Source organism: Pinus tabuliformis, chromosome 9 (assembly GCF_031772625.1).
Source record: "Pinus tabuliformis cultivar Carrire ecotype Pingquan chromosome 9, CPIR1, whole genome shotgun sequence".
Taxonomy (NCBI): domain Eukaryota; kingdom Viridiplantae; phylum Streptophyta; class Pinopsida; order Pinales; family Pinaceae; genus Pinus; species Pinus tabuliformis.
Genome location: NC_142307.1, coordinates 1193785313 through 1193857401, shown reverse-complemented (window position 1 = coordinate 1193857401; position 72089 = coordinate 1193785313).

The following is a 72089-nucleotide window of genomic DNA, read 5'->3' as shown; positions in this document are numbered from 1 at the left end:
GTACAGTCGCGTATATCTTGCAATTTTCAAGATTTTTAAATCTTTTTTACCTCTGAAGATCTGTCTGATGGTTTGAGTCAGTCTGAAACAGTCACTTTCCAGTATCAGTTGTTAGTTTTACAGCGAGCATCTTGTTCCAAATTCTCTCTGATTGTAAGGGGTATTGGTCTTGTTTTTGTTGTTGCAAGCGTCATCCTTTCTTGTTTAAGCACGCAAGATTTCTTGTTTGGAATCTTGGCTGCTCTGATTCATCAGGGCAGAAAGATTGATCTCAATCTTTGTGTTAAATCTTGCTTTTGGTGACTTTTTGTTTGCTTCACAAAACCGCTTTTTGTGGCCATCTACTTCTTTGTTTCATGAAAGTTGTTGATTGATACTTTCTTGAAATTTGTCTTTTTGATCTTTTTGGTTTTTGTTGCCAAAGCTTTCATTGTTGCTTTTGATTGTTAAGAGCATCCTTAAACACGTTTCTTTTTGTTGAGTTTTCATCCATTGTATGGTGTCAACTTGCAAAAGTGTTTGTTGCCTATTCTTCAATCACAAAGTTTCAGTTTTGTTGAGAGCATTTTTGAAAAGACTTTTTTGTTGTTGCTTTGAAGAAAACTTTTTGAAAAACTTCATTTTGCTTTCTTGAACTTGGTTTTCATTTGGTTTCCTTTTAGTGAATGAAAGTGCTTTATGTTTGTCTTGGAACTTGTTTTTAGTGTTTAGACGAAATGAATGGTAACATCTCATATTCCATCTAGACATTTTAAGTGGAAAAATAAAAAGTGATAAGCAAGCAACTTTCATTTCTTGTTTTTAGAGTAGTTTTGAATCTTGCATCAACATATATTTGTTGCATTAGGATAGATTTGCATATCTTTTTAGGCATACATAGCTTTGTTAACTTTTGTGAGTGTGAAGCGTGAATTAACGAAAAGAAAAGAAAAATTTGTTTTATTTGAAGTTCCTCTGAACCCTATAGAAATTGCTTTTCATCGAAAAATGAAAACAAGTGCATGTGCATGTAGTTAGGTTTTTATTAATTTCTTTTGCATCAAAAAACACCACTAGTTTCACTTCTGTTATCCCGTGACTTAAAGAACAACCTATTTTAAAATCAAGCGCTAATTAAAATTCACTAAAACTTTTTTTAAAGTTAGATACACCAACAAGTTTTAGGATTTTAGGGCCTTGGATTAGGCGAGTGGAGAGTTAACTCTCCAAGGCCATTTAAACGTCAAACGTAGGAGTCTGAATAGCGAGTGAAAATCCAATAGCGTTAGGAAGACCAGGAAAGCTCCGGATCTGGGAGTTAAGCACGAGGGTCTGTGAAGACAGGGAAGAGAGATACCCCCTCTCCTACTTGTCCGAACTTACCTCACGACTGTTCCGCCTGGCTTTTGCGACGAGTTGGTATCCATAGTTGCTACTCCTAGGGATCTACACAGGTGGCTGTGGAGGGGAATCCCATGGCACCTGAGGTCGACGTTGCATCACTCTCGACAGTACTACTGGAGGGCACCCTTGCGAAGCTTGGGGGCTTGCACCAGCGCACGTTGTAGTTAGGAGGTCAACATAACTTCCTCTGATACCTTCGCTAATAGGACTGGGCCCTCATCATCCCAGACTATCTTCGGAAGGCCCCTTAATTCACTTTCTTGTATTTTGGTGTCTGGTCCTAATCACCCAGAGTGGAAATACTTGGAAGTTCTTTGATTGGATGTTATCTTTAGGGAATTTATAGTGTGTGCTCTGTGCTCTTAGTTGGCCTAGCTTTCAATTTTTTGAGTCTTTAGTTAAATCATAAAAAAAAATTCAAAGTGGCTGACCGATCTCCTAGACGGTCTCGAAGACTTCGTGGTCTTTCACCACCAAGTTTAGAGCCTTATACTAGAAGGCGCAGAGGTAATACTGCTGGTGGGTTTCGTCCCATGGCAATTGACGCATCCGGGATTGATCCTCCACCCGGGGGCATTAGTGTTCAAGCAAGGCCTGGCACTTCCGCAGAACAAGAGAGGGACACTCCAGTTCTTTCTCGAGTTCTCTTTCAAGCGGAGAATAACATAGAGGTAGAAGAACTCTCAGAGTCATTAGCGGCTCCGAATTCTCCACTACCATCTAGTCATCCAGACGTATTACAATATGTTGGGACTCCGACGCATAGACCGTCAAGTCCAGGTTACGCTACGCGCTTACCATCGATGACCACTACTGGAAGCATGGCTTCTACTACAAGTGCTACAACTATGCACACTCCAACATCGGTACAGGGGGGAGGAACGATTTCCATCTCCTCTGCTTCTTTGTTTGGATCTTTTGCTAGCACATCTTTAGTTGGGTCTACCTCCATTCCGTCCACGAGTGGAAATTCCCAAACCAATGCTTTTGGTTTTGGATTCTTCCCATTTGGCACCCACTCACAGGGTATTCCATCAGTTCCGTTTAGTGCCACTACGTCCATGATGGGAAGATCGGCTTCATTCTAGGGTTTTCCTTTTGGAAGTGGTCATATACCACATTCCAACCCGACAATAGGATCCATGCCCTTTTCTTCTATAAGACAAAGAAGCAATCCTTTCCAAGGTTGGACTAACCCTGGGGTTAGTGGCACGGGAACTGGGAATCCGTCTTTCGGCCAACAAGGGAATAGGCCGTACTCCACAGTTAGTTCGTTTCAAAGTATTCCTCCCTTAGATTCGGCTTGGAATCCATATAAGGGGTTATCAACTCCTTATAATTGTTTAGGAGGAAACTTTGCTGGTTATGGAGGCTTTGCGGCCAGAGTTGGTCAAACTCCGAATTTTGTTGGATCAAGGCTTGCCTTTTGGTTCAGCCGGTTCTACTGGTTACTTCGGGCAGCCTGGTGCCTTCCAAAATCTAGGCCAATCTTTTCAGAACTTTGGGAGATCCGCCCAGTCTGGGTGGAATCCCAAAGGTCCTCCTAGGCTTCTGTTTCTGGCAAAGTTGAACTTGCCAGATCTCACTAAGTTAACAAACAATCCAATTAAGTACAATCCGGCCTAGCCTCCGGTCCCAACCAAACTCCCTTCGGAAATTCCAAAATTCGAAGGGAAGAGCGGTGAGGACTGAGGCGACCATGTAACCACATTCCACTTGTGGTGCTCATCTAACTCCCTTATCAATGACTCGATTAGGTTGAGACTGTTTCAACGCACCTTGACTGGTAATGCGACCAAATGGTATATAGAGTTGCCAGGGGGCAGCTTTACATCTTTCGCTGACTTAGCCAATATTTTCTTAAATCATTTCCAGTTGCCTGTCTGTTACGATGCTGGAACTGAACTTCTGGCCACTTTTCGTTAGGATAAGGCAACTCACATTTCTGACCATATTCAGGAATGGAGACGGAGAAAGAGGCTCATTAAAGCCGAAATCCCTCTGGAGTACCGTCTCGAATGGTTTTTGAAATCTTTACAACCCGAGATCTCCAAGGATGTCTCCTTGTCTGGAGTCTATTCTGAGGAGCAAGCCATTTTTAGGGCCCAGCAATTAAAATTGATCTTCTCTCAGTCTGGGATCCTACAAAAATACTTGCCAGATGCTCCTGGGTCTAAGGTTGACATAGCTAAGTCGAAGTCAGGTCCCCACATGGATGGTATCGTTGGGTCGGTAGACACAAATGCGGTGAACTTGTTGAACCAATTGCAGCAGTTGTCTTTACAAACTGCTTCTAACAACCAAGTCACATTGTCTAACCCTTCGGCTTCCAAAACCTCTTCGATTAATGCCGTCCAATCTGATAACCCCAAAGGAAATCAAAATTCCAATGGGAAAAAGAAAGGACGAGGTAAGAAAAATAACCAGGATGGGAAGGCCGATGCAAATAAATCCGGCAATAATGTTGGTGGAGGTAGAAATGAGTCTAGAAAGAAAGTCAAGTTTCCATGCAAGTTGTGCAGTGGAGACCATTTAACTCATCTATGCCCTAAGATCGAAGACACTCAGCACTTTTTAGGACAGCAAGGGACTTCTAGTTCTCAGGCTGTGTTAACCAACCCTTTTCCCCAAGGGCAACAACTTCTTGCTGGCGCGAGTTCAAACCCTGGAACTTCCGCAGGGGGCAACCAGGAAGGGGAAAAATCATCGAATGTTTTCATGATGGGTTCTAATGTCCATGTGGCTACTCGGTCACGTGATTACGGTGAAGCCAAAACTTCCAAGGATAAGACTTCTCCTGGAAATACCGACCTTCATATTGAGCGACCCCCTGTCGAGACTATACCACGGATACTGAAAGGTTCCACTAAACGCACGACTATTAATCCTAATGCTAGGGCTGCCCAGAATTACTCCATTGTTGAGGATCTGGCTCAAAGTCCGTGCGCCATGTCCGCTTTAGAGGTTCTCCAGTCGTGTCCGGCTCAACAAAGTGCTTTACTTTCCGCGATTGGGGCAGTCGATCCAACTAATTCTTTAGTGCTCGCTTTTGACATGTTAAATGTCGAAAAGCGATTCCCTCATCATATGGCTTTCCAAATAAAGTCTACATACCGGAAAATCAATATTTTTCGTACCGATATAGATGAAGGAGCTTCCACGTGCATCATGTCGATGTCATGTTGGAAGGCTATTGGATCGCCTTCGGCTGTTCCTTCACCCACCGTCTTGACTGCATTTGATGGTCATTCTCATAAGCCGCATGGGATTATCCCGGCATTTCCTATATGTGTTGGGGGGGAAGGTCGTCAATATTGAAGTAGAAGTCATAGATGCTAACCTAGACTATAATCTCCTCTTAGGAAGGAACTGGGTATATGAGATGGACGCTGTTGTTTCGACTCTGTTTCGTGTCATTTGCTTTCCTCATGAGGGGAAAATCGTTAAGGTTGATCAAATGGACTATTGTCCAGTCGATCCTCAACCAAGCTCTGACTCTACTATTCCTTTAGTGGATAACACTCGCCCGCCTACTAAGAATTTAGGAGTGGGGATGTATTCCTCATTGATGGGTACCTTTGATCTTCCCTCTCCTTTCACTAAAATCAATGCCATTTCATCATCTAAGGAGTCTCCTCGCGAAGAGTTCTTCCGAACTCGTTATTTTTTAGACCCTTGGACCTTGCCTTCACCTACGACCACATTAGTTGAAGGACAAGTGAATGGAATGGAATTCCATATATCTGCAGCTGAGCTTAGATATCAGTCTATCGTTAACTCTGCAGACGACCATTCTAATCCTTTTTCCGAAGAGGAGTTGGATGGTGATGTGGCCCCGGCCTGGAGCCTTGATTCTACCTCTACCTTGGACTGCTTAGATTTAGTTTTACCTTCTGAAGAAGCAATTCTCGAAGCAATGATGGGTATAGATCGACCTTGGGAAGACTTACACCATCGTTCATACTTTCTTCCTCCATTGCAGGAAGTAAAATCTAGATTCTCCGAGCTCTTTACTAGTGATGTTTGTACAGTGTCAAATCCTTTGGCTCCAGCAGCTGAAGGTAATATGTCGGTGATTTCAAAAATGATACCTATAAACATATCTAGGGACCCTAATGTAATCGAGAATCTCTTCATCAGAATTGAGTGTTCCCCTGAAGAAATTCAAATTTACACTGACCTGTTCAAGGAATTTCGAGATGTATTTGCTTGGTCTTATGAGGAAATGCCTAGCATTGATCCTTCTATAGTTCAACATGAGATCAAGACGTATGAAAATGCCAAACCGGTTCGTCAAAGGCTTCGGCCGGTTAACCCTAGGAAAGCAGCAACTATCAAAGCTGAAGTTGAGAAGCTGCTAAAGGCGAGTTTCATATACCCTGTTCCTCTTACTGATTGGGTTTTTAATCCAGTCCCTGTGGATAAAAAGCAAGGAAAAATCCGAGTATGAATCGATTTTAGGGACCTAAACAAGGCTTGTTCGAAAGATAATTACCCCACGCCATTCATTGATCAGATTATCGATGAGTGTGCGGGTAATGAGATTTTTTCCTTCATGGATGGTTTTTCGGGTTATAATCAAATTTCTATCCATCCTGAAGATCAACATAAGACAACCTTTATATGTCCCTGGGGTACCTTTGCATATAGAAAGATGCCTTTTGGTCTTAAAAATGCTGGAGCCACTTTTCAGCGGGCCATGTCATATGCTTTCCACGACATCAAACATGTCATCGAAGCATACTTGGACGATCTCGCTGCTCGTTCTCGAAAGAGAATTGATCACCCTAGTCATCTTCGAATGGTTTTCGAGTGATGTCGTTTTTATAAAATCCGGTTGAATCCCAACAAGTGCGTTTTCGCGGTTACGTCCGGTCGGTTGTTAGGGTTCATCGTGTCAAATGAAGGGATTCGGGTTGATCCCTTCAAGGTTGAGGCAATAGTTCAGTTGCCTCCCCCGTCCTCAATTCGAAAACTTCAAAGTCTTCAAGGGAAGGCTAATTTCTTAAGATGGTTTATAGCGAACTATGCCGAGATTACTAAAGGGTTCATGCGTCTGCTACGGAAAGGAGTTCCATTTGTGTGGGACGACTTTGTGCAGCGGTCGTTCGATGCTTTGAAAAAGGCATTAGTCTCTGCCCCGCTTTTGAGTCCACCGGATTATGGTAGAGACTTCCTTTTATATCTCGCTGCAGCAGAATCAACCATTGGTATGGTTCTCATTCAGGAGGACGATGCTCTCATCGAGCATGTGATTTATTATTTGAGCCGAGGCTTAATAGGTCCTGAACTTTGCTATTCTCTGGTTGAGAAGTTGGCCTTGGCAGCTGTCCATGCTGTCCAACGGCTCCGTCATTATATCTTGCTATGCAAAACTTTTGTCTTAGCGGCGGTCAATCCATTTCAATTTGTCCTCAGTAGGCGAGTGATTGGGGGAAAATATAATCGATGGATAGTCATTTTACAAGAATTTGATCTCGAGTTCTTGTCTGCCAAGTCTAAGAAATCCATGGTTTTCGCGGAGCTAATTTCTGAGCTGCCTTGTGGAGAGGATACTGTTTATGAGGAAAGTTTTCCCGACGAACATTTATTCCTCATCTCTTCACTCAACCCTTGGTATGGAGATATCATTGTTTATCTCCAGACTTCGAAGTGTCCCTCTACTTTCTCCAAGGATGAACGTCGAAAATTACGTCACCTGGCTAAAAGTTATGTTATCATTGGTGATACATTATACCGTCGAGGGGTTGATTCAATCCTTTGATGCTGTTTAACCTTAGAGGAAGCAGAGTGAGTGCTAAATGACTGCCACAGTGGAGCTTGTGGTGGTCATCTATCAGGGCCTGCTACAGCCCAGCGCATCTTACGTGCCGGCTATTTTTGGCCTTCACTCTTTAAAGACTGTGTGGAAGCGGTCAAATGTTGTCACCCTTGTCAAATTTTTACTCGGAAGATGCACGCACATCCAGCTCCTCTTTTCCCCGTTGTCACCGTCGGTCCCTTTACTAAGTGGGGTATTGATTTTACGACTTGTAATCCGCCTTCAGTGGCGAATCACAGGTACATTATCATGGCTGTAGACTACTTTACGAAGTGGGCCGAGGCCATGCCCACTTATAAAAACGATAGTGACACGGTAGCGTTGTTCCTTTTTAATTAGGTTATCTCAAGATTCAGTATCCTGAGAGAGATTGTCACTGATCATGGTAGTCATTTCCAGAATCAACTGATGTCTGAATTGGCTCTCAAATTGGGTTTCCGGCAGGAGCATTCATCCCCTTATTATCCTCAGGCCAATGGACAGGTTGAGGCAGTCAATAAAACTCTTAAGAAGATCTTCCAACGGACAATCGAAAAAAATCGGTCCAATTGGCACGTTATGTTGTATTCGGCTCTTTGGGCATATCGAACCTTCGTAAAGACTGCTATTGGTTTTACACCTTTTCAGTTGGTTTATGGGATGGAATCTATCTTTCCGGTTGAATGTGAAATTCCATCTCTTAAGTTAGTTGTTGAGCTCCTTCCAGAAACTTCGAGTCTCGAAGAGCGCCTCCTTCACTTGGAACATCTCGATGAGCAGTGTCAAGATGCCGCCACGATGAATGAGGCTCATAAGAAAAGGGTTAAAACGCAGTATGATAAATCTGTCCGTCCTCGAGTATTTTCTAAAGGTGACCTTGTCTTGGTCTATGACCAAGATAAAGACACCTTGGGGGAAGGCAAGTTTAAACCTATGTGGTACGGTCCTTTCATTATTAAACGAGTTTTAGAAAAAGGGTCATATGAGTTAAACGATTTTGAGGGAAACAAGCTGGCGGAGCCCCGAAACGGGCTCTATCTAAAGAAGTACTTTGCTTAGTTTTGGCCAGGCAATGGCTTCTTTGTACTTTATGTATATTTGTACATAGATCATCGGGAGTTTTGATATCAACACTTTTTGGTCTGCTGTGGCAGGTGTTGATGGATGACTTGGTCTATTTTGGGTTCGCCGATGGTGCTAGTCGGCACACTCGGAATCTCGCTTCCGCAACTTGGGTACTCTATTATCCAACTGGTCAATTGATGGTATCAAGAGGTGTATGCACCGGTCCTGATTCAAACAATATGGCTGAGTATACTGCCGTTATTAATTTATTATCTGATGCAATCTCTCATGGGATCGACTCGTCGGTAGTTTATATTGATTCTCAATTGATAGTGTCACAATTAAACAACATTTATCGGGTAAGGGATCCATGTTTATATCGCCAGTATTTAAGGGTGAGGTTGTTGCAAAGATCATTTACTTATATTAATTATTTGCACATTCCAAGATCTCATAATTGGTTAGCTGATTCTATTGCTAATCAAGCATTAGACTGGCATATCAATCATTCATCACAATAAGATCAAGCATCAAAAAGTCAAACTGTATATATATCATAAAGCGTCTCGAGTGTACATATGTTTGTCCAAAAATATACAAAATTGGGACTCAAATGCCCATAATCATGTCTGACATATCTAATGGCCCGGCTCAGGATGAGCGGCTAAGTAGGTAACTATCGCATTGGCCACACGCTGAAAAGTGCAAACCCAGTCACGTGGCATGCCAACCACATGACGCTGCATATCCTCAGGAAGGTCCTCTATGGCAGCCATCAGTACTCGGCAGCTCAGTCTCGCCAAGTGTCGTTGGGCGTTGTGTAGAGTCCGTTCTGTATTAGCAGCCACCTCTTCGGCTCCTCGCCCGTGCCGTCCATGCCGCGGGAACCCATCTGGTCGTACCGGCCCAATATCTGGAACATGATCATCATATTAGTCATTTGAATCCCATCAAAAATATTTTTCAAAATTCATCATTATATTTGAAAAATCCAAAAAAAATCATAAAATCAAAAATTCTTACCAATCTCTCCCCATGGTGCGTTCGGTGGTAATGCTAGATCAGGATCTCCTCGGAAATCTAGCCCAGCATAGGGGTAGTCATCTATGGCGATGATCTAATGATCCCACTAGGTCAAGAAGTCATCGTCAAAGGCAGTCCTTCGGACCTCCCCACCCCCCAGACGTTTCATCAGATCAGCCCACCGGCCCATGCGTGGATCTCGTGGGGTGCTGATGGAAACTGCTACCTTGGGGCGGAGTGCGGGAACCTTCTTGAAAAAGAAAGTACACATGATAGTCCCATATCCAAAGTTTTTGGTTTGTCCCATCTTGATAGAAGTGAGCTGGCTCTTCATGTTGGCCAGAAGAGGAGTACACCAGTCGAACACAGTAGTGAGACAATCAACTACCACCCTCATGGTTAGCCGTGATGCCTGATGCAGAGAGGACGATCCGTTCACTCGAGCTATGGTGAACAGGATTATCCTCAGTGATAAACTCGCCACATGTGTGATGGAAATCTAGCTCCCAACCTTCTTGGGATGTCTCGGGCAATATATATGTACGTAGTCCTCTATCGTGAGACTGCTCCGTGTCCTGCCCCGGGAATGTACTACCTCTCCCCTTCGGGAAAGGCCCGTGATAAAATAGATATCCTCCACTTCTACCCTGAGTGGCATCTGGTCAATCATAAAGGCTTCCTCCTCGACGTCCCAATAATCAATGAGCATCTCAAGCAGACGTGTGTTTGCTTTCATATTCGGCAGTTTGAAGAATTTAAGCAAACTGCATCCCCGTAGGGCATCCAAAGCTTCAGGATCATTCATGACTTCATTATCCACTGCTGCATGCTCCCTTTCTCGCCATGTGACCGGCATTCTGAGAAAAAAAATGATTTGCAACCGTTAGTTTTGTTTAAAAATTGTTCGTGGCGTATATGCGGGTCCCTGTGCACACAGTCGCGTATAGGGCCCGCGTGTACGCGAGTTTCATATTACCAACCCGCGTATACACTGCGGTGAAATTTTGGGCAAAAAATTCAACGGTGAAACATTAATTAAAAATCTTAAAACCAATCACAATCAATTGCAAGCTAAGTATAAGAGTTACCTGGAGGTTTTTTAAGAATTTGAACGGTTGAATCTGGCTATGGGAAGTTTGCTCCAAATCCTTTGCTCTCAAACTCAAATGGTGAAAATGGTGAGTCCAAAATCCTTTTTATAAGTTTTGAAAATTCAAATTTTTTTCAAAATTTTATTTTTTTTGGCCTCATGTGACTTTTAACTTGGGAGCTTGGAATGTCGAGAATGTTTTGTTTTTCAGGACATTTTGGACGTTTTTCGGTAGTTTCGAGACGGTTCCATGACTGCTGACCTGTCATGGTAGGTATCATTTTCTCACTGGCATATAGGTTAGGGACACCATTTTTTCCGTTGCATTATGCATACTAGCCTCCATTTGCCGATACATCTACCATAAGGTCGACCCCATCGTGTTATGGTTTGCAAGCCATCTTCACTCGCCAATTCTTTAAATCATGACATGATGGTAGAGCCATCCTTTACATGGGCATCGTAGTTAGCACCTCACTGACATTTTTTGCCCATGCTGCTCCGATTTGAGTAGGCTCGGGAGTCCTCTATAGTCCCGCCATGACTTATGCGTTGAAGACTCATTCCTCCTTGCTTCTTCGCTTCGTTCTGGCCTTATACCCTAGAGGCTCCCTTGTGTTGAGTTGTACTACTACATTGCATGTTGACCACTTGCACCTTTTGGCCTAGAGCCGGCTTCACTTGGACTCGTGTTTAAGCCAACTTTTGACCATGACGATTGCAAAATCAACCTTTCATACCTTTGACTTCTGCAGCTTGACACACCTTGACCCGTGGAAGGAACACACCTTTGAGTGTCACTGACCAGTTTTCACCTCCCTGAATTGAGCATAGGAACGTTCCATTCCCAGGAACTAGATCATCTATTTCACCGACACTCGTTCTTTCCACTATACCATAGCATTATTTTATTCTTTTTCAAGCTTAACAGAAAAAGACAAAAAAATTAAATATTCTAAAAAATAGCGGGAACCGGACAATATTTCCATTTATTGTTGGCAGCTAGAGTCAGTCGTGTCGCCCTTGAACAAAGCACTCAAAACAAAGTCTCCTCCATTTGGGCGGGATTTAGTTTGACTTAGGTAAGCCTTAACCTTGTTATTGGGTCAGTTCTCCCCCAATTGGTTATCTCTTCCAATCATATGGAGGGTTCTTTCGTGCCTCCTGCACAACGAACTTATACAGAGTCATCATATGCTGCCACATAGTCACATTGAGTCATGCTTTTGTTCAAGGGAAGTTAGCCTGAGTCGGCCTCTCTGCGGTGTCTCTTGACTCAGTTTTCAGTCGGCCATCCATGGTTGTCAGTATCATGTCTATCATCACATCAGTTATATTGGTCCTTTACTCATGCCGGTTTGAGAAGGTCTCCATTGACTTCTTGCTGGTGGGTCTTGTCCTTATCGACGATGACATATTGCTCTGAGGACAGGCCTAGAGCTGCACCCTGGCCGAATTTTCATTATTGATAGGTCACCTTGTGCTCAGCATCGATCAGTATCATGGGTCTTTGACTGAGTGGTTTCCCTTGTGTTCGACATCAGCTTACATTATCACACATTGGGATTCGTGCAGTACCTTGGTTTCCATTTGACCCTATTGGTGGATACCTCGCCTCTGTGTCAGCTTTCATTATTGGTTGGTTCAGAGGGTTTCTGTCGTGCGCTAGCCACATCTTGTGTACGCCGGAAACGTACTTCGGTTGGGTTACTACATCTCTTTCGTCCGATTCCTTCCACATTATTGGCCTACGGGTTACACTCACGCTAGATTGATGGAGGATGCCTTAATGCCTTCCTTATAGCGGATCTTTCGCTATCGACTCCGACTCATTGCTCTGGGGCAAAGATCTAGAGTCCATTTGGCAGTACCTTGGGGTTTGTAGTCATTAGTGGCAGATCCTTCGCTATCGACAGTGGGAAACCATCATTGTCTCCTGATCGATAGATTCTTACAAGTGTTCGACTCCAACTCATCTATTCACACTTGTTAGATTGTACTGGGTACCTTGACGCTCATTATCATTATCGGTGAGTAGTCTCGCGTTTGTTAACGGTATACATCAATGACCGGTAATCAAATGATTTCTCACATGGTCGACTTCATATCATTTATCCCCATGGTGTAGAAATGTACCACGGCGGTCGGTGAAGACCTCAGGTTGTGTCAGGGTTCACTTGACAGTTGCTCTTGTTGCTGCTAGTTGATACCACTCCACCTTATATGTTGCAGTCAGTCATGGCGACATTCTATATGCTGGCACCTGAGTTTGCAGTGTAGTACCATCCTATTCCATCATTCAGTTGGTACCTTTTGGGATCAGTCTTTGATATCAGTGATCCATTGCATCTTTCAGCATCATTGACAGTCTTATATTTGATATTCAGACATGTACTTGTTCATCATGATCAGATGATCCATTATGTATTTTCCAGTCATTTATACTTGTATACTTAGTGGATCCGCTTGTACTTGATATGCGGACATGCTTTACTTTTTCTAAGCATGGGTATGCCCGCCTCAGACAGTGTTTCTTTCTAGTCTCCTTTTGTGGCTTGGCAGGCTGAATTCTGGCGAAGTCCTCCTCGGTTTTTGACAGATTTCCTTTCCATGTACTTGCATAATACATTTCGGCCATCATGTACCCTTTCTGACCTCATATAATAGGGGGCATCTGTTATAGCTCCAAATCTCACTCTTATGGTTTGTGATGCTGTACTCATGGCCTAGGGCAACCCCTCCTTCCAGACCTGGTCCTAAAATTTAAAAAACAATGTTTTATCCCTTATACGTGACATTGCCCTGAGTTAAACGCGTGTATACGTGGGTTTGTGTATACCCAACCCACATATATGTATTAAAACACTTAAAAAAATATAAAACTCCTTAATTTTGGGCAAAGATCGCGGGTTTTACCTGCTGATCACCTGTTAGTGCCCGTGGCCCAACTGTTCCCAACCAACTCCCAACTAGAAAAACTACTTTGGGATAGGTATAAAAAGACCTCAATGGGAAGGCCTAAGGGAGGAGAGAAGAGAGAGAAAGGTTATTATGCTGAGATTTTTCCCTGACCAGGTCTGAAGTCCCTTGTGCCTTCTGCACTTCCCCCATTTGTACAAGAAACCTTTGTTTCCTTGTGTGTTGATGTTCATCCACTACTTATGACATCATGGAGTGAGTCATGGAAGGAGTTTGTTAAAGGCTTGAGGCTGGACGGATCCGGAAGGAAGCTTTGCTTGGAGCCTGCGAAAGGTGACTCAGGTGAAATTGTTCCTTTTCTGTACTTTATTTGTCTATAATAAAAGAAACACATGTCTTGGTTCTCGATATAAATCTTCTTTATGTTTATGATATTCCTGTTAGAATACATATGTGAATGGTTGTGTTGAGATTGCAACAAGATGATGGAGCTTAGTGAAAAGAGTCGCATTCACTAAGTGGGCCCGTAGGCAAATATGGCGCAAGTTCTATTTTTTATCACAGTGTGGATGATCACAGTGTGGGTGACCACAGTGTGAGTGATCACAGTGTGAGTGATCATAGTGTGGGTGACCACAGTGTGGGTGACCATAGTGTGGGTGATCACAGTATGAGTGATCAAAGTCTATTTTTAGACTGGCTGTCAAAAATAGAAAAGTCAAATATTATTGTCTCATAATAATATTTGGACTATAAACTTGATCTTATTCTCTTGGAGCACTTCAGTTTGAGCTACAGATGTGGCCCATGCAGCTGTCAGAAGGAAGTACGCTTTTCTTATGAGTCAGTTGAGTTGTTACATGCATGACTTTAGTTAGAACTCAATCAGTTGAGTTTGGTGGAGTTGATTGTGGAGTTGATGGAGTTGTGTTCAGTTTAGCTTTGTTAAACTGGTTGTATTTAGTCTAACTGGAAAATAGACTAGAGATGAGTTGGGTGAATTAGTTATTAATTAATTCACAAGTTATTAACTGATAATGCAACTATAGAATACATCAGTTAACTCAGTTGCATATCAGTGCATGTTCAGTTCAGCAGGGACAGGTGTTAGAGGATCAGATTGCTATCAGTTGTGACTATAGTTGTGCATGATGATTTGCACAATCAGAGGGATTGAGTATGCCAATGAATTGGCCAATATCAAGAATTTTAGCCTGTGCTCACGTCCAACAGAGTGTGATTGATTCTTTGCAGGTGAAATACGAGTTTGGTAAACCATTCTCATCAATTCTTGAGCAGGTATTGAGCTGGAGAGGCAGGCAAGCAGTGGAATAGATTTGGAGATCAGATCTGAGCTGTATTGTGTGTAACAGGTGGAGCTGGTACTGGATTGCTTGTGATATTGTACTTTGTAATGTTACATGGTCTCAATCATTAATATACAGATAGTGTGGGGTTTTTAGCGAGATGCTTTCCCCGGGTTACATACTGTGTTAATGTGTGAATGCTCTTGATGTTTTATTGTTATTGATGCTGCTATATTGATGATCAACGTAGAGGAGCTTATGTATTATGTATGTATTCCGCAATAGTACATGATCAGGATAATCTCTGTTGAATATGTGTTAAATTATTCAAAATTTCTACATGGTATCAGAGCTGTTGATCATCAGATCTACTATTCAGGAAGTGTTTACATTCTATTTCTTCAGGCAGAGTCTGTAATCGGGCCAGGTAGCCTCTGGATTCATCCTTCCTTTGGAAGGTGAGATATCTGGTGAATGCCCATACAGTCAATCTCTGTAGGAGAAATATTGTGTTCTCACGAATCTTAGATCCGAGGCGGTTGAGTTGGTTGCTGGTGGAATTCGAATTTGCAGTAGTGTTTTCTTGGTGACAACGCAGCAATGTCTTTCAACGGATTGCAATTGGAGTATGCTCTTGAGGGAAGCTCAAACTATATTGCATGGAAGGACAGGATGGAGGCAGTATTGGATGATAACGGGCTGAAGGAGTTCATAGATACGGATATCCCAAAGCCTACTTATGCTGCTGAGGTGGAAGTTTTGCAAAAGAAGACCGCAAAATGTCGAAGGATTCTGTTGGAGGGCGTGAAAGATCACATTGTGTCCAGCCTCCATGGAAAGGCTACTCCATATTTGATGTGGAAATCATTAATAGAATTATTCCAAAGCAAGAGCGATCAGAGGAAGCTGGCGCTCAAAGATAAACTTAGAAACATCAAATGTGAGAAGGGTGACAGTATACCCAAGTATCTCACGAAGTTCACTCAGTGTCGAGATGAGCTGGGAAGTGTGGGGGTTACTGTCGATGATGAGGACTTGGTGAGCTTGGCTCTCCTTGGTCTTTTGAAGAGTTGGCATTCCTATCAGGACTCTGTCAATGATCGGGAGAAATTGCCAGGATGGGAAAGACTATGGTCAGATCTTGTGCAGGAGGAGATCAGGCAGAGTACCAGGGACAGATCTTTGTCGAAGGGAGCTGATGAAGAGAATTGTGCTTTGGCTACCAAAGCAAAGAAAGGGAAGAGAAAGAAAGCTTCTCAGTCTGGTGCGAAAGGCAAGAAGCAGGATATGTCCAAGGTGAAGTGTTTTCACTGTCACCAGCACGGACACTATGCCACTAATTGTCCGCAGAAGAAGAAGAACAAGCAGGCTGCTGGATCTTTAGCAGGAGAGGCTCTAGCCTCACAGTTTGAGCTTGATTTTTCATTGATCGCATGCTTGGTTTCAAGTGTGATGGGATCTGTGTGGTTCTTGGACAATGGTGCGTCTTTTCACATGACGGGAGATAGAGATTTGTTCTTTGATCTAGAGGACAAAGATCTTGGAGTGCACATCGAGATGGGCGATGATGGTAGATACAGTGCGACTGGTATCGGTACCATTTCCTTTGAGAGGGAGTCTGGTAAACCCTTCGTATTGAAGGAAGTCATGCATGTTCCAGGATTGAAGAAGAATCTTATCTCAGTGGCGATGTTAGAAGACAAGGGGTATGATGTTGTTTTCAGTGAGGGAAAGGCTTTCCTGTGCAGCGAGACAACTGGTGAGACCCGGAAGATAGGGGTTCGAGTGAGGAACCTTTATCAGTTGCATGTAGATGGATGCGCAGCAATGGTGGGCAAGGCAGAAGGATTGGTGAGCCGGGATGATGGCAAGTTGTGGCACAGGAGATTGGGTCACCTTCACCATGGAGCCCTGAAGATACTGCAGTAGATCACTACAGGGCTTCCTAAAGGCACACTTGCGTAGTCAGATCAGTGCAAGGGGTGTACTTTGGGAAGTTTGTGAAAGCCACCTTTCATGAGAAGGATAGTCGCGCCACGACAATCCTTGAGAGAATTCACACAGACGTGTGTGGACCTTTCTCAGTTTCTTCGACAGCAAAACACAAGTATTATGTGATTTTTGTTGATGATTTCTCTCGTAAGTGCTGGATCTTCTTCATGCAGAAGAAGAGCGAGACATATTCAAAGTTCTGTGAATTCAAAGCACTGGTCGAGAAGGAGTCGGGGAAGAAGGTGAAGGCTCTTAGGAGCGATAATGGTGGTGAATACATCTCGGACGAGTTCAAGGATTTCTGCAAGGCAGAAGGGATTCGAAGAGAGCTCATAGCTCCCCATAACCCACAGCAGAACAGGGTAGCTGAGCAGAAGAACAGAACGATTGTGGGTGCTGCACGGGCAATGTTGCATGATCAGGGCCTACCCCTTCACTTGTGGGTGGAAGCATGCAATACAGCAGTTTATGTGCAGAACCGTTGTCCTCATAGGATACTTGGCATGAGTACACCCGAGGAGGCTTATTCTGGTAAGAAGCCTGATCTTTCTCATTTGAGGATTTTTGGTGCTAACGTTTACATGCATGTGACGAAGGATGCCAGGAAGAAGTTGGAGCCGACTGCAGAGGTTGGGATATTTGTGGGGTACACTGATACGCCCCACAACTATCGTGTGTATTTTCCAGATAATGGTAAAACTGTCGTGCGACGGGATATAAAATTTCAGGAGGAGAAAGCCATGAAGTGTTCGCTTGAGAGGGAGCTACACTTGCATGCAGGTGAGGAGCTATTAGTTCCTAAAGATGAGCTTCAGGACGTGGATCAGCCACAAGACGAGGTTCATGGAGTGGAAGAGACCACTCATGCAGCGCCAACCATCAGAGGGCGAAAGCGCTTGACAGAAGCTGAGCGACTGGCTCAAGATGCAGAGAAAGTTGTAGGACCACCTACAGCCGAATGCAGGCAGAGACAGTGACCTGATCGGTACACTGGATACATGGCTCTAATGAGCAAGTGTGTTGTGACTGAGCCATCCTCTTTCGAGGAAGCTGTGGAGGATCCCGCATGGGTCGACGCCATGGTGGAAGAGTATGATTCTATTGTCAGAAACAGTGCATGGGAGATTGTTCCTAGACCGGAAGGGAAATCAGTGGTGGGTTCGAGATGGATCTACAAAGTTAAGCAGGCAGTTGATGAGAGTGTGGAGAAGTACAAGGCAAGATTTGTTGCCCGAGGTTTTTCACAGATAGAGGGGATCGATTATGAGGAGACCTTTGCACCTGTCGCAATGTATTCTTCCATACGGACGATTCTTGCTCTCTCAGCGCAGATGGGATGGCACATTCGTCAGATGGATGTGAAGACTGCGTTCCTCAACGGAGTCATTGAGGAGGTGTACATTGAGCAACCTGAAGGCTTTGAGGTCTTCAGCAGCGAGTCTCATGTGTGCAGGCTCAAGAGAGCGCTGTATGGGTTGAAGCAAGCACCACGTGCTTGGTACACACGGATAGACAACTATTTCACGGGACTTGGATTCTCCAAGAGCGAGGCGGATCCTAACCTATACCAGATTGTGGTGGAGGGTAAGTTGCTTATCATTGTACTGTATGTTGATGATTTGATTCTAACGGGTGATGAGCTGTTGATACTGTCATGCAAGAAGGATCTTGCTACAGAGTTTGAGATGAAGGACTTGGGCCTCCTTCACTATTTCCTAGGATTGGAAATATGGCAGCGCAATGGTGGATTGTTTGTTTCTCAGGGCAAGTATGCTCAGGAGATATTGGAGAAGTTCAACATGCATGGCTGCAAGCCTGTTGATACTCCTCTTCCTGGAGGTTGGAGGAAGGAGGATGCCACTTCGGGAGAAGAAGTGGATGCCACTGTTTATCGATAGTTGGTGGGGTCACTGATGTATTTGGTCAATACACAACCCGATATATGTTATGCAGTTAACCAGATTTCACAAGCTATGGTTAAGCCTACCAAGCTCTTCTGGAAGGCGGGCAAGCATGTATTGCGCTACTTGAGAGGCACATCGGGATATGGTTTGTGGTACAGACAGGAGGATGAGGTGAAGCTATGTGGCTTCACGGATGTAGATTGGGGAGGGAGCCCAACGGACAGAAAGAGCACATCAGGAGGGGTCTTCAGTATTGGATCGACAGCAGTTTCTTGGTACAGCAGGAAGCAGAGATCCGTGGCACTCAGTTCAGCGGAGGCCGAGTATATGGCAGCAAGTTTGGCTGCATGCAAGGCTATATGGATGAGGAAGATCCTGGTTGGTTTGTTCGTTTCTCATTTGGATCCTACTGTGATTTACTATGATAACCAGAGTTGCATTAAACTCTCAGCTAATCCCATATTTCATGATAGATCTAAGCATATTGACATCAGGTACCATCATATAAGAGATTGTGTGCAGCGGAGGATCATGTTGCTTTCATACATTCCAACGGAGGATCAGGATGCTGATATTCTGACGAAGGCTCTCACCAGGAGCAAATTCGAGTACCACCGAGGCAGGATAGGGGTTGCTGATAATCCATATCTTGTTGAGAGGGAGTGTTGAGATTGCAACAAGATGATGGAGCTTAGTGAAAAGAGTCACCTTCACTAAGTGGGCCCGCTAGCAAATTATGGCGCAAGTTCTATTTTTGATCACAATGTGGATGATCACAGTGTGGGTGACCACAATGTGAATGATCACAGTGTGGGTGACCACAATGTGGGTGACCACAGTGTGGGTGACCACAGTGTGGGTGACCACAGTGTGGGTGACCACAGTGTGGGTGATCACAGTATGAGTGATCAAAGTCTATTTTTAGACTGGCTGTCAAAAATAGAAAAGTCAAATATTATTGTCTCATAATAATATTTGGACTATAAACTTGATCTGATTCTCTTGGAGCACTTCAGTTTGAGCTACAGATGTGGCCCATGCAGCTGTCAGAAGGAAGTACACTTTTCTTATGAGTCAGTTGAGTTGTTGCATGCATGACTTCAGTTAGAACTCAATCAGTTGAGTTTGGTGGAGTTGATTGTGGAGTTGATGGAGTTGTGTTCAGTTTAACTTTGTTAAACTGGTTGTATTTAGTCTAACTGGAAAATAGACTAGAGATGAGTTGGGTGAATTAGTTATTAATTAATTCACAAGTTATTAACTCATAATGCAACTATAGAATACATCAGTTAACTCAGTTGCATGTCAGTGCATGTTCAGTTCAGTAGGGACAGGTGTTAGAGGATCAGATTGCTATCAATTGTGACTATAGTTGTGCATGATGATTTGGACAATCAGAGGGATTGAGTATGCCAATGAATTGGCCAATATCAAGAATTGTAGCTTGTGCTCACGTCCAACAAAGTGTGAGTGATTCTTTGCAGGTGAAATATGAGTTGGTAAACCATTCTCATCAATTCTTGAGCAGGTATTGAGCTGGAGAGGCAGGCAAGCAGTGGAATAGATTTGGAGATCAGATCTGAGCTGTATTGTGTGTAATAGGTGGAGCTGGTACTAGATTTCTTGTGATAAGCATTGTACTTTTTAATGTTACATGGTCTCAAACATTAATATACAGATAGTGTGGGGTTTTTAGCGAGATGCTTTCCCCGGGTTACATACTGTGTTAATGTGTGAATGCTCTTGATGTTTTATTGTTATTGATGCTGCTATATTGATGATTAACGTAGAGGAGCTTATGTATTGTGTATGTATTCCGCAATAGTACATGATCAGGATAATCTCTGTTGAATATGTGTTAAATTATTCAAAATTTCTACAGGTTGTTTATATTTCATAACTAACTACCTTTCTTTATAACATGAAGATGGTTTCTTTATAAGTTTTTGTCCATATAATGTTGTGTTCTTTGTAATTGGTTGTTTTACAGGACAAAGGAGCAAGAGGAACTTGAAGAAGGGTTTGGACCCTTGAGGACCTTCTCAAACACAGGACCTAAGGTACGTTCCCTTATCATAGAATTTTCTTATAATAGCATAATGGCTGTGTGAATGTCTGTTTCTCTGTATAGACAACTTTCAATCTGCTAGGGTTTCAACCCAAAAAGCCCTAGGGGAACATTTCCCTCAACAATAATAATAATAAAAATTATCAATATAACATTTCTTTCTTGTTTGAGTTGATGATCCTCCAATCTTGCAACAGCCTCAACGACAAGTCGCCAATGAGAGCTACAGAGGCCATAATAACTAAAGGGGAAGAAGAAGAAATTGATGAAGTCATTTTTGAATTCTATTCAAAAGTGAAGAAATGAAAAAGAAATGTTTTGCAATTTATGTCATTAGAAACATTAGGTACCATGTTATGAAAACATATTTTTGATGATATAATTTATTGAGATAAGTGTTTTGTGTCTATAATTAATGAATGGATGAATGAATTAATTTGATAGGTTAATGAATTATTGCCATATGTCTCTTTATGTACAAAGCCACATATGTTACTTTATGAATTTTTTGTTTTTCTATTGTCTACGCATGAATCCTAATTTGTTGATTTCAAATATTTTCTAGTAGATAGATTGGGTACTAAGGAACTGAGAGTGATGTGTGGGGAGGGGCCATAAGAGATTCGACCTTCATGTGGTTGGCCCTGTTTAATATAGAATAAATTAGGATTTGGATAATATTGGATAAAATCTCCTTCGATCCAACAAGGAAACAATAAACTCAATGTTGAGTTCATTTTTTCTCTGTCAAATCGAGGGATGCTTGCTCCAAGATTAAGCTAATTTGATAAATTATTCTAAAAAATAAGAGGAGATCACTCAAATATTCATGCACTTGAGTATTTTTAATTAATATTTAGTCATAATTTTTTTTGTTAATTTTTTTTATTATTTTGATGATTATTTGTCTACCTTTAACTCAATTTCTATGAATTGCAGGTATTTTTTTTCTCAATTTATTTCTTGTCATCGCAAGTTTGACATCAAATTAGTTGAGATGGAGCTTTACTGGTGAATTTTAGGCATGATATACAAATCAAGGTATAATTTTACTTTTTTTCATCTAACTTGTGCATATGAGTCTTCTACCTCGATTACGTTCTCATGTTTAATATAGGCAGTACTTTTTATACATTGATATTTCTAGTCATGCTCCTTGTAAACTTGCATTTAATAGATAAAATCACATTGAGAGAAGCTCTTCTTTTCTTTAATATTGGTGTTTTTATTCTCGGCATGACAAACTGAGTTTTTGGATCTAGGACTTATTCTTTAACACATGTTTTAGGTTCAACCCTAACTACTATAGTTACATGTTATGAATCAACATGAGGCTACTCCTTCTTCACATAAGCTAGGTTTTTCTTCTTTTAGCGGGAACGCGGATTTAGTTCTATCTCTATGGTTTTATCCACAAATACTAGGGATTTATTATCAATCCTTCTAGACTTCTAGGGTTTACAAACCCTAGATTTCCAATTTTTATCTAACCTTTGTCATATGCAAGTTTTCTTTCCAAAATACAAATGAACAAAACCATAAAATCCATATGTGATGAAATCAATTAAGGATGTATCAGAGTTACTATAGTCCATTATAACATTTGTAGGGAAACATATCTCAACTAGAAGCATATGCAGGGAAGCATATCTCAACTAGCAGCATATGTAGGGCATCTTTCAAGGTTAGTGTCATCAATACAACACATTTCTTCTAAACACATTCTAAAATTAAATGCAACATTTCCAAGATAAACATAGGTCCCAAAAACTTCAATCCAATGTATAATGCTTTAGTTTTCCAAATAATTTTGGCATAGGTATGAGAATTACACATAGTTCACCCCTAACATGCTTGATTATAGTTTCTATGTAGTTACCCAAGATACATTTTGAGAAAGAAGCTTCCTTCAAGACTTAGAGCTATGGATTAGCTACAACTCCAGAAACTTCAAATAATCATCTGACATTGCATTATTGTTATTATGAGAGTATGGTAAACTCATTTGTACACAACAGAAGACACTTAGATTCAATGAACAACATGTACAGGGATTGCATTTTCATTTAGAAACATCATGAAGATCAAACAATCAAAATCTTTCCTAAGGTTGAGTTAAAAAATCAACCCTCGCGGGTGCTCCAAAGTTGGAAATTCACTACATAACAACTTTTCCTTCGATAGCCATGAGGGTTGCGAGAAGTCCAGTCAACATATTGGGACATGAACTTGTTTAAAAAACACTTCACCTTTTGACATGATGGGATTACCATTCAAGCCTTGAGCCCCAAGAAGCTTTAATGGCAAGAGGATGATAACCCTTACCTCATTTTTGAGGCAAAAAACTTATTGATGAGCCAAAGGGGTGAAGGAGGGTCAAAAATTTCTATAAATACAAGTTCATGGAGATCCAAAAACAATAAATAATTTTTGCATTTTTATGATTCTAAAATTTCTCCCAAGAGATATAACATACCATTGTGAGGATAATTCTACCATTGTAGAGAGTTCTCTATACTTCTTTGAGAGAGAAATAGTTTGTAAAATAGAGTGAAAAGGGGAAATCCTTGTTGAGAGATATTAAGCACCATTTATCAAGAAAATCTCTTCAAGTATCTTTGATACTTTATTTGTAACTCTTCCACCACCAATAATCAATAAAGAGGATCCTTTTCCTACTCTGTTGATTTGTTTTGCTTCACAAGCTTGTTTTGTGTTATTTAGTTTAGTTTTAATTTAGTTTTGTTTATGCATTGTTTCCAATATATTAAATGCTTTGTTAATCCATCTTCACTCACTAAAATAACTCATTTGTTTTTTTTCTCCTTACAGGAAGCAACCAACTTCAAGGAAGGTACTTTTGGGACTCATAGGCAACCAAGCACACCATACAAAATGGAAACTCCATTTGCTTGCCTTTTTTAGTCTAAATTGGTTGTTTTATATGCATTTCTTATTTGTAATTACACTATGTTTCTATCACATAATATTTCTAGACCTATGTAGGCCTCGTTTAGACCTGTGCACAACCGAAAAAGTATCCATGTTTATTTTTTTGGGGCAGCCTCGTGGATTTTTGCAGAGATAGTCACTCGGGTCTCACGACTATGCAGAACATAACCTACAAGACACAAAAAGAGCTTAAAATTTCATTCCAATTTTCCAGAGTTTTGTGGCAGCCTTTAGTGATCTTCCTGCACTCTTGCAATTTTTTCTAGTTTAGATAGGGTTTCAATTTTCTTTGCTAACCATTATAAGTAGGGAAATTTCTTATTTCTGACTTTGGAATTTTTGCATCAAAACATAGCTGTACCAAGAGGAATGTAAGTGGACCTAATACACATATCTTTTTGACTTGTTTTTCTCATTAAAAAACTCACATCACACTTAGCTTAAGTAGGAGGAAATTAAGTGACTTGAAATCCATATCATTTTTAGTTGTTTTGCTAACCAAAACTTTTATTTCATTTAAATTATTATCAAAACCAGGATTTGGTGTTAGTAAAGAAAGAGAGTAGCCCCTGCCTCCCTTGCATCCTTGTGGCGAATCTTTGGTGGAATATGAAATATTTCTCAAAGCACTAAGCTTCCATCTCCCTATATGCTCACATAGTGTAATTAGGAAGGAAGTAAGTGGCCCATCATCCATACATTCTTTCTTTTCTTGCAAGGAACAAACATAACACAGTGTAATTAGGGGAGTGGTAAAGGATCATTGCATATCCACATCATTTCACACTTTATAAGCTCACAAATTCACTTGCACATACTTTAACTGAACACATTAAACTATCTTAAACTTATATAAAGGGTATCCTCCTTTTGAAAACTTTTTACTTAGTTTCTTTTAGCTTACATTTTGTTACACACCCTAAGTGAAGCAAATATTCTCTAAAACAAACTTAAATTGAACACATTAAATTCCCCACAGGGGCCAGAAGGTAAATTATAGTTCAGGTTAGGACTGCGGGGGTGGGCAACACAAAAGATTCCATGGTTATTTTACATTTTGAAACATAGAAGTTATCTTCTAGGGAGCTTTAAATCTTGCATCATATAGTGAAAAATATGATAATGAGAAGAAACCCATGAATGAGGTAAGGCCTAGGTGGTCGATTATCACATACCTTCATGTTGTCTCCTGACACGTGGCAGAGGTATTGGGTCCAAAATTGATAATCAGAAGCTGAGATTCACTCATTCCCACTAGATGCAGGTAACTTAGTGGCCAAAAATTAGGGCATATTTCCCAATAGGTTGCATGTATGAGATAACTCAAACCTGACATAAATTTGGACAAACTGCTGGAAGTGTCACCAGTTATTTTAGGACATAGCCCCAATACCCCCAATTATAACCCTCTCAACCTTGGTTATCTCATCGTTATTGGAAACATCACCAACACTTTCGGGACATCGGCAGGATAATATTCTACTACAAAATATTATCAAGGTCCAGTTACTATTTGAGTGGAAGGACATTTAGGTCTTTATAGGATTTTTATCATACGCTAAAAACCTCACAAATTTTTTTGTTTGTTTCTGTTTTCACATATTATATAGATAAAGGGAAAATTTAACCATTTAATTTTTGATTTGTTTTATGTATGTGATTAATTTGGTTTGCTAGAAAATCCTGCCTCACCATATATAAGTAACAAACTTTCTAGGGCAGTATAGGGGACCCAAGGGTCACCTATTTCTCTAAACGCATCCAAAACCTCTCCCCATTACCGGGAGGTGTGCCAGGTCTCTTGCCATTTTGGCGCATGAGGCAACATCCATCCACTTTGATTGGATCAACCTTTCTTGGTGCAACCTTGATCAGGACCACTCCCACTCAAGATAATCCTTTTACCACCCCTCAGGGGAGTCCACATACTACCCCCCAGGTAGTCCTACTCATACTCCCTCACAAGGGACTCCATTTAACACTTCATTTCAAAGTCTTTTTAAGATGGAGAATACCAAAAAAATCCAATTTTTAGCTACCTTAAATTTTCCAGATCTAACCAATCTTACAAATGATCCCATTGTTCACAATCAACAATGGCCCCCTATGCCAACCAAAATTCCTTCACACATCCCTAAGTTTCAAGGAAAACATGGGGAGGATCTCGCCAACAACATTATGGATTTTTATTTTTGGTTCTCATCTAGTAGCATCATAGAGGACCTAGTTTTCCTGAGACTATTTCAATGCACCCTCATGACTAGCTCTGTAGAAAAATGGTATGTAAGCGAGGCTGCTCATTCCCATGCAAAATTTGAATCCTTAGCTAGATAATTTGTCACTTTATTCTAGCTCCTAGTTCGTCATAAAACAGGGCTGGAACTATTGACACACTTCAGGAAAACAACATCCACACACATTTTAAACCATGTCCATGAGTGGTGAAAGCATCATAGCCTTTGTAAGGTGAGCGTATCAAAGGACCTCTGCATCAATTTCTTCTTGAAATCTATTTTGAAAACAATCGTAAAATATGTGGCCATAGCTATGACTCAAACAAAGGAATAGGGCATTAGGAAAGATCAATAGTTTTATCTTATCTACACATAGTTATGGTACCTTTACTCTGTACTCCTTAATGATCCTCACTTATAGTATTTCAGACATGATAAAATTGAAGCATCAAATATAGCATACAATTTAATTAGAAACATTACCCAAAGTCAAATTGGAAGTACCTTCCAACACCATTGAAATGTGTACAATTCACAATCTCACTTCCAATCATTTAGTGGGCCACTCGCAACACTAGTCCCATCCAACACTGAGTACTATCCCAATCAACTTGTGCCTTCTCAAAACCCTTCCATGTAGGGTAACCAATACCCTTCACATGCCAACAATATGATTTCAACCTCCAAATATGGCAACATTAATACTAGTCAAGGAAATCCTTACTATCCTTTCCCAGCACCTCAACAAATTAACCACCCAGCTCAGCTAAACACAGGAGTTAATTTTGTGCAACCTTCCTTCCCTTAGCAACAATAGTCATTTGAACAACTCAAAACTGCAAACCATCCAAATGATAATAAAAAGAAAGGGAAGAATAAACAAGAAGGAGGGAAAGGACAGGGGGGAAAATAATAACAAAAACGTCTGTGGAAACTGACTTGGGGCAATCCCCCTAATCAAAACCTAAACCACAAATCAATTATAAATAAACCGCAAAAGCAAAACAAAAGCACCAGTATTAGGACTAACCATGCTTGTGCTTTTTGTGGAGACTATGGGCACTAGACCCAATATTGTACTCAACTCTATTATTTCAATCAAATGAGAGAGGTTAGGGGGTAGGTGGAGTGAACCAACAACCTCGAGTAATGCATAATGCTTCCCCCCACCAAGCAGCGATAGCCACACAACATGGAGATTCTCATCCCTCATACCAAAATCAAATCAAGGGTAGTTCTAATGATGTGACATATTGTGAAATTTATATGGAAGGGACATATATTCTCTTACAAACATAAAACCATAATTATGGGACTCCTCCATAACCACATCCTTCTATGTCAACCAATACTATAATTACGCCACCTTTGACTTTACCACGACCCCCTATTGAACCCATCCCAAAGATGGTCAAAGGGCCATTATGTCGTACAACTCATAATTCAAAGGAAACTTATAGCTATAACATTGCTAATGACCTAACGTAATCTCCCTCATCCATGTTAGCATTGGAGGTCCTACAAACCTATCCAACTTAGCGAAAAACCATATTTTATGCGTTAAGTATAACTTACCCATCTGATTCATGATTGATAACTTTCGTTTTGGCCAATTAAGAACCACGATTACCATATATAGTTTCCTTCCATATTTTTTTCACCATCCGAAATATTACCATGCATAAATGCATTGTTGATGAGGGGGCATCCACCTATATCATGTCAAAGTCAGTTTAGCAGAATTTGGGATCCCCAAAATTCACCACTTCCCCTATCACTTTAAGGGCATATGACGGGCATGCCTCAGCACTCGTAGGAATTTTTCAGAATGTTCCAATGGATCTTACCGACAAAACTGTTCTCATCGATATCAAACTTCTCAATGCTCAATTATATTACAATATATTGTTGGGACATAGCTATATGTATGCTATGGAAGTAGTGGCATCATCATTATTTCACACCATGATGTTCCCACACAATGGGAAAATCATCACCATAGAACAATTAATATGCTATGAGACATAGACATCTCCACCCCCCAATGGTGTGTTACCCTTCGTTGGGTCCAAAAATGAATTGGTCCCATCTTCGATCAAAGGCGGTCTAGGGATGTTCAAAGAATCATCACTCCTCGGCACATATCTAGGAGATCCACTAATAGTCACACTAGTTTCCAAAACTATGGTATGCATGATGAGCACATCAAATGATACCTAGTCCCAAGGCCCTCAACCAACTCTGGAAACATCTAACGTCATGACTAGAGAGCCATCCTTCTTATGTTACATAATCACCCAAACACCTTTCTTATACCCTCCACCCGGTTTCATTTCACACCAAGTGATGGCAACACTTGCATTGCCTAGTATGGATCTCACAATAATTGTATAGTATTTGGACCTACAGGACATGTTTACAAGCTCAGGTATTACTTAAACCAGCGTGATTCCCATTAGCACACCTCAAGGAACCACATCCCAAAGAGTCATACCTACATCGACACCAACAGGTGCCATCAAGAGGGATAAACAGAAAGGTAAGAATATTGACATACCAACTACCTCTTCTCCTAGGGTACCTCCACCATGTGAATTGTGTAATGTATTTGGACACCCTACCAACCAATTCCCAACAATGGAAGAATTGAAATATCTCTTTCATGCCGGAAAGGCACCAGTGGCCCCACCTCCACCTTTTAGAGACAAGGGCCAAATCCACCCCATCATGTAATAAGGGATTACACACTAACCACCCATGCACTATTTACACACAACACAATCATTACACAAACCATTGCCCCAATCTTACACGTTATTGGGACACATTGGTGGCCTTCATTAGACTAGTACTATGACACCATCACTTCCTGTTACTTCAACTGTGGATGAGATGTCTTAGATTATTCATCGTCTTTGAGGAGGAAGCTCCATGTAAAATTCACCCTTGTGCTCACTTCCATTGAACCACCCACCCCATGTCATTCTCCAATAGGATGATGAAGCAATCCAAACCATCTATGCCAAAACCTACCCATACATGCAACCTGTGAGATGGACCTGGAAATTTGATAAACCATTGTCTAGAATTATAGGAACATTGCGACAAATTAACAAAAGGCCCCCGGTCTTTCTTCTCATTGTTTCTTAAGCTAAGATTGATAAGTGGAACACACCTCTAACTAGTGCCCCACCTCAAGACGAAACTCCCCATTTGTCTTTAAGAGCTACGAGAGACGTTGCCACACAGGTCATCTACTACATAAGTACAGATCATATATTAGATGTGTTCATCCTTGTGATATTTTTACCAACACCTTTCACCTCTCAGCAGCATGTCCACTTCTCCAGATATTTGGAAGAGTTAGTATAACATGATGCCTCCTACATATAATTCCATAGGTGCTTCCTCCTAGCGAGGAATAATCCTTGGCTCCTAGGACAATAACACCATCCCAAGAACCTTCTCTTGCTCATGATTAGGTGAGCATCCAAGAGATACTCCCACCTCCTAGTCTGGATGACACCTAACACCATATTCGATTCCTATATTCTTTCGTAGGAACCCTGATTCATGGCATCTGCTCATTGTTCTTTGATGTCGAGATTGCTTCACCCATTGTGAAGGTTGCACCACCCATGACTGTACAGATCCATCTATTTTTGTGCATTGTCAACATCATTGAACTCTATGAAAGCAGCCACTGAATCATTTCCATGTTTTTCAACCAGCACCTTAAGATTCCAATCCACCCCTCATGACCTCTCACCACCCCCATCACCATTTGAAAGCCTCTTTCATTACGATGAGGATATTTTAGAGGCCATGACAGAACCTAAATTCCCTTGGGATGCCATGCATCACCACTCTTTCTTCCTACTTGAAAAATCATTACACCTTCTAATGCACCAAGCCATAACATTTTCATAGTAGAGACCAAGTATTTTCTATCACTAACACAAGTAGATTGGTTCAAAAACCCCATCCTAGTGCCCAACACATTTTAGGAAGTGAATATGCCCAATATCTCACCTATAATCAAGGTAGACATCTCCACCAAACCTGGTATAGTCAAAGAGATCTCACTGGGGAAAGCTTGTTCTGCTACAGAAGTTGCCTCTTACAAAGACCTATTCCAACAATATAGGGACATTTTTGCATGGTCATATTCTAAAATGCTAAGTATCAGTCCTACAATTGTGCATCACATCGACATTGGCTTGATGCCTATCTAGTTAGGCAAAAGTAGTGACAACTCCACCCTTCCTAGGCAGAGATTATTAGACAAGAAACCGACAAGCTCCATAAAGATGGTTTCATCTACCCCATCACCTACGCATCATGGGTTTATATCATGAAAAAACATGGCACCATTCAGGTTTATACTGACTTCAGGGATTTGAACAAGGAATGTCCCAAAGACAATCATCCTACACCCTTCATCGACCAAGTTACCAATTCTTGTGTCGGGCACGAAACTTTGTTGTCCATGGATGAATTCTCAAGATATAACCAAATCCAAATTTGCCACATGGATCAGTATAAAACTACATTCACCACTCCAAGGGGTAATTTCACCTACCACGTTATTCCCTTTGACCTTATAAACACTAGTGCCACCTTTTAGCGGGCCATGAATTATATCTTCCATGAGCTAGATCATCTAATCCTAACTTATGTACATGAACTTATAGTCCATTCCAAAAATAACTTAGACCATTTGGAGGATCTTTACTTGGTGTTTGAGAGGTGCCAGCAATATAATATTCACTTGAACCCCATCAAGTTAGTCTTTTGCATCATCGTAGGAAGATTATTGGGGTTCATAGTCTCCCAACAAGGCATCAGAGTCGAACCTCTAAAGGTCCATGCCATTCGAGAGATCCCACCACTTAGAACTTTAAAGAAATTATAAAGCTTGTACGGTAAGGGCAACTTCTTATGATGCTTTATCCCTAATTACATAACTTGTGTGCATGGTTTCTTGTTCCTTATTTGTTAGGATATCCCATTTTAGTGGGATGACGAAGCTCAATGATCATTTGAGGCCTTCAAAGACACATTTTCAAAAGCACCACTAATTAGCCCACCTGACCATATTAAGGACTATACCCTCTACCTCTCATTGTTAGCCATAGCCATCACAGGGGTATTATACTAAGAAGGTAGTGACAATAGATGGCATGTCATATATTACATCAAGAAGAACATCACAGGGCCTTGTTTGAAGTATGATCTACTCGAAAAAACATCCTTAACCCTCATACACTCCATATAGAAGCTTCGACACTACAACATCTTAAGGACCACAACCATCATAGCAAGTATTAACTCCATGCAATATTTTCTTACACGCCATATGATAAACCATAAGTATGGCCAATGGGTAGTTATTCTACAAATATTTGATTTAGAATTTTCTTCTCCAAAGTGCAAGAAATATCTTATTCTTGCAAAGTTCATCATAGAACTACCCTTAGACTCATAAGGGTCTCCCATTAATGATTCTTTCCTTTAAAAACACTTGTTCGTCATATCCATAGACAACCCTTGGTATGGCGACATCCTCCTTTTTATCTGAACTCAGAAGTTCAACCCACACCTCACACATAATGATTGGAGGCACCTTCTTCACCAAGCCCCTTACTACCTCCTGTGGTGAAGTAAAATTATAAGTGCGGACACAAACAATTCCTCTAGCCCGATAATGGGTCTAGCCACAACTGATACATTCTATGGAATATTTCCTTAGGTTAGAACCAATTAAGAGGGCCTACCTCTTAGTACACTTATCCCATTTGGTGATGACCTTGCTTGCTCGCTCCAGTGAGGAGGACAAGGGTCATTAGCGCTGGTCTCGTAAACTGGGAAAAACAAAAGATTTGTGGGAAATGGTGCAAAAGGGAATTGTTCTACTCATGAAGAGGGACACAATGGGAGTTTCTTCATGAAGGGAAAGCATGTAGGGTTCACTGTAGAGGTACTCCAGGATCAAGGAATGGGGAGTATAAGGACAATGACAAATTGCTGTGTAATAGATGCCCCCTAAAGCACGAATGCTGAACTAGAGTGAGGGATGAAATGCTTTATGAATTAGTGTGGGGAACCAGAATCTATCATTGGAAAACCTGCAAGCAAGTACATACACATATACATAACTGAAAACTCTATCAAATGAAACATGAATCATGGTATGGATGTATCCATCTAGAGAATGATCATGTAAATGGATCTATGCATGGGTGCATCCATTCGATAAAGAGGATCAATTTGAAACCAAGGTATGGTCGCAACCATCCAATAATGAGAAGGATCACATATGATAACTCATGGTATGGTCATAGCCATCCATATGAGAGATACATGTATATCAACATGATCATGTCACATCACCTTGCAACTTGGACTTTTTTAATCTGAGCCTAGTGTCTTGCGCTCCAACACAACCCAATCAAAGTACAAATTCTATCATGTGAATAGATGTGTTGACATCGAACATGCTAGAAAATTTCTTGATGACCATCCAATGATGTAAACTGTTAACAAGCGAGAGAGAAACCACCAATAATGACAATGGTCCTCAAGGTACTATCAACACAAAAAAATAAGATTCATTTCATTTCCATGCTTATGATGATGCAGTTCTAGCTTCTCAGTAACGCTACTGATGCAATATTTTCACTTAAGTAAACTAGAATGGTGTTCTTCTTTTCATAAAATTCAAAATGAATATTTCACAGAAAGAACTTTAATGAAAATTTCACAGTTCTGAACAAACAAGCATCAATCAAATCCAAAGCATGATAAATGAAACTAAAAGCAACTTCTTCCCTGAATCGAACAAACCAAACACATAAAATCTTCAATCGAAAACCAAACAATATAATCTATGCTCAGAATGAGAAAAGAGGCACTCGAAATAAGACAACAAACAAGACTCTTTCACTCATTCTATTGAAAATGAAGAAAAGAAAGTATCCTATTCACTTCTGGGAGGAAGAAGAGAGTCCGAGGGTCAAGACACCTTGGCATTGGAATGGGAAAAATTCTGATTTTTTCTTAACTCAGAGACCAGAGTGACTGCCTAACTGACAACTAGTGCTAATAGGCATGACCGACACAACTAACCAGTACTACAACTAGCGCTGATGGCCTGATCGGCACGACTGCCTAACTGAAAACTAGCGCTAATCGAGGGATTCAAAGAAAAAATAAAAAAGAACTTCACACAGGGCCAGACTTAACACATCAAAGGGTGGGCTAAACCAAGAAAGCACACAAACCAAGCTAAATGAAGCTTTCTAGTTAGGGAGAACACAACCTAAACAAGCTACAAGGCAGAAATCAAGAGAGCAAGACACATTGGTCGAGATTTGGGGTGAACCCTAATCTTCACCTACAGGCATCGACGCGACTGCCTAACTGAAAACAAGCACCAGAGGGGGTCGGCGTGACTGTTCCTCAGCATATCACGTTGATCAATGCGATTGTTAGCGAATTAAGCATGCTGAGCAAGGATGCAAAGAAAAAAATAAAAAATTTCAAAAGTTGGGACCAGACTTGCTACTATGAATTTCAAACCCAGAGCAGTAAGAAAAGGAAAACAAACAGAACTAAAGGGAAATTGCAAAACTAGAAAAGTTCACACAAAACCATGAAATTCCAAGCAAACAAACAGAAGGATTGGATCCCTAGTGGAGTTGCCAATTTGTGGTGAAGTAAAATTATAAGTGTGGACACAAACAATTCCTCTAGCCCGATAATGGGTCTAGCCACAACCGATACATTCTATGGAAGATTTCCTTAGGTTAGAACCAATTAAAAGGGCCTACCTCTCAGTACGATTATCCCATTTGGTGATGACCTTGCTTGCTCGCTCCAACTATTTCCTGTTTCCTTCTTCGAACACCTGAAACAAGTAAACAAAAACAAACAACAATCGTGATAATAGACAAATTGTAATTCACCTACTTAACAAGTAAAGAAAAATTAAGCCATAAAAATGTGGGATGACACATTATGTAAGAAATCACTTGATATTTGCATATATATTAAATCAAGAAGGGATTACAACCATTGTCTTGACGTTGCTATTCTCCTCCGACAAAACCAGGTTCCCACACACTTCTGTTAGCATTCCATGATGGCCTCAACAATGATAGTTTTAAGGCTCTTCCCTTTAGGCTTCATGCTAAATAAAATTCACACTTCTCCCTCACACACAACTAGAGAGCTACAACTATGAATAGCTTGCTGTTTACTCCAAACTTAATTAGCACTAGCACACCAACATTAACACTTCAACACTAACTTGTGCTTGGGAAAAATGGAGGTTTATATAGCATGAATGGATGGGATATGGTTACTCTTCTCATGGGATAAGGTCTTATCTCTTGAGGTAGTCCATCCTTAGAGGGCAAAGGAGCCCAAACTAACATCCTCGACTCCATCCGACCCAACCATTTACTAGACTTCCGTTACGAAGCTTCTAGTGCTGGAAGCTTCGGATCCTTATTTAAAGAACTTTCCAAAAGAGGATCAGCCTGATTGAAACAAAGCTCAATCACTGCAGTTGGTGCTAGGGACAGTGCTAATATCTACATATCGGCACAAGGACGACAAGGGTCATTAGCGTCGGTCTTGTAGACTGGGAAAAATAGAAGATTTGTGGGAAATGGTGCAAAAGGGAATTGTTTTGCTCATGAAGAGGGACACAATGGGAGTTTCTTCATGAAGGGAAAACATGTAGGGTTCACTGTAAGGTCCTCTAGGATCAAGGAACGAGGACTACATGGATAGTGACAAAAATCTGTGTAACACCTCCTCATAGGAGACGTCCTATAACATCGCGGTGTGGAAACCATCCTACACATGTGCCTTGCATTCAATGAAGATGAGTAAGTGTTAAATGATTGCCATAGCAGAGCCTACGACAACCGCCTCTTGGGGATGGCCACTACCCAAAATATCCTCCATGTAAGTTATTTTTGGCCCACTTTGTTCCGCGATTGCATTGCAACCATTAAATGATGCGAGCGAGGCCAGTGGTATGCCTTATAAGCCAGAGAAACACCAATGCCTTTGCATCCAGTGATTACCAGGGGGTCCATTATGCAAGTGGGGCATCAAATTCATGAGTTGGAACCCACAATCCCAGAATGGACATAAATATATCATAGTCATAGTTGACTACTTTACCAAGTGGGAGGAAGCCATGCTCATGTTTAATAATACTGTCGATACTGCCGTATGATTCTTCTTTAAACATGTCATAACATAGCTCTATTTTCCCAAGGAGCTAGTCTCGGATCATGGTAAACACTTTGAGAATGATATTTTCCAAGAATTATCTCAACTCCTTGGCTTCTCACATGAGTTTTCTTCTCCATACTACCCCCAGTCCAACGACCAGGTAGAAGTTATCAACAAAGTCCTTAAAAAAATGTTACAACATATGGTGAACAAGCACAAAACCAACATGCATCACATGCTATTCTCATCCCTATGGTAATAATGTACATCACTCAAAACATCCATAGAATTCATGCCTTTTCACATGGTTTAAGGGGTCAAAGAAGTACTCTCCATTCACTGTGATATCCCTACCTTACACACGGCCATAGAGCTTCTCGCACAGACCTCACCATTAGAAAAAGGGATACTCGAGTTGGAATACGTTGATAGAAGTTGATGAGAATCCCTTCAACGAGCAAAAGCATCCTTTGATCGCAACGTCACCCCTCACTCATTTACTGAGGGGGATCTAATACTCCACTGTGACGTCGCCAAGGGGCACCTACATTCTAGCAAAGACTGATGGGATTTGTATCAAAGACCTCATCTGCTAGATCTACCTCAAACAATTTCATTCATAACATTAAGTTTGGCCTTATGATGTAAACTATGTACCATGACTTATTTTTTATGATGATCACCTCATCATCAATGTACTCTAAACTATACTCTCATCTTGTGTCGCAGATGGACCATCCGACAAATTACCACCATGGGTTCGCTAAGGGTGCTTCTGGATGGTCACAAAATCTTGCTGTGACAACCTGGGCCATATATTCTCCTGATCAGATGATTCTACATCATAATGAAATCTATATTAGGTCGACCACTAATAATCAAGTGAAATACAACACCATCACTGGACTTTTTACTGACACCTCTAACTTAGGTGTTAGTCACCTACATGTGTTCCTTGACTCCCAACTCGTCATATCGTAGTTGATTAGAATCTTCAACATTCGTGACCTTTTTTTTTGGGGAAATAGCTGCATGCACAATTGTTAGCACGTGGTTTTGAACATATCACATTTTCATATATACCGATAAGTCAAAATCATGTTATTGACGGCATTGCCAATCAAATATTGGACTGGAAAGCATTACATACAAGTCACCATCGAGACATATAAAGCATGAAAATAATCCACCGCATTAATAAAATGAATGTACATCACATGTATATAACTATAAGAATCACACATCGAAGACACATCATGAAAGCCACAATATATATATATATCTATATCTATATATATATATATATATATATATATATATATATATATATATATATATATATATATATATATATATATATATGTATATATATGTATATATATATACATATATATAGATACATAGATATATATATTTATATATCATAGAAAAAAGAGTTTTTGTACAACAGTTGGCCATCGCTAGAAAAATGAGTCATCTAACAAAAGGAGGGGAGCATCCTTATAATTGACTCTTCCCCTGGTATATAATATAAAAACATCTAAGGTCTAGGCTCCTCGCCCCCTACACCACCCGCTAGAGGCCCTCCTACCTCCCCCTTCCCTAGCCCTAAAATGGGTTGTGTTGTGGCTGTTGCAACTACCACTCGATAAGAAACTGGGCACTAATTCCTATTAGGTGTCATTGTTCGTTTGATTATAGACTCTCCCAGCATCACACATATAACCTTGAGCACCCCTATCAATAAGTATTTCATTCATTGGTGCCCTCTTCTTGATGAACTCAACACAACCTCACAACCCCTGGTTCTCCAATCAGAGGTCTGCCACCTCTCCCCTATCTTGAGGATCACTTCTCTCCATGCACATCCTCTATGTTGGGCACTCCTTTGCACCACCCTGTCAACATCAATTCTGCCTGGATGTCACATCCCCCTCACTCACCTGCCTAAAATCACCGTTTGTACTTTCTAGTTTGCCCTAGCGGCACCTGCGAGGACCCATATCTACAATGAAACATATTAAAATTCAATGAATGGTACATCATAAGTGATAAAGAAATGAAAAAATAGCACAAGAATATAAAGACATATGCACACATACTTGCAGGTGCTCAAGAGTTTCCTGTGGGCAACCCCATCTCAGGGTCACCTTTGAGGTCCATTCCCACATACGGGAAGTCCAGTATTAGTTGTGGGTTGGACAGAAAAGAACCTGTTAGGCCCCTATACTACTAGTATAACCCCTTATTGTTATTAGTATAACCCACTTATTATATTGATGTACCCATGTAGTGCCCATATTGTTACTATTATGCCACATAGAAGCCCACCATTGTTACTGTTGGGCCCTACAATATTATTGTTATGTAGGCTTTGATTGTATTGGGACCACTTAGACTCCTATATATAGAAAGGAGGTATTTTCATTTGTATCATCCAAGAATTGTTTATTTATGTAATGTAAAGGAGGTTGCCCCCTCGAAGAGGCTGAATTATAAGGCGTGGATCTCTCTTTTCTATCTTTTTGTGAGCTGGTTTCATAACATTTGGTATCAGAGCTTTGGATTCTAGGGTTTCGCTGCTCCAAACAGGTCATCGTGGAATTTTCACTATAACTTTGTTTCTGTGACGTTTCAAAAGTCGCAAAAAAAACCCATTTGAGAAGAATTGGCGCTGAACCTTGGGTCCGAATTTCAGATCGTTTCGCGTGATATTTTCGGAGATATGATCTGCGGAAGTTGGTCTTTTTGCAGACTCCTGAATTACACTCAAAACAGGTGACCTGGGGAAAATCGTCATAACTTTCTTTCTGAGCATCGGATTGAAATTTTGTAAGAAGGTACAGAAAGAGCACGGACTGTAGTTTCTGTTTATATATTTTTCAGAGTCAAAGGTTGAAACAGTGACACGTGGCACTTCATACAAGTTCGCTCTACTAAACTAGTCTATAATCAGGTCACTGCGGGAGATTGTGCATAACTCTTTCTTGGAGAATCCAATTTGGATCAGACTTGTGGCATTGGAAATAGGACACAGAGGGATACTACAGGTCACAATTTCAGAACTTAAAGATCCGAAAGTACAGAGTTACAGTTGTTTCAAGTTAGAGCTCCTAAAATCAAGAAAAAGCAAGATGAGGAAGTTTGATGGCAAGGATCCGGTAAATTGGATACTTCAGATGGAGCAATATTTTGATATACATGGTGTACAACTATTACAAAAGGTATGTATTGCATCTTCATATTTAGAACCAGATCAATTTTTATGGTACAAAGGGCTTTGTTCTCGTAAAAAACTTGTTACGTGGTCAATTCTCACGGAGGAAATGATAGCACATTATGAGGATATAAAGAGCAACACCTTCTTTAGAGCAACACCACAACAATTGGAAAGAGTAAAAGGGCTTTGTGACATAATGGAAAGCAAAATTATGGAAACCAGGAAGCATACCCCTCACAACTATAAGGATGGAAGTGTTGTTTCTCCCAGCCTTCCACAACCTACAAGGGTTACACCACAACAATTGGAAGAAAAAAGAGAAAAAGGGCTTTGTTACAATTGTGATAGAAAATGCACTAAAGGTCATAGGTGTGCTGAGAAGAAATTATTTTACATAGAATATGAAGAGGAGGAAGAAAAGGATCAAGAAACATCAAAAGAAGAGGATATACGTCAGGACACCACCCCAGAGAAAGAAGAAATGAATCAGACCATATCTTGTAAAGCATTGGCAAGAATTACCACTCCTCAAACTCTCAAGATAGAAGGACATATCAAGAAGAAAAAGGTGCAAGAAGTGAAAGATCACATCGAGAAAGAAGAAATGAATCCAACCATATCTTGTAATTCAATGGATGAAATTACCACTCCTCAAACTATCAAGATAGAAGGACACATCAAGAAGAAAAATGTTCAAGAAGTGAAAGATCACATCGAGCATCAAGAAATGAATCTGACCATATCTTGTAAAGGACTGGAAGAAATTACCACTCCTCAAAAGATAGAAGGACATATCAAGAAGAAAAAGGTTCAAGTAGAGAAAGATCATATCGAGCTTCAACAGCAAGTTCTCCAACTTTTAAAGGATAATGCCACTTCGGTGCAAAATCAAATGAAACAACAGGTAGATCAACATCGTAGTGAAAAATGTTTTGATGTGAGTGATTGGGTATTTTTACTGCTACATCTCAAGCAAGCTATTTATGAGAAGGAAATGTTGGCAATACTACATGCACTTAAAAAATGGCGACCTTACCGAATGGGAAGACGCTTCAAGGATGAGGATGTGGAAGCATTGTTTTATGCTATTTATATTATCCAACCAAATTGGATAAACGAAGCAACGGATGAATGGAAGAAGAACGAAGAAGTATGGCCACTTATTCAAAAGTTGCAAAAGATCCCAATTCAAGCAATATTGCCAGAAATTGAAGAGGAAGGAAAAATCATATTGGAACCTGGAGCAGTCATAGAAACAAGAACTCGACAGCTATGAAATCGATCAATTTCAGAGTATCTCATCAAGTGGAAGAACTTACCCGCTGAATATTCCACATGGGAGGACAAGAATTTTATATAGAAGCATCAAGAACTACTCAAGCGTTGAGGACAACGCTTTTTGAAGGAGAGGGGCATGTTAGGCCCCTATACTACTAGTATAACCCCTTATTGTTATTAGTATAACCCACTTATTATATTGATGTACCCATGTAGTGCCCATATTGTTACTATTATGCCACATAGAAGCCCACCATTGTTACTGTTGGGCCCTACAATATTATTGTTATGTAGGCTTTGATTGTATTGGGACCACTTAGACTCCTATATATAGAAAGGAGGTATTTTCATTTGTATCATCCAAGAATTGTTCATTTATGTAATGTAAAGGAGGTTGCCCCCTCGAAGAGGCTGAATTATAAGGCGTGGATCTCTCTTTTCTATCTTTTTGTGAGCTGGTTTCATAACAGAACCCTTAGCAGTGTCGGTCTAGTATTGACCCACCTCACCTCCTCCAACATGGGGAATAAGAGGAGCCCATATATGGTTTGCAGATCCCTTGTGGACTAGGGTCCACCCATATCGCTGACCATAACATCACCATTCGCTCAAACAAGATGCTGCACAAAATTCTCCCAAAGCAGAAGCCACGGAACTCGCATTGCACCACCTGGGATAGCTACACCATCATCCTTTAATGCAAGAAACATGCCTCGTCAAAAAAGGCACTTGCTCGCACTCTCTCCAACACTGTTAGCTAGACTCATGTAATACAAGGTAGGGCCACCATAACACATAGGTAGCAAATAATTAATATCGTTGTTCATGTTGCTAGGTACAAGATAGAAACGGTCCACATGCTGCCTGCATTAAATGCATATGCCTCACAATACTGGTTAGCCCAGGTAGTCAGCCTGGGCCCTTCATGAGGGAGCTTAGTAGGAAACACCTTCCCACAAGGTACTAGTCTATTCACAAGGTATACATCCACCTTAGCGGTGAATTCTAAATCTGTCCCTCGGATATCAAAGACCCACCTCATAGGTTGCCATTGGGTAATAAAAAAATGTAGGAACTCCTTCAGCAATCTCAACAAGGAGTTTTGTAGGAACTTCTGTAAACCCCACTTGATGAGTTGTGCCTCTGCTTATGCATTTGTAGGAACTATCACGTGAATATTCGACCAATACTTCTCTCACCATAGAACCATCTTGAAATGGTGACCTCCATGTGGTCAGTCAAAAGGGAAAAAATAATAAAGTTTGACATAGATACCAAAGTTCCCAACTTTGGTAACTCACGTAACTGTCTCTAAAATAGTCATGCGAGCCTCATTCTTGTTCCCTAAATAAGCATGAGGATGCCTCATTCCTATTTGTCTGATAGGCGCACACATTGCACGATTCTTTCACCCTAAGCTGCGAGGCCTAGGTATAGAGGGAATTGCATCTGTTTCTCCCATACTTGTGCCACTCGTGCAACTATTTCTCCCTCCACCACGAGTCCATTGTGGCTAAGTCTTACATACCCGCATGACCTTGTGCGACTATCTCGTAGTTGCCCGCGAGGGTCTTGGGATTTTTCCTAAAAATGGTTGTACAACCCACTTGTATGACACACATGTTGAAGAATCAAGGGCAGTTAGGTGTAATGTGATTCTTCTTTACTTGATAGCAATTTGTGGAGTCTTTTTGCTTTTTCTTATTAGCTTAATATTATTATTCTTCTTATTAATGCATGTGTGTGTACTTCATCAAACTGCTACCAAAAAACATAAGAACAAGAAAAAAATATGTTGGCCCTTTGCTAGGGCCAAAACCTCTCTTCTCTTGTGAGGAAAACCATTTGGTAAGTTTCTCTTATTGAAGCTTCTATTGATAAATGCCAAACCCTAGACCCTTGACTAGAATTTCCTCCAAGCACAAGTCAAGTCCTTTCTCCTTTCTGCACTTTGTTCCCCGACACTTAGTCTTCCTTCTTCTGGCTTTTTGTTCCCCGACACTTCGTCCTCCTTCTTCCTTCGGAAAACTGATGATAGACCTTGTTATGTGAGCTCTAGAAGAGATGTTTTATCCTTGATCCTTAGTACGCATAAGGATACCTTTCTCTCTTTCCCAACCAAGTTCTTTATTGAGATATAGTTACAGACTTGTTATTACAGTAGTGAAGCTCTATTTCTTCGCATGTGTGAGGGGATTCCTTGTGAGATTGACCTCCTCCTTCTTCGCTTGAGTGAGATCCTTATTTGGTTGAGTGAGAGGCCTTATCAACCTGATTAGCTAGCCCAAACAATGAATTTTATGTGACTGTGATAGAGGGCTACTATGATTGTAGGGATACCCTCTCCTTTTCGTATGTTTGACAGTATTTAGCCCTAGAAAAAACTTCCAAGGCTCGATATTTCTTCCTCCTTCGCTGCATTAGAGGATCCTTTTATTTGCTTTCTCTTTGCGCTTAACTCGTCTTCCTTACTTGATAATTTCAAAGGAATGAATGCTTGATGTTGGAGGGGTGGAAAGCCTCTATATATAGAGGTCTATCCCTCCTTTAGGCTGACTTGAAGGCCAACTTTTTGACTGTGGGCCAACTTGTCTTCTTTGCTACGGATTGCTTCCTTTGATGGTGCCTTTGCTTGGAGGTGTCTTCTTTGACTCTAATACATAAGTATACTTATAGTGACATGCCCTTAAGGTATTCAACATAATTCTTTTGACTCTTTGACTAACCTATAACACTTTAACATGTGCTAGACCTATTTCAATGAGCAAGAAACCCATTGACATATATTATAAAAATAATATTTTTTCTTGAATAAATACAAATATCAAAAGTACATTTATGAAGACTGAACCTAGTTACATTTCCTTCAACACTCCCTCTTAACTAGACAGGTATTCATACAACATTACAAGGTGTTTGGATATTTTTTAATCTTGAATAATTCACATAAGAGAAACTGGATTGGAAATCCATATTATAGAATCATAGTAACCAACATTGTTAATACAACAAGGACTTGACTAAAAACTCTATCTCTCAATAGATCATAGCACAATGTTGGCGAGACCAATGACTTATAAATACCTTAGTCATTGTCTCTCAAGGTACATACCCACCTGGGTGTTCATTGAGTATGACCTTCTAGGACTATTCTTATCTCAGGTTCCCAACCCTCAAAGAATATCTGTCCTCTTGCTAACTCTTGTCTTGGATGCCCTACACATCCTCAAAGAATATTGAATTCCAGATGATTACCTAATCCTCCCATTATTTCTTCCCAAGTGAAAACAAGAATGTTATGTCTATCTCTTTCTCTCAAATGAGGAAGACATGCCCAAGTATCCTCTGACAAGGTACTTATCCAAGTTCCTTTGTAATTGGGAAATTGTTATAACTCCATCTTAGCTAGGGACTTGTCCATTCATCAACAACTTCTCCTTTGTGGTTCCTCCAACTGCTTGATCTCCTTCTTTCCTTTTGATGTCATGAAGTATTTGTTCGAACTTCTTCTTGGTAGGGCACCATCCATCGATCACTTTCCTTCTTGGTTTGTCATATCATTGCTTCCTTCATGGAAAGTGGCCTTCTTGACATATATCAAGTTCTCTTGTCATTTGGCTACTCCTTTGTCATCTTGTCTATGCTTCAGAATACTCTTCACATGGATGCTTCGTTGTAATTTTTTGTTCCCATGCTTTGATCTAGTAGCCCTTCATTACTTCATCTTGATATTACTTCAACATTAAATGATGCTTTTTCTCTATGGATTCTTCAGCATGACATCTTTGTAGAGTAGAACTAGTTATATGCACCTTTCATATCTCCAAGGCATTCATAGGTGTTAAGGGTCCTTTGATATTTTCCTTCCTTTGTCAGAGTTGTCCTGCCTTCTTTCAGGAGATGTCTCCAATGAGTCTTGTCAGATAGTGATTATTTGTGATCATGGAGTTTTTCACATGCTTGATATGTTTCTTCATTTGCTTATTCTTAGATAGATTGGTCAAACACCTTATGCTCCTTGTGGGAGCACTTCTTCATTTCTTGCTTCTTGGACTAGTCAACATTCCTTCTTCACTTGCTTCTTGTCAACAATCTTATACTCCTTATGTGAGTATTTCTTTTTGTTGACTTTCGTTGCATTGTAGTACATTCCTTCAATCATGTCATTGGTGAAAGAGATTCTTTAATACTTGATCATGTCATATAACTATTCCCATGACTCAATAATATACATATGATAACATGAATAAACTTTGATGCATACATACCTCATCTTGATTCTCCTTTGATCATCTTATCTTCAATTTATTGTCCATGGTGTGGCCCTTCTCGCTTCATATTAGCTTGCCTGCATATCATAATTTTTCTTGAATTCCATGAATGGGACTCCCAATGAGACTTATGCTTTTGAATCTTCTTTTGAAGATTCCATTAGAGGATCTTGAAGATCCTTAACCTGCAAATGTTTCATCTTTTTGATGATAGAGGTCTTCTAATATTCTTAATCACGATCAATTGTATTTCTTTGTGGATGAGGTCCTATACTAGGTATTCTCCTTCTACATGAATATCTTGAGCCATATATACCATGCTCCTATATTCTAGAAGATATTTCTAACCATGCATTTTATTCTATTATAAATGCTCCTTCTACATGAGTATTTTGAACTCTATGTACATCATGCTTCTAGATTCTAGAAGATGTTTCTAGCCATGCAATTTTATTACTCTATTCCTACATGCTCCTATACTACTCAAAACTTTGAAAGAAGACTTTAAGTAAAGAAGTAGAATTAGTCATAGTAGAGACCCGGGGGATCTTCCTTCTTTTTATTATTTTCTTCTTCTTTCACCTCTTGAGTCATGTGAGATTCTTCCCTTTTTATTTTGTTGTTGTTGTCCCTCTTAATTTTTGGACAATTCATTTTTAGTGTCCATATTATTGGCATCCAAAGCATTGGACTTGGACATATATTTGTTGTTTGTTCTTCGTGGACCAAGTTTGAAAATTTTTCCCGTTCTTGCTCATTTGATCCCACATCTTCCTTTGCTTTGAGTCTTGTTTCCTCTATATTTAATAGAGGCCACATTTCACTTAGTGGGGTGGCTTCCTTCTTGGAATATATTCTTGATGTGAAGTTTCCCCAATGCTCAGGTAGAGCATTGAGTACTACGGTTTTCATTTCTCTGTTAGACATGACTTCCCATAGCTCTTGAAGTTGAACCCTCATCTCAGAGATCTTAATGAAGTGGGGAGCTATTCCTTCCTTTGATATCTTAATTTTGTACAATTAATTTAGTAGAGATATCACTTCTCCAACTGTGGTTAATGAGAATAGCTCTACTAGTTTGTCATAGATTTATTTTGATGTTTCAAGTTTGGAGACATAAGGAATGAGAGAGTCTTTGATGGATTCTATAAGAATCCTTTGAGATCTTGTCTCATCCTTATTGTACTTTTCTAAGGCTTGAGTTCATTCTTTAGTAGGGATAGTGGTATTCCCTTTGATGTGTTCTATAAGTTCATTCTCCTTGAGAAGTAAATCAATCCTCTTCTTCTATGTGTTGGCTTGAGGGAGCCTAGCCCAGGTTTAGTGCTAAATAACCAAACAAATCCCTACACTACTAGCCCTTTCAGCATCAGCCCAAAGAATGCGGACTGAAGTCTCACCCGAAGCAGTATGGGGGGATGCTGGAACCAAGTTTCCGCACCCTGAGATGGTTGTGATGTCGTTTAATTCTCTCTATCCCTACCTTTGCACAATTTGCTTCTTTCTAGGGCTTGTAAGACAAACCCTTTATTCCAACCTTTAATACCTTCACGAAAGTATACAATCGACCTTCGCATAGCCCTAGCCTACTGCTTAGGTACTTTTGCGCTGCTAGAGCAGTGTGCCATACAAATTCCCCAGTTAATCTAAGTGATTTCTTATCTTATCAAACAGTTATTGTTAACACCGCGTAACCAGATATTCGTAATTGCATTCGACTATTCAATGTAATTGCATTCATTCGTGCATCATATAAGCATAATAAAGGAAATTCATACATAAAATATCCAAACACATCAAGAGAACAAAGACACAAAATTTGCAGATTATCTCCTTTTATTAATATCTTCCAAGTGTTACAACCTCTGTCTGTCCTATGCACACAACTGCAGGGGTCTACAAACTCAGCTATGGACTTCTACCCTAGCCCTCTGCGCACTCAGCTGCAGAGCTTCTACCTACTCTACTACCCAAGACTTAGACTTCTTACTTCCAAGCTATGACTCCATTACATTGTGTGTCATTCTATCATTATTGTGTCCTTAAACTACTTAGAAGTTAGCTCTTTTTATACAATCCCATGGTCCGTGGACCATGGGTAGGTCTCTTACAGATGACTTTACTTTACAAATCTAAGGGCAGACTACCCTTTTTGACACATAACACCTTCGCGCTGTGTGACCACAAAATTAAGGGTCTTTACAATTATATTACAAAAATTGACTTAAACATGGGCTTTTAGCCCCAAAACTGTCCTTGGGGGATCCCGCTCCCAACGAGCCCCCAACACAAACATCGTGACTTGCCCTCGAGTCACTTAGTAGGCACAGAGAGCTTTGCATGAAGCATGTCTAGCTTGACGCGTATGATCGCAACCTTGGCTGTGCACTGAGTTGTTGTCTGCTTCGCATCTTCAATTGTCTTCTCAGTTACTGCTCCTGTGTTGTCAGCGTGAAGCTTTTGTTGCGTCACTTGCCGAGTCACAAGCTTGCCTTCGATGTTTCTTGTGACTACGTAAGTTCCTCCAGCCAGGGCTTTAGTCGCACCTTCAACACTTTTTCCTTGTGCAGTGCTGCGTCCACCTGTTCCTTTAGCTGCTTAGCTTCCTGCAGCTTGGATAACCTTTGTGTCAGTGTGACGATTCGCGCTGTGCCCTTAACTTTGTCGTAGCGTTGTTATAGCTCGCATGCTTCCATCTCTAGCCTCTGGATGTTTGGGTCCTCCTACAAGCTGGTCAGGACCTCAAATGATTGCTCGAACAACTGTGTGCAGTCTGCTACTGCACTTTCCATCGCCGTGACTTCTTTTGTGATAGCGGTCGCCCGCTGTTCCTTTACTTTTGACGGTGTTGAAGGCTGGGCCCTCAACTGGAGCTTTGTAATCTACAAGTTCAGCTCCAACTGAACCCGTACCATCTCTGTCCAAGTGTCGCGCACCCCTGTGGCCAATTTGCAGATGCGGACCTCGACTGGCTCCTCCTCCAAAATGGCCAATTCTGGGATCATTTTGTATCCCTCCTCCATGACCTGCATGATCTTCTTGCTCTAGTTGGTTGCCTCGGCCTCAACGGCGATGGCAGGATTTCTCTATAGGGCCATCTATTCATTGTTTATCCACTGTTCGTTGATCACCTAGAGGACGCGATGCTCACAGGCCCTCAGTTCTGCAATTACTCCATCCTCCAAGAGGTGGAGTGCTTCACGCGGAAGTGCTGCTAGGTTCAGCCCAACTCTCTTCAAGGTGCTGACAGTGGGCTTGTCAGCCTCATTTTTCATGGTCAACGCTCCATCTGGCAGAACTATTGCACTAGAAGCATTCGTGCGCAGCATATTAGCAGCCTCTGAAGTGCCGATGGCTAAGCTAGTGGACACCGTACTAGCCTGCGACACGTGGGTCTGCAACTCCTACAACCTGGTCTGGATGGCCCCTAGTATGATCTGCTGCTTCTTTTCAAATTACTGTAGGGACTCTGTGATGTCATCTCTGACTATGTCATCGATGTCATATAAGTCGCCCTCCGTCAATGTGATAGGGTCCAGAGAGGTCTTGGTCGCCTTGGATTTCTTTTTGGACCTTCCCTTCTCCAGCTCTCTTGGGCGCTTAATGCGGGTGGACGTCTCCTGAGGGTTCGCGGTATGATGCTTTGTGTCTTCCTATTTGGTCTTAGGTGAAGGCGACCACGTGCCTTTGTCAGAGCCCTGCTCTGTGCCACCTCTCTGTTTTCCTGCCTCCTTTCTTATCTGCTTTGCCTGGGCCTTTTCAGCGGCCTCCTTTTTCCTCTTCTCAACCAGCTGTGCCATCTTCAGCTTGGCCTCCTCCTCCTTCTTCTTCTACATGGCAGACTTGCTTCCACCCACCACTAAGTTTGTGGTAGTGTGCCACTCCGCCAACCATTTATCAAGCACCGCATCGATGGCATCATCTATGTCCAGGTATGGCAAGTCGTACCACTTCTACGCAGGGTCCTTCCGCGCCTTGATTGATATTCGATGGAAATCAAATTTAAACTCAGCATAGCTCTGCAGGTTAGCATATACCATGGGTGACAATCGCGACTTGTGATTGATGGCCATCCTGATGTTCATTTCCATCAAGATTTGATCTTGTTGTCCTGAACTTGCTCCACATCCTTGGTCACCCACAATGAAGCATACTTCATTGCTTCATGAAGGTTTGGCGTGACCGAAGGGAACTGGCTCTCTCCTGGTAGCTCCCACACTACTAGCATAATTGACAACAAGAGCCACGCATAGTGGAATGTCTTGCTTTACTCTTGTGCTTTGCGATAGTTTGCTAGGAACTCTCCATGAAGGTAGTCCGACCAGTTAAAATGGACTCCTTCTGCACACTGCTGTGTGAGCACAACGACAGGTTCCGACACCTCATCAGCACGAAACTTCCACATCACCTTTCCTGCAAGGATCTGCGTTGCCACCTTCACAGCGGGGTTGTACATGCTGGAGATAGCATGCCCGTGTGACTTCTTTACTAGCTTGAATTTCTCCTTCATTGACTCTGCGAGCATCTGCTCGCCACCCTTGCCCTCAAAGATCATAGCTGGATTTTCGCCTCTATACAACAGGTGCATAATTCGGTGGATTAACATATCTGTGATGGGTATTGGCTCCTCCAGCCATAGACACCCATCATGCACCAAGCACAATAGCTGCTTGATGACCAAAACTGTCATCGGGGTGCAGTTATAGTGTGGCACCCAGAGTAGGTTCAACAATCCTGCCTTCTCTATTCCGTTGAGCCACCTCCACAGCTCCAAGGTGATCATTCCCATATTTGTGTCTATGATGCGGCATATCACCTGCTCAGTTGCCAGGTGTGGGAACTTCTTGTGGTATGCCAAGTCCCAGTCTTCCAGCTTTAGTATCGGTACTCGGGCCAAGCGCGGACCATCGAAAGTAATTTCATCTGGTAGCAGAGGGGTTTGCAAGGGAGTCTTACTCTCATCAATGTCCCTTGGGACCTTGGACTTAGGCTTGCACGGAGGGACATACTTCGGCAACCATGTAATGGGGTCCACACCCTGGGCTTCAATCTCCTCTACTTCCACTTCCACATCCTCATCGTCCATCGAGATGTCTTCGATATCCTCATCCTCTGCTTCTAGGTTTATGGCCTTGCCCTTCTCCTGTGCGGTGGGTTTTTGTGGGTTTCTTCTTGGAAAGGCGTGCACTGGTATGGCAGGCTGCTTACCCTTCTTGTCCTTCACAATCTCCTTGGTTGGGGTTGGCTTCAGTCTTAGTGTTCTCGGTGACTTAAGGACCTCCGCCAATACTTCAGCTACTTCTGTAGCAGCTATTTCTGCCTCTTTCTCCATTTCCTGTACATTCTCCTTGGCTACAACTTCTTTGGTGTTCATAGATTTTACGCGTGTCGACATGACGCTATTCACTAGTTCTTGTGTCTCCTTTGAAAATTATTCAAATGTCGAACTCGCTATCAGATCTTGAAAGAATTCATAGTTCATGTGCACCTGAGAGTGCAACAACTCAATTCTCAAAATACCAAGTGTTTCTTCCTGGACAACCACTTGTAATTTATAGGGCATTTTGACTTCAAATCTGACTGTTCCCACCAAGATCGGTTCATTAATGCTGGATTGGCGACAGATTTTCAAGGATCTAAGCCATAAATGTCATCTTAAATGTTGGCCGCCCACTCCATTTGGCCTCACTTCTGCCATCTTTTCATGAACAATGACTTTAATGGTCGCTTTTTGGTCGACCTGTGCGATTTCTCCCTGGGTAGCGCAGCTCCCTCCACACTGTCGCAAACCCAGTGACACGTCCTTGCTTTGCACCATCTTCCAATCGCGCAACTCCCTAACCCGGACAATGTAGTTTATAGCCCCACGCCTCTTTTCAGCTGCCTAGAGTGCTAAGATTGTGCTACCTTCATCTAGTCACATGGCTGGACCACCGGTGTATGGCTTCAAGCGACTTCCATTCACCTTTCCTGGTCTTATGCTGCTTCTTTCAAACTAAGGTACATATCATCAAAATATCTCATCAATCCCCATTTTGTACAGATGCCCAACAATGACAGAGAAATGTCCTACGTGCACCACTAATTCCTTCTTTTGTTGGACATTGTATGCTTCCGGTGTAGTTCCTATTGTTAGGAAGTGTATTATATCCTCAAAATGACCATCCGTGACGCACATTGAAAATATCTGCGCATCAGGCAATCCCTCTTCCAAGTCAGTAGGTTCCTCCCTTGTTTTGATGTGCGACAGATGGTATGGTCCCACGGTCAATTGTCCAAGCTTCACAACCACTTCAAAATCATACTCCTGGAACAATAAGAGCCATATGAAAATTCTCCACCCCAACACAGGCTTATTGACCAAGTACTTCAGCATAGAGTGATCTGTATACATCTTAAAATGGCATCCCAACAAGTAGTGCCTATACTTCTGAAATGCATACACTATAGCTAGCCCTTCGTGCTCGGTGGTGGAATAATTCTTCTCCGTTTTGGATATTCTTTGACTTGCAAACGTGATAGGATGGTCCAAGCCTTCTCCGCCAGCCTATGTTAGTACTGCTCCCAGCGCTCTACATGATGTGTCGACATGTACATGAAACTCTTTCTTCCAATCCAGGAAGACTAGGACTGGTGCGGTGACCATCTTTTCTTTCAATATATCCAAGCTCTTTTTGCAGTCATTGTTCCAACAGAATGTGACATCATTCTTCAGAAATTTCTCCATAGGCGTGGTGATCTAGGCATAACCTTTGATAAACTTTCTGTAATATCCCATATGTCCTAGGGTAGCGCACAACTGCTTCACAATCTACGACACCTCCAAATTTAGTATCACTGCAATCTTCATAGGGTCTACCATCAGTCCCTGTCTGCAAACCACATGCCGCAACAGGTTCCCAAAAGGAACACAAAACAAACACTTCTTGAGATTGAGCGCGATCTGGTATCTTTGGCAGGTATCCAGCATCAAGCGTAAGCTTTCTACATGGCACTTAACCAGCCCAAATACAGTCCAGTCATCAAAATATACCTCCTAGAACTTATGAATAAATTCCTTGAACACGGCAACAACTACGTGCGAGAAGATCGCAGGCGCATTCTTCAATCCAAACAACATTAAAATGTACTAAAAACAACCCCACTTAGTCGCGAAGGTTGTCTTGCTCCTGTCCTCTGGCGCGATTTTGATCTGGTGGTACCCAGAGAACCCATTAGTGAAGGAATACGCTTCTTGGCCACCTACATTGTCCAACACTTCATTAGTGAATGGAGTCGGGAAAGGATCATGTGCACAAGCATCATTCAGCTTTCTGAGATCCACACATATCCTTATTTCATGCTTTTGCTTCTTTTCCTGTACCACCGTTGGACTTACCTAGTCAGATTCTTCCATAGGCTCAATGATGCTCACCACAAGCATCTTGTCGAGCTCTAAGTAGACCTTTTCCTTATATTTCGGATTGAGACGGTAAGGCCTTTGCTTAATCGGCTTTGCATTGGGTTTCAATGTAATCTTCATCATTCCTAGGTCCCCGATTATCCCTTTCAGATCTGTAAACTTGGTAGGGAATAAATCCTGATATTCGCGGAGAAATTCAGTGACCTTATCCACCGTCGCATCATCCCAGTAGTCTCCAATCTTCGCGAGTTGGGTTCTGCCTCCATACCAATGTTTACTTGTTTTGTTTTCAACGACGCGGTTTTGTCAGGGTTCTAAATCTATGGTCCTTGAACCTTGTGGTGACCTTCTGTTTCTAGAATGTTAATCTTCCGCGGATCCTCGTCCCCTTCGTTAGCAGTTACATTACAAAATTATAGCGCATGACTCAGTTGAGTAGCACATTCACGTTGAATCAGGTCTAAAGGATCCCGCGGTATCCTAAAGATTGCTACTTTCACTTCTTTTAGCACTTCATCAATACTATCAAACCCATCCTCAAACTGAATGTTATCATGAAGCCCTCATGCAGAACATCCCATTCACCTGTACCATGGCTGAGCTCTGTTTCTATGTAACAATTTATTGGGACAACATCCAGGGTATGACAGAAAAAGTGCACCCACTCAGGTTGAAGATTTTCTCCATAAGCTTGGGTCCATTTGGCCAAATACGCGTGTGGATCATCCTTCCCATCATACTTGTCTGTCATTTACATTTTAGGCTTCCAAAATCGTGTTTTCATCATCCTCCTACATTTGCGCCAATCATCAAATCTTCCTTTATGCGTACCCCACCATCTTGCTGGTGTAGTGCGCAGTGCCCAGTCCAACGCCTGGAAGTGATGCTTTTTTGGTACCTCCCTTTCAAATGCATCGAAAAAGATATCTACCTCATTCAGACCATCATAAGTAGGTAGATTTCTTTCCTCTAACGACACATAGCGCAACGATCGGGTCATCATGTTGCAATTCAATGTTGTTACTTCATGTAACTGATTCTACCAATGTTCTATTTCTTCATCGGAGTTCGAAGTGCAGGAACTCTCGCGATCCCATGTAAACCATCCATTCGCTGTGGGATTCACCCAATCTTGGTCTCCCACTGTTATCTTATAGATACAGTCCAGATCACCATCACTCTCATAATCTTGGACTCGTTCAATATAACACGATCCTTTAGTAGGATCGAGGGGTTTTATTACGCGCAACAATTTCTTCTCAAATATCTTCTTTCACTTATTCAGATTAATTACCCGTTCATATCAGTAGCCTAGTCAATTCCCAGGAGCGTAGGATAGGGGTTGCTATCATCCACTATCTCTATTACTTCAAAATCAGCTAGCGCGCTCGCTCCCTCAATATCCACGGTCACCCCCTTCAGTCGCCCCATGGGGATGATATTTTGCTGATTTTCCATCCTTAGCTAAATTAGAGACCACTGTAGCACAAGTCTCCCCATTCGTTCCCAAGTTTGTTTCGGTAGGACATTCGCGTCTGACCCCAGGTCCAAAATAACCTGATCCATTTCATACTCTCCTATCTACGTGGTTAGTCTCATCTCCCATCCCATCATTGTTTTATGCTTGCTAATCTTTCGTATTATGCGTGGCTCACCAAGCGCGGTCCCAACGCATCTATTGATGAGCTCTTTCAACCCTTTCACAACCTTACTATCACATAGTAACTTCATACAGGTCTCCAGGAAATTTGTGAGTATATAGGGGTCCATCTCCTGCTCAGGCTTATCCTGGCTTTATGAGGTGGAGGCCTTAGTGAAGCTCTTCTTAGCTCCCATGAAGGTTTCACATGCACGCTCTAAATCGAATTCAGCTTCCTTCGCCAGAGCTTTGCGAACCCATGTACTATCCTCTAGCTGTTTCCCCTTGTCATCTCTCGTCGCGATTCCACTTATAAGCACTATATTTACATTTGGATCCTCTTCGCGTGGCTCAGACCTCATCATCTGCATGTTCTGAGTCAGTGGAGGTGGTAGTGCCCCTTTGTCTCATATCCTAGCTATTAGCATAGGAAAGTCTTCCATTTCATGATCAAACAACATGCAATACTTGCACGATGGACACGTTGGATTAGTGCAATCATGAGCATAGTGTGCTGGTCCTTCGCAATTGTAGAAAATCAACTGTCCTCAACCTCTACCAGGTCCTCCTCCGCCTCGGCCTCGTCTGCGCCCTTGAAATCCTATCCGCACCATCCCTGCACTCTAGTCAAGGGGCCACGTTTTAGCATGAACCCTATAGGCGGGAGTTCTATCCATCATCAATTCATATCTCCTACAAGTATGTTCATCATGCCCTACTGACCTACAAAAGTTGTAGAACAGCAGTTGCGGCATGTGTACAAACTTCTGTAGCAAGTGATAGTTATCCATGGGGTTACCTGATATATAGCACACCATAATGCAGGCCCTGCGCTAGGTCCTACTTGAGCTTATGGCCTTAAAGGCATCAGTCCTCCTCCTGCAATATAGTTCGCAAAGACTGGGAAATGGTCTTTATCATGACCTTGATTCTTGCATTTCAAGCACCATACCTCCTCACGCACCTTTGGTCGAACCGTCCTGTCCTTCTTCAGACTTTGCATCTCAAGGCACAGATTCTTCAGCTGCGCATGGGTCTTCTGAATTCCTAGATTTGAATCTTGCATCGGAGTTTCATTTAGTCTCATGGCAATCTCCAAGGCCTCCTTCTAAGTGGTTATCTTCTGTTGCGACAATGCACTCCTTAAGTGAGGTAGTAGTGAAGCCACAAACCACTCGCGATGCTGTCCATCTGTCAAATTCATGTTGGCTTCACGGATTGTACACTTCAACCTCTGATCTAGTTCCCAAGGCATCTCGCTTGGTTGCATCGTGATTTATTTGAATCCCACAATCGACTGCGCCTCAGATTTAGTCCTACTAAATTTTCTATTCAACGCTTCTTGGATGTCTGCCACTTCAACATTCGGGTTATCATTAGAGTACTTAATATACCAGGTTAGCGCGCAATCTTGCAGAGAACTAACCAACGTCATCTTCTTTATATGATCATTTGTAACACCTTGAGCTTCCCATACATCCCTTACAACGAACTAGAATTGGTCCAGGTCCTCATTTCCCAAGCCTTTGAACAAAGGCAGCTTCACTGTATTTGCCATACTGAACTGCGGTGGAGGTGGTACGGATGAAGTTGGAGGTGATGGTGGTGAAGTTGGAGGTGGTGTGGGAGGAGGTAGTATTTGCGGGAATCCTTGTCTTATTAACTGAATAGCACTTCGCGGAGAAACCTTCATTATTTATTCCTCATCACCTCGCGAAGTAGAAATCAATGGACTATACTCTGGACCCTTTTTTCCTTTGTTTCTGTAAGTTTTTCCGCTTCACGTAGTTCTAAACATCAAGGTAGTTGCATAACCCATTTTTTGCACAATAGCATTTTAATCTAGGTATTCAAAGATTTTACGTACTTACCTTGCAGTCCTTTGAAAAAGCGCCACTCTGCCTCGCTGTAGCTGATTAAGGTGTTGACCATGAATTCAGTCACAAATCCTCCTATGGCACGAGCGAGCCAATGATCAACATCACATGCGAGCTTGTCCTCATACGCTTCCAATTTCTCTATTAGCTCCCGGGTCCACACAACAGGACAGTAAAGTTTCCACCTTCCTTGGCTATTTGCTAGCTTCGCGAGCCACTCGTATATCTCAATAGGGAAGGAACATGAAAAATATCTCGTGGATCTATGTATACAGGTATCTATCCAACCACTATTCCTTTGTCAGTTGCGGGTTCCTATTCTCATGCGTCGCGAACTCGTGGATCCTTCTATCCAACCAGTCTCCAATCTCCTTCCTAATTGGATTCAAGTGATACGACATCACACATCTCTTATGTAGATTCCGGTCCTGGCAAAAGAACTATTTGTTGGCTTGAGGGGGCTTGACCCAGGTTCAACGTTAAATAGCCAAACAAATCCCTACACTACTGGCCCTTTCGGCATCAGCTCGTGGAGCGCGGATCGAAGTCTCACCTGAAGCAGTATGGGGGGATGCTGGAACCAAGTTTCTGCACCCTGAGATGGTTGTGATGTCGTTTAATTCCCTCTATCCCTGCCTTCGTGCAAGTCGCTTCTTTCTAGGGCTTGCAAGACAAACCCTCTATCCTGGCCTTCAATACCTTCGTGAAAGTATATGATCGACCTTCGCGCAACCCTAGCCTACTGCTTAGGTACTTTTGCACTGCTAGAGTAGCGTGCCGTACAAATTCTCCAATTAATCTAAGTGATTTTTTTATCTTATCAAACAGTTATAGTTAACACTGCATAACCAGATATTTGTAATTACATTCAATTATTCAATGTAATTGCATTCATTCACGCATCATATAAGCATAATAAAGGAAATCCATACATAAAATATCCAAACGCATCAACAGAACAAAGACATAGAATTTGCAGAATATCTCCTTTTATTAATATCTTCTAAGTGTTACAACCTCTATCCGCCCTGCACACACAACTGCAGGGGTTCGCGCACTTAGCTGCGAACTTATACCCTAGGCCTCTGCGCACTCAGGTGCAGAGCCTCTACCTACGCTAATACGCAAGACTTAAGACTTCTTGCTTCCAAGCTCTGACTCCATTACATCACGTGTCATTCCATCATTATTGTGTCCTTAAACTACTTATAGCTTAGCTCTTTTTATACAATCGCATGGTCCACAGACCATGGGTAGATCACTTACAACCGACTTTACTTTACAAAACTAAGGGTGGACTACCCTTTTTGACACATAACACCTTCGTGCTCTGCAACCACAAAATGTGGTGTCTTTACAATTATATTACAAAAATTGATATAAAAATGGGCTTTTAACCCCAAAATTGCCCTTGGGGGATCCCGCTCCCAACACTATGCAAGAAATTTATTGACACCCACCATTTTTTTGCTTTCCTTGCCAAAAGACATTGATGCATATTTAGAAGGGAACATATAATTACTTGATAGATTTTGAGATGTAGTGGACTTGCTTTATCCTGGAAGACTCGATGGCTTCCCTTCCTTAGATCTTGATGTTCTTCAAGTTGCTTTATTCAGGTAGACTTGCTTGATGATGAGATGTTCTTGATGGCTTGCAGATGATGTAGGTCCTTCTTTGATTTTCTCTTCTTTTAGGTGCCTTTATATAAGGCTCTTCTTCTTCCTTTACAATCTTCCTTGATGAATGATGGATGGTAGAACTTCTTTTCCTTGATGTGATAGAGACTTCTTGGCTTTATGCTTCAAATTTTGTAGATGTCCTTCCTTGATGAGTGTTCTTGGGATGCCCTTTCGTTGATGTGTCACCTTAGGTCTGAAACCATGTTGAAGAATCAAGGGCAATTAGGTGTAATGTGATTCTTCTTGATTTGATAAATATTTGTGGAGTATTTTTACTTTTTCTTGTTAGCTTAACCTTCTTCTTCTTATTATTAATGAATGTGTGTGTAATTCATCAAAATGATACTAAAAAACATAAGAACAAGAACAAAAGATGTTGGCTCTCTGCCAGGGCCAAAACCTCCCTTCTCTTGAGAGGAAAACCCTTTGGTAAGTTTTTCTTATTGAAGATTCTATTGATAAATGCCAAACCTTAGACCCTTGAATAAAATTTCCTCCAAGCACAAGTCAAGTCCTTTCTCCTTTCCACACTTTGTTCCCCAACACTTAGTCTTCCTTCTTTTGGCATTTCGTTCCCCATCACTTCGTTCTCCTCCTTCTTCTGGCAACTGATGAAAGACCTTTTTATGTGAGCTCTAGAAGAGATGTTTTATCCTTGATCCTTAGTACACATAAGGAGACCTTTCTCTCTTTCCCAACCGAGCTCTTTATTGAGATATAGTTGTAGACTTGTTATTACAGTAGTGCAACCCTATTTATTCACACGTATGAGGGGATTTCTTGTGAGATTGACCTCTTCCTTCTCTTTAGTGAGCTCATTCTTTTCTTGAGTGAGAGGCATCATAGGCATGATTATCTAACCCAAACAATGAAGTTTATGTGACTGTGATAGAGGGCTTATATGACCGTAGGGAGAGACTATCCTTTTCGCATGTGTGATTACATTTAGCCCTAGAATAGACTTCCAAGGCTTGATATTTATTCCTCCTTATTCTCCGCACTACATGTTGGAAATAATACTGAGAGGGGGGGTGAATCAGTATTATTAAATTCTTTTCAATATACCATCTTTAAATTATTCTTCAAATATTGATGATTAACTTGTATGTCAATACCATATAATAATGAGCAAGAACAATGAAAAACAGATAGTCACACTAAAGAACACCAGATATAAGGTGGAAACCCAATGTGGGTGAAAACCACCTGATGCAATATGTCTCTATCTTCTTTCAATTAGAAACTTATTTTATAATGATTTTGTACTGTTGCAGTCTTTTACCAGTACGCAGGCTGCAACCTACAGAGAGCTACAACTCTCTCTCGTTTTCCAGTCTCTCCTGGAAGGGAGCTACAAACCCCTTTGCTCTTCTACTTCTTTAACGACCACGTTTCATTAATTTTCAGACTGGATCCAAGAAGATCAAATAATCATCAAGTACATGCAAATCACCAAATCTCCTTATACAATCAACCAATAAATCACCCAACTTCTCAGAATGCTGTAAACAGAAAAGTAATACCAGAAATCTAAACCCAGAACTCTGCGGCAATAGATAAAAGATAGCCAACGAATGTTTCAAGATAGGTCCGCAACTTCACCAATAGAGGCCTGCGAATATCCGCAGCTCTACTGGTCGCTCTTCTGCTCTGCGTATCTCTGCACCACTCGTTCTGCTGCCCTGCGTACCTCTGCTCAGATCTGCACCTGCACTGTCTGCCGGACAGCGTACCTCCGCAACTGGTTCTTATGTTTTCCTGTGTACCTCCGCACTGTGCCTTCTTCTGCATCGCGTACCTCGCACTGCGCCTGCTGCTGCGCTGCGTACCCCCGCACTGCGCCTTCTCCTGCGCTGCGTGCCCCCACACTCATGCCGTGGATCACCTCCGAACCTCTGATTAGGGCCAAGTTAATAGTCCTCCAATGTGCCACAGGCAGTCAGATCCACAGATCTGATCATGCGCCCGAGAGATCACTACTTCTCAATAGATTCGCCTTAAGTTTTCTCCTTGATTTAGATCTAGCTTTTAGAACCAATCACCCAAAATTTCAGACCTTAAGATATTCAAATTTCACAAGTGTCTAGCTCTGGAACCCATAAAGAATGCATGACCACTTGTGCTCTTCCTGTCATCCATGCTTCCGGCCCAATCTGCATCTGTATAAGCATGAAGTGTGAGATCTGTATCTCTAGGATACCATAAGCCATAGTTTTGAGTTCCTTGAAGGTACTTGAAAACTCTCTTCACTGTCTGAAGATGAGTTTCCTTTGGATTTGCCTGAAATCTTCCAACTATTCCACTGCATGCATGATGTCTGGTCGGGTACCTGTCAAATAAAGTAGACTTCCAATCATAGATCTGTAGGTTGGTTGATGCACTGCTGCTGATTCATCATTTGCACTGAGGCTACATCCTGTGACCATGGGGGTACATATTGGTTTTGCATCTTCCATGCCATATTTCTTCAAAATCTGCTTGAGATACTTGGTTTGAGACAAGAAGATCCCGCCTTCATTTTGTTGGATTTGCAATCCAAGAAAATATGTCAGTTATCCAAGCAAAGACATTTCGAATTATTTCTGCATCACCAAGGCACAACTTTGACTCATAGCTTCTTCATTGCTGCCAAAGATAATATCATCTACATACACAACAAGTATTAGCAATTTGTCATTTTCAATTTTTATATAAATATTGCTATCTGCTAATCCCTTTGAAAAACCTTGTTGATGAAGATATTTGTCCAAATGGTAGTACCAAGCCCTTGGAGCCTATTTAAGACCATAGAGAGCCTTTTTTAGTCTGCATACAAGATTTGGATCATTCCCAAGGATGAAACCATCTGGTTGTTCAATGTACACTTCTTCTTCTAAGTCTCCATTCAGAAAGGCTAATTTCACGTCCATTTGAAATACTTTGAACTTTTGAAAGCTTGAGAGAGCAAGGAACATTCGGATGGCCTCAAGTCTAGCAACGGGAGCAAAAGTTTCTTCAAAGTCTATTCCTTCTTGTTGAGCATACCCTTTACAAACAAGTCTAGCCTTGTTTCTAATTACTTCCCCATTTTCATTTAACTTATTTTTGAAGATCCATTTTGTCCCTATGACATTCTTATGTTTTGGTCTAGGAACCAACTCCCAAGTGTTGTTCTTTTCGATCTGCTCAAGTTCTTCATCCATTGCCTTGACCCAACATTCATCTTTGCATGCCTCTTTTACATTTTGTGGCTCAGTGGAGGAGAGCAATTCCAAATAGCTTGAGGCTTCTGCAATTGTTCTTCTTGTTTGTACACCTGCCTCTTTCTGCCCCAAAATCTGAGATTCTGGATGATTCTTCTGAACATACCTGGATGGAGTCTTCTCTTCTATCCTTATCTATTCCTTTGGTGCCTCTTGAGGTTCTTCTTCATCATCAGTCTGCTTTTGAGGGTAGTCTTCATCTTCTTCGATATTTTCATGATTTACTTGCCTAGGAATGTATCCTTTTTCATCAACCACTACATCAATGCTGTCAACAATTCTTCCAAGCCTTTTATTGTAACACTTATATGCTTTGCTGTGGGGAGAATAACCAAGAAGAATGCCTTCATCTGCTCTAGGTTCAAGTTTTCCAAGTTGTTCATCATTATTCTTAATATAGCATTTGCTCCCAAAAATTTTGAAATTCTTTACCGAAGGAGTCTCCCCATACCAGAGCTCATGAGGAGTTTGAGTGTTGTTCACTCGGACATTTTTTTTGTTGAGAATAACAACCGCAGCAAATACAGCTTCACCCCAGAAGGTTGCGGGAGTTCCAGATTCATCAAGCATAGCACGAGCCATTTGTTGAACCGTTCTGTTCATCCTTTCCACCACTCCATTTTGATGAGGAGTCCTAGCTGTAGAGAATTCCCTTCTTATTCCATGTTCTTCACAGAAATCGAAAAATTCATTTGAGGTAAACTCCCTGCCTCTGTCAGACCTGAGGCACTTAATTTTGTGATCTGATTCGTTTTCAGCCATGGCTTTGAAAGATTTGAATTTTTCGAATGCTTCGTCCTTATGTTTCATAAGTCCCAACAAAACCATCCTGGAGAAGTCGTCAATGAATAATATAAAGTATTCTTCTCCTCGAGGTGACCTTGTCCTAAATGGACCACATACATCTGTATGGACTAGTTCAAGAGGCCTGCTGGCTGATCCTTCCTTCTCAGGGAAGTTAGTTCTAGTTTGCTTACCAAACTGACATGATTTGCATATAGTGTTGTCTGGAATTTTGATATCTGGAAGACCACGAACTGCGTGGTATTTGCATGCTTTCCTTATTTGTGAAAAGCTTAGATGCCCTAACCTCCGGTGCCATAACCAGTGTTCATCATCCTTGCTCAAATAGCATTGTTGTTGTCCTTCTTCAAATATGTATAAATTATTTGGAGTTCTTCTACCTTTGATCACTGTTTTTCCTGTATCAAGATCACGAACACTACATCCATTTGATCGAAATATTACCTCGGTTCCTAGATCACACATCTGATTGACACTCAGTAGATTATGCTTCAAGCCATCAACATACAAAACATTTCCAGCTTTGACCTTTTCTTTCAACTGAGCAGTGCCTTTTCCTTTTATGGCTGCAGGGGTATCATTTCCAAAAGAAACTTTCTTTCCCTTTTCTAAAGCAGTATATGATTCAAATTTTTCTTTATCACCTGTCATATGCTTCGAGCATCCACTGTCGATGTACCATAGATTTTCCTGTCCTTCTGGATAAAAAGCTATCCCACATCTTTCTGGTTGTGGTTCCTTTATTCTCCATGTTCTGGTGCTTGAGGCTTGTTCCTTTGTCTGCCAAAACCTTCTCCTGCATTCAGAATCTTCATGACCGAAGTTATTACAAATAGAACATTCAAATTCATTTTCAAGTGCCGAAAAGTTGTTATAGGTCCTTTTCGTAATCCCAGTCATACTTCTTTGTTTTTGAGCTTCTCTAGTCATGATCGTATTATAGGCAACAAATTGAGCTGCTTTGTGACCAAAGTTATGGCAAGAGAAACATTGGCCATTGAAGAAACTTCTGCGATTATCAAATCTACCAGCCAAATGATTGTAATTTCTATTGTCATCCATTCTTGAAGCAAATTGAGAAGTTTTTACCTGTGGCTGGTTGTAGCTTTTGTTCACCCTTAAGATGGATTACCCCTGGTTTACCTGGTAGTCTTTGTTTGTTCTTGATGTAATTCGTCCCTGCTTTACCTGGTGATCTCCATTGGGCCTTTGCTCATTCCTCCTTGCTGCATCAAGATAACTCTTTGAGGTGGATGCTTGAGATGTTTCTCCAGTACAACCCACACCTATCTTGATTAGTGGAGAACACTGTACATTGATAATCTCATCCAGAGTTTCAGATCCTTTAACAAATTTAAGATTAAGAGCCTTTGTTTTCTCAATTTCTTTTCTAAGGCCAACAATTTCACATTCTAACTTCTCAAGAAATTTTTCTTTTTCATCAAATTGAAATTGCAGAGTATCAATGATCACATTCTTTTCTTCTAAGCATGTCTTGAGTCTAGAAATCTCTTCATAAAAGCTATCCACATCTATAGCATCCATGTAATCATCATCTTCAAAAGCCATTAAAAGTTTATAGTCATTATCTCGTTCATCTTCATCACTATTTGATAGACCATCACTGTCTTCATGAGTGTAATATCTTTTCTTATTTGCATTCTGTTTCTTATTCCATCTAACAGGTTCCTTTCCCTTGTCAATCTTATCCTTATGAGGACATTTGGCAGCATAATGACTTACTCTTCCAGAAGCAAAGCATTTGAAAGGTAACTTAACTTTGAATCTTCCAGTACCCCGTTGAAGATTTCTGACAAAATTTGATTCTTCTTCTTCTTCTGACACGTGTCCTGACTCATAGTACTCTCCTTTGCCTGAAGCCTTGAAGGCAACTTCTCTCCTGTCTGATGGACCTCCTTTCCTCATTTCATAAGCAGTTAGAATTCCGTGTAGTTGTGACATTTTAAGGTTTTGTAGATTCTCTTTTTCTTCTATTGCAAAAACTTTAGATTCAAACCTAGGGGAAAAAGATCTTAGAACTTTTTCAACCACAATAGCCTCTTTTATTTCTTCACCCAAATTTTTCATACAATTAACAATCTCATATACACGAAGAAAATAGTTAGCCACACTTTCATCATTATACATCCTGAGATTTTCATACTGAATCCTGAGGGTTTGAAGTTTTGCTCGTTTTACCTAATCATCTCCTTCATAGCTCAAAACAATCTTGTCCCATATCTCTTTTTCGGATTTAAAGAGCATTACCTTGACAAATTCTGATTGAGATAGGCATCCTAATAGAGTATTGACCGCCTTTGCATTTGTTTCATATTTCTTCTTCTCAGTCGGATCTGTAGGAGTTGCTGATGGAAAAGTATACCCTGTATCTATGATATCCCAGACTTCTGTACCAAGAGATTGAAGATAGGCAGTAACTCTTACCTTCGAATAAACGAAGTTTGTCCCATCAAAAATCAGTGGCTTGATTGATGCTTCCCTCTCGTAGTTGCTCATGATGAAAGATCTTTCTTCAAGCGATCAAAGTTCTTTTGAAGAACCTGCTCTGATACCAATTTTTGGAAATAATACTGAGAGGGGGGGTGAATTAGTATTATTAAATTCTTTTCAATATACCATCTTTAAATTATTCTTCAAATATTGATGATTAACTTGTATGTCAATACCATATAATAATGAGCAAGAACAATGAAAAATAGATAGTCAAACCAAAGAACACCAGATATAAGGTGGAAACCCAATGTGGGTGAAAACCACCTGCTGCAATATGTCTCTATCTTCTTTCAATTAGAAACTTCTTTTACAATGATTTTGTACTGGTGCAGTCCTTTACCAGTACGCAGGCTGCAACCTGCAGAGAACTACAACTCTCTCTCGTTTTCCAGTCTCTCCTGGAAGGGAGCTACAACCCCCTTTGCTCTTCTACTTCTTTAAGGACCACGTTTCATTAATTTTCAGACTGGATCCAAGAAGATCAAATAATCATCAAGTACATGCAAATCACCAAATCTCCTTATACAATCAACCAATAAATCACCCAACTTCTCAGAATGCTGTAAACAGAAAATTAATACCAGAAATCTAAACCCAGAACTCTGCAGCAATAGATAAAAGATAGCCAACAAATGTTTCAAGATAGGTCTGCAACTTCACCAATAGAGGCCTGCGAATATCCGCAGCTCTACTGGTCGCTCTTCTGCTCTGCGTAACTCCACACCACTCGTTCTGCTGCCCTGCGTACCTCTGCTCAGATCCGCACCTGCACTGTCTGCCAGACAGCGTACCTCTGCAACTGGTTCTTCTGCTTTCCTGCGTACCTCCGCACTGTGCTTTCTTCTGCGCTGCGTACCTCACACTGCGCCTTTTGCTGCGCTGCGTACCCCCGCACTGCGTCTTCTCCTGCGCTGCGTACCCCCGCACTCACGCCGTGGATCGCCTACGAATCTCTGATTAGGGCCAAGTTAACAGTCCTCCAGTGTGCCACAGACATTTAGATCCACAAATCTGATCATGCGCCCGAGAGATCACTACTTATCAATAGATTTGCCTTAAGTTTTCTCCATGATTTAGATCTAGCTTTTAGAACCAATCACCCAAAATTTCAGACCTTAAGATATTCAAATTTCACAAGTGTCTAGCCAAGTGATCTCCTTTCCTTTTTATAGGCAAGCCCTTATTCAAACCATGGGAAAAACCCATCGAAAACCAATACAAGGGATCCAAAACGAGGTTCAATAATTTAGATCCTATACCACGGGCCAAAACCATAGGATCATGAACGACGGGCTAAATACCAAGGGCCAAACATAAGAAACCCCACGTGAGCACGCTTCTTTGCATTGTAGTGAGTGAACTGGGGGACCGCACCTTCTAAACGGAGAACCTGTGGGTATGACCGCACTTCCTGGACGACGAACCTGCGGGTTCACACCTTTTGAACATTGCACCTGCGAACCTCTTATTTTTTATCATTTTGAGAGCCTGAACAGAGTTTTTCCACTTCAGTGAGTTGCCATCAAGTACAACACCTGTACCATAGAGCCAAACCAGAATCATAATGCCAACACTACATGCTCCTTTTCTTCACTTTCTCTTCACCCTTAACTCATTTTCCTTACTCACTAATTTAAGAGGAATGAATGCTTGACGTTGGAGGAGTGGAAGACCTCTATATATAGAGGTAAGTCCCTCCTTTAGGCCGACTTGTTGAATGTGGTCTGACTTGTCTTCTTTTCTATAGATTGCGTCCTTTGATGATGACTTGCTTGGAGGTGTCTTCTTTGAATCTAATACATACGTATACTTAGAGTAACATACCCTTAAGGTCTTCAACATAATTAGTTTGAATCTTTGACTCACCTATAGCACTTTAACATGTGCTAGACCTATTTCAATGAGCAAGAAACTCATTGAAATATATTATAAAAATAATATTTCTTTTCTTGAATAAATACAAATATAAAAAGTACATTTATGAATACCGAACCTACTTAAATTTCCTTCAACACCACCTACCCTAAGACTACTAAATTAGTATAGGGGGTTTCACGATGACTAATTACCTAACTCTCATTGCTCGCAACCAAAGTACTTTGACTGAACATAAGAAATGATCACGGGGCTCCACACCGAGTTCCACATCAACAAGTACAAATAAGGTGGTAATGTGGGCCCTACAAATATCACGATATCCTTTCGCAAAACTGTCATGGGATTTGGGATCAGGATACCTTCATCTACCTCATGGTATCCTCTGCTCAATTCATAGAAGTTTTTCATTTTTGGGATTGTTTCATGTTTAGAGTACCCCTCAGGTGTGTCTTCTTGTGTTTTTGGATACATCTTTCTCTCTATGTTCCAGTTTGCATATTATCATATAAAGGTGTTTTCAATTGGGGTATTGGATTTTGAAGTCTCAATTTTTCAACAAATTCACAGTGAACTCATTCCCCTGGTGGAAATCAACAGTTAAGGTATCATTTTTCAATTAGCATGATAGGTTTCCTCAGAAACCATGCATATCCTGACATCATTTCTCTGAAATAAACCATAAGATCCACCATCTCGACCACATTTACCATCACCTTCCACCTACAAATAGTAAATGTCCATGTTCGCTGATAAAGCTTCACCCACATGGATTATCCGAGTTTATGGTTACCTTAACACTATTGGTATCCATGTTCATCTTTCCTAGGCCCAGTTGCTAGTTCATTCACATGACTTGAAGATCAACCTCATTTCTCTCTTCTTCGCTTCCTTCTTACCACTGCATTCTACACTTTGCCTATCATTCATCCATATTGCAATAGACCATCTGCATGATCACATCCACTTCATTCACCTCACAATGAGACCAACCAATGGGCCCCCCACCCTCTACAAAAACTCACCAACATCATTACACAGGCCACCGTTTTCTTGGGGAAACCATCTCTGTGTTTGTACATCCAAAACCACTTTTAAATTATTTTCTCAAGTGTACAAAGAATTTTCTTTTTCAGGAAAATGATTTTCACCATATTTTTGTGTTAGTTACCCAACGACAATCCTTAGTCTCCCCTGGTTGGAGCTTACATTTTATCCACCTCCTACCCACATGAATGATTTCCATTTGATAATAATTTATAACGATAGTCAGAACATACATATAGCCCCCCTGGATGTCCTACTGACTCCAGGGGCATTCACCTCAACACTATTTCTTTGACTACTGCCACTTATGCTCCAACCTTGGGGAAATTTTCCATATCCCTCCCATATTTTCAACTCTCTCTATCATGCCTATGGACCCAACATATTACAACATATTCCTTAGTTTCATATCAATCTATCCAAATCATATTTTGGGTGGTTGGCACTTCGTTTTTGTTGACATTGACACTCATCTTTCAGAATAGAAGCAATACCTTAGTTGCTCACCAATTTTTGGGATAATCTTGGGTGGCACAATGGGAATAATTATTTCCCATTGATGTTATCGGTCTCCCTAACATTCAAAACCAACATAAGTTTTCATGTCAAGGTAGTACCATACTTTTTAACTGTTGCAGTTTTCTCATTTAGTTAAATACGTATGCATCCAATTGCACCTCCTTCAATAGTGCTTTATATTTGATGCATGGGAGTACCAATTCAACCTATTTTTTAGATACACCATTGAGGGTGAAAGAAATTATCTTATCTAGCCATCAACATGTCAGCCACATAACCTCTAACTTGAAATTACATTTCTTGTATGTTTGTAATAATTCATTCATAATCATCATAATGAGCATGGGACATGCCTGCTTCGTATAAAAACTTTTGTTTTAGTCATTCTATTATCACTCAAGGAAAAACCTAGCTACAGGGAAAAACCATAAGGTAACCTTAGAACCTCTTTTAGGTTGAAGCTGGCCCTTCAACCCGGAGAGGGATCTCTTCGTAAAAACTCAACTGCCCTATGGTCATTTTAGTAGAAGGTTTTGTGCAATTGAGTTCAGGTGGCCAGATTTAGGTATAGGGATAAGTTGGTTGGGTGATATTCAACACCATTGGGCATGGAGTCCAACCATTAAACAAATGATATCCTAGCTCCAATGAGCAGGTTGTACAAAGAATGAAAGTCACAAGTCCTCTGAATGTTCGGGAAATTTGGAAGAAAGAGGACTAAAGGAAAATAAAGTTTATAGGTGATTAGAATAAAAAATATTAATGACTCATAATTTTAAGAAAGGGATGTCAAAGAAATCCAATCTCATAAACTAACATTCTCAGACATTGAAGAAGACAATTACATAAACAAGAAAATACTGACAGGGAGAAGTAACACATGAATTTCCTACTAACTACTCATTAAACAATGTGAATAAGTTCAAGATTGCAAAATTATATGTAGACTACACATGTTTTTCCAATAAAATCCAACCTCATTTCAATATTCATAAACTGTTTATATAGTACTTACATAACAATTTGCAAAATAATAGTCATCACATAATTACAGAAACTGAGATATTTTAAATATCTTTCAAGTTCATGTATGAAAAAGATAAACTTAAAAATATTCTATCTTTCCTAGAATAACTATAGGAAAATATGCTTGTATTTAGGCAAAAAGAAATATCTGGTCAACTGCCTCCCTTGAAAGTAGAACAAGTCCCTAAACTGTAGTTTAGCATTTCTGCTAGCATAACAGGTCCCTCTGCAACAATCCATCAAAATTGCTCCTTCGTTCTTCTTCAATTCTGCTGGAAAATCTTTAGCCTTCAAATCTGGAAATTGGTTCATTAATGTTGATCCTCTGCCTTGGAATCTAGAGTGGCTGAATTTGTTTTTGCAAAAACTTGTTGATTGTCCATTCAAACTACCAACCCCTCTTTTCCTGTGATTCAACAATTTCCGACTCATACACCTTCAACTCTCTGTATGGTCTTATCGGAGAAGTTTCCATGTTATTGCTTCACTGATACTCCTCAACCCCTTGCTCTTTGCTCCTTTGGCATTTGTCTTGTTATATGACCAAGCTAGTGACTATCGACTTAATTCCATATCAGAGCCCCTTTATAACGTAACTTAACACGAAGTTTTGATTTTGTCCTGGCTCCTTTTTCTTTAGCCCTTACAACATTTCTGACCATAGGACCAAGGGCTATGACCTACCACTTAGCTTTGAGGTTCTAAGGTGTTTTGTTTGCTGTTGGGGGCTATTTTTCTTTATTAGGTTGTTAGCGTCTGAGTTTCTTTAAACTCCTCTCGACCATGTGCCAACCCAATATCAGAGCCCCTCTTATCATTACTTTTCAATTGAAAACTGATATAAAGTGCTGACATCCTCAACCTCCGATATATGACCTACGATATGACATTATCAATCCACATGGAACCTCATGAGTGGTGACATGTGTCACCCATATTTTTCCCCTTAGGCCACTAAAAATACAAAAAATGTCTGCCATGTATCCTTTCATAATGCCACATCATGTTGACATAAGATGCCAATGTAGCTTTATCGGAACCAATCATATGCTACCATGCGTCCTGCTAGAGGAGAGAGAAAAGGGCCCACCCACCTTTGGTTTTGTGATGAAATACTTTGTTAACCCTTATCGACGCTCCCTAGTGGTTTTTAATGCTATTAGAAGTTTATGTATATCATAACTTTTTAAAGGTTCTCACCTTAAGAAGTTCCGATTCTCCAATTCGCCAACCTTCCAATGTGTCGATTGTCGATCTACTAGACCTTTGATATGCGATTGCCAATCCACTGTGGACCTCCGATATGCAATCACCAATATCTCTTTCCTTCCTAAGGCTTCCGTCCTTGAAACTTTGGTAGACCATATCTTTTGATCCAAGAGTCCATTTTTGGACTTCCACATACCATTGGAAAGCTTGTTCAGAGAACTTTCCAATGGAGAGGGTTCAATGTAGGTTTTGAGCCCTTATACTGCTTGGAATATGACTGCAAAATTCTCTTCTTATTTACTTAGATTTCCAAAAAATGTTGACAACCCTGCTATCAAGAAATTTTCCCTGTTTATTACGATTTTAAATGATGATACTGCAACTATCAAAATTTTCTAAAAGATTAAAAAAATGAAGTTTATTGTGATAACACATTCTTTAAAGCATGGTTTTTTTTTAGTTCTCATTCAAGGATTTTTGTAATGTCCCAAATGCCGAAAATTTGGAACAGACACTTCACATAAAACTAATCATGCATTTAACATAATATTGCCATGTAAAATTAAGCAAAGAAAGCATTGCAATCCCATAACACCATGAACAGAAAAATCCTCAGCTTTTATTATATTAGATAAACCAAGGTTTGACATGCACATACAATTCAAACACTTGAGATAATGTGGTCTCAAACAGATCTACAACAATGCCACAACTCGACCTCCAAACAATTGAAAAACAATACACTGCAACCTGTGAATCCTGAATGGATTCACCAAGGGAAGAGATGGGTGCTCACCCACTCTCACTGAATCACCTGAGGATTTCCGTCTTGGGGCTACTGCTAGTGTAGAGAACTGGGTTCTCAAACTCACATACAAGAAATAATGTCAAACCAAGATATCCTCCAATGGCCTCCTCCTCCTCTTTTATAGATTTGATGGATCCCTCTAGAACCTCCCATTTTATTATTATTTTAATAATGGATCACTTTTTCCTCTTTTATTTTAATTAAAATATTCATTTTAATGTGAGAAAATTGTAAATTGGCCATCTTGTCTCCCCAAGTCACTGAAACTCTCATCTAACCATCCCATCATATAGATCTTCTCGCTCTGGTTCCAACGAGCTATTACACTAAGGTGTTCTACCACACATTCATCCTGGAATGCCACCTTAAGCATAATTAATTGAGTCAAGCCCACAAATAACTCATTTTTCTGAAAGTTGTTAGAATGCACCAAAATGAAAGAAAAATTGTGTGAATGATGGAATATACCAACAGAATTCCATCGAAGCTCATAGAAACTCCTCAAAACTTCCTCGGGACCCTTGATGACATAACCTGCTCCACTGACCTAGCCATCCCCTGCCCTGGGAATCCACCCTTGGCTATACTATGAAGAAGAGTAAAAATGGGGACATGACAGCCCTTTTTCCCCAAGATTGCTTGTCCTCAAGCAATTGAAATCTTTGGACCAATCTGGTGGCCCAATGCAATTGAGACCCAATGCCCAGATCCCATACAAACCACTGGTCCATGTCATGCCTCCAAGCTATCGAAACATGATTGGATCCTCTAATACCTGAATTCCATTCCCATCTCTGACTGAACCTACTACTAGTTGATCCACTTGGATCCCAATGCCACAAAGAAGGAGCATCAATGCTCCATGACTCCTGTTGTGCTATAGCTCTAACCATGAATGTTGCGCCATCCACCGTGTACCAAGTCATCACCTCTCTCCAATCCAACCTCGGGCAAAGGTCGAGGTCAACCCACTCTATTAATGTTGGGCTAATGCTACTGAAATATTGATGAAATGTCGGTCCATCTCCCATTACTCCCTAAAACATATAATAACCTCCTCATCTAAGTGCTCCTGATGTACTGCGCCCCAAACTAAGGTTGATACTCCATAAAAGGGATACCAAATCATGATCTCCCGCCAATCTAATGTATGGACACCTGTGCAAGGGATACGTCTGCTATGCTGAAACTGGTCCATGCTCAACTCCTGAGGCTCTACCCAGTCAATCAAAATATGTTTGAGAAATTTTGCCTTCCTCCCTCTAATGGAAATAAGTGGGAACACTGTGCTACAAGCCCTATCTATATACTCCTGGAGAGGGCTACTCCTTGAAAGTCCTGTAGCTCTATAAGCTACTTGTGCATCTACCTACACCTCATCAATGGGTCTGCCCAAATATGGATGCACCACCACCTCCAACAACTCCTGCCATCTACTAGCCTCTTGCAAGACTACCCTGTCAATCTCTAACATCTCCCAAGGACAAGCGTCTACAAATATTTCCTCCTTGGAGGCTTCCTACACATATGTCTCCTCCACTCCAATGGCTAGCCCCAAGGGTGTTTTATCATCCTCCACCATGGGCGCAACATGAGCCACTAGCTGAATCTCCAACACTGGCCCATCTCGCACACTGTGTGTGTCATCTGTCTCATGCTCCTCTATGTGATCCCTATGCTGAATCATCAGTCACTCATCTACTCTCGGATCTCCTTCCCTCATGGGAACAATAAACTGCTGATCATACTCCTCTACCACACATGGTTGCAATTCCGGGCTACTGAAATCAACTCCACATGATTGCTTGTGCTCCTTAGAGATATCATTGTATGAATCCATGGACTCATCCAAAGAAGAGTCCTCACCCTGAAATTCAAAAGGAATCTCCTCCTGGTCTACCTCTGTCATCTCCCCAGCGTCACTCAAGCATGAGTGGTTAGGTCCCCAAGGTCCCTTGCAGATAAAGCAAAATCCCTTCCTCCTCATCTCATTCCTGCTGCATGATCCCCCAATCCTAAGCTGCTCCTCCCTAGTCAACTGTCACCTGAACAACCCAATTTTCTGCTCAACCAACCTCTTAGCTAGTTCATAAGCAACAGGTGAGATCAACTGTTCTCTCCTCCAAACGGACAACAATTGGGACTGCAACTCCCGACAAATGGCATCACAACCTCTCATACATGAAGACAGGATGGACTGCATGTGTGCTACGATTGTGTCTAAAGGATGTTGCCTAATGCTAGAGAAGCATTGGAACATTTTTAGGATCAAACAGTCATAATCTAGATCAAACATGATCTCATAAGTCCTAGTCATGGCCATGCCTCTTAAAATCTCAAGCTTCTTCCCAAAGATCGAACCTGCACTGTTGTTCAAGTCTCAGAAAGTTTCTATCAGCAATATGAAAACTTTCCTCATAACATCATCATTGTAAGGAGCTATGGGGGCAGTCAGTCTCATGATGTTACTAAGACAAGATGCAACTAGAAGTCTAACCCCTTTACAAGGTTCCTCTAAGAACTTGTGTCGTATGAGAGCAAGCATGGCTGGTTTTAGGGCCCAAATTAGTTTATTCCCTTCTAACTGTTTCATTTTGGAAAGGAGTGCATCTAGTTCATCACATATGAAAATACTTTTCCATCTAACCTCGTGTGCTTCAAATCTTCCCCAAGTGCAAAAATTTTAT